The sequence below is a fragment of the Cupressus sempervirens genome, chromosome 8, assembly GCF_028749045.1.
Source record: "Cupressus sempervirens isolate cs-2001-9-10 chromosome 8, ASM2874904v1, whole genome shotgun sequence".
Taxonomy (NCBI): Eukaryota; Viridiplantae; Streptophyta; class Pinopsida; order Cupressales; family Cupressaceae; genus Cupressus; species Cupressus sempervirens.
Window position 1 is genome coordinate 341,247,984 of NC_143125.1, and position 72,089 is coordinate 341,320,072.

The 72,089-nt window shown below is 34.3% G+C and overlaps 1 protein-coding gene across 10 annotated transcripts; it reads right to left on the minus strand.

Annotated features, from left to right (window-relative positions):
* Nucleotides 1-32,500: 32,500 nt before the first annotated feature.
* On the minus strand, nucleotides 32,501-55,712 carry LOC149542734 (uncharacterized). 10 transcript variants are annotated; one of them, XM_089797622.1, is made up of 7 exons: nucleotides 52,391-55,512; nucleotides 50,823-50,952; nucleotides 50,388-50,454; nucleotides 49,363-49,876; nucleotides 33,709-33,818; nucleotides 33,441-33,607; nucleotides 32,501-33,169 (listed from the first exon to the last, which is right to left on the minus strand). In XM_089797622.1, exon 1 carries the CDS (start codon nucleotides 55,223-55,225, stop codon nucleotides 52,442-52,444), a length of 2,784 nt encoding a protein of 927 aa, XP_089653748.1. In that variant the 5' UTR covers nucleotides 55,226-55,512; the 3' UTR covers nucleotides 32,501-33,169; nucleotides 33,441-33,607; nucleotides 33,709-33,818; nucleotides 49,363-49,876; nucleotides 50,388-50,454; nucleotides 50,823-50,952; nucleotides 52,391-52,441. The 10 variants fall into 10 exon arrangements, 7 of the variants coding, with proteins under 7 accessions (XP_089653748.1, XP_089653745.1, XP_089653747.1 ...); XM_089797619.1 differs by having other exon boundaries at nucleotides 49,363-50,454; XM_089797621.1 differs by having other exon boundaries at nucleotides 50,388-50,952.
* Between the last annotated feature and the right edge of the window lie 16,377 nt (nucleotides 55,713-72,089).

The following is a 72,089-nucleotide window of genomic DNA, read 5'->3' on the forward strand; positions in this document are numbered from 1 at the left end:
CATCCTTATAAAAGGAGAAAGGTAAAATCTAAAAGGTAAAAATCCTAAAGGGAAATATCCTATGTTATATGATAATAATTTATAAAATAATTAATTATTATATGCCTAAAATTTAGCTTAAATAAACTAGAGATAATAAGTGACTTATTAATTAAATCAACATGGGGCAAGGGCCTACAACACAATGGTAAATTATGAGCCTCTTATCTAAGAGGTCTTGGGTTTGACTTTACTCAAACTTAGTAAATAATAGTAAAAATTAATCACAACATATAATAATTAATCTTGGCTTCAACCTCTTACCAATAAAAAAACAAATTAAGCCAATATCTTATTACTTTAACAATTTCTATGCTAGACATGATATGCACATTAATCTAGAATGATAACAGTAAGCAAAAAATTTCATTTTTTATGCACAATATTACTAGATAATATTCACTATGATACAATTAATCTTCAATTGCACATGAGTAATAAGGAGGAGAGCTCTAGTTTTATAGAAAAATCAGGTAGAATCAACAATCAAGTTTAATTGATATGAATGGTTGAGATTAATTTAAAGAAAAAAAATTGAGATGAAAGCACACACTTTAAGTTAATCAGATGTTTTAAGAGGTGAAAGTTAAGTCATTTCTTTTGAAGTGGTTTTAGGAGATAAGAGTGATAACAGATTGATCTAATCTATATAGTTGAGTTAACAACTTAATATCTTTTTATAAATCATCCATCATTTAGTAACTTTCTTTTCAGATTTATGCATAGTTGAGTTAACTAATTTTTTATTTTTTTTTGTTTTATGATTTATGCAACTCAACTTTGGAACTCAAGCTCCAATTTAATCTTTTTTATATCAATTTTGAGAATAATTGAGAAGATAATTCATTAGTTGTCTCAAAATTCCTTTGCTCAATTTTTGGATTTTTAATTCAATAAATCAAATTAATTCCTTTTTATGCGTAAATGGAAAATGAGTTCAATTTAATTATTGTGCTAGGACATTTAATTATTTTAATTGATTTAATTGTCAATTTGATTTTTGTGTTTAGGAATTAATTGATGTTCATTGATTATTACGGATTTGATGATCAAATTAATTTAATGATAGAAATTGAATACCTTTTGGTTACATATTTTATGATTATGATCAATAATTCAAATTAGGGATCCATGGTTTAGGAGAACAATTCTAGGTGATGATAATATATATTTGTTTTTTGACTATTGGACAAACGTGGACATATACCAAACATTGAGTTCGTCTAAATTAGTAAGTTAGATCTCTCTCTCTCTCTCCACACACACACACATTATATATATATACATACATATATATATATATGTATATGTATATGTATATGTATATGTATATGTATATATGTATAATATCTCTATATGTATATGTATATATAGATATATAATACATATATGTATACATATATATATACATATATATCTATATATCTATATACATATACATACATATATATATATATATATATATATATATACATATATACATATATATACATACATATATATATACATACATACATATATATACATACATATATATATATATATACACACACGCACACACATATACATATATATATATATACATGAGACCAATTCTAGGTGATGATAATATGTATTTTTTTTTTACTATTGGACAAATGTGGACATATACCAAGCATTGAGTTTGTCTAAATTAGTAGGTTAGATCTCTCTGTCTCTGTCTCTCTCTCTCCACACACACACACATTATATATACATACATACATATATACATATATATACATATATGTATATATGTATATATATATATCTCTATATGTATATGTATATGTCTATATATGTGTATATATATATAGACATATACATATACATATAGAGATATATATATATACATACATACATATATATATATATGTATATATCTATATATACATATATATACATATATATGTATATATGTACATATATATATGTATATATCTATATATATACATATGTATGTATGTATGTATATATATATATGTATATATATCTATATATGCATATATATATACATATATATACATATATATACATATATATACATATATATACATATATATACATATATATATATATATATATATATATATATATATATATATATATATATATATATATATATATATATATATATATATATATATATGGAGATAGTCATGTGGCCTTGTATTTGGCTAGAATTATAATTTTAACTTTTAGAAAATAGTTTTCCCAATATGCTACACACCTATCAAATGAAATATGGCTATATTGATATAGAAGATTAGAATGCATATAATGTAATTTTCATGTGTTGTATTGTAGTCATCTTTGTTGTGTGTGTATTTGCATTGTCTAGTGTAGTTGGTTAGTGGTTTGGAAGCAATAGTCGTAGTAGGCTAGTTTTTAAAGAGATTTAATTATATTGAGGTTTTACTATTTTTTATTAATGACTTTCACAATTAATTATTTGTTGATGAAATACTATGCATGTTAAGGTTTTTATTTTTTATTTTGAGCGTAAACCATTTTTTGGGATTTTAATAAAAAGTGAATTTTCATCTTATTTTCTCAACTTGATCTTAAAAGTTAGCAACTCTTAGAAAATTGAAACTAAGTTAGAGGGTAATTTTTTTTAAATTGTATTTTTTGTTAGAATTAATTTTTTAGCTTCTTTGGAGAAATTCATTCCTACCCTCCAAATTGCATCCTCTTTGGTGGAGTGCATTTTGAGGGTTTTCTTTGGTTATTGAAAAGTATGTGATATTTCTTCTCTCAAATCTTGTTTTAATCTATTTTTGTTTTCTAGAATAGATCTTAATTCTTGGAACTATAAATTTTATGGAATTATTTTCTCATTTGTAGAAAGAAATCCATAGTTCCTTTTCTTTATTGAGTATTATATTGCATATGGGGGCTTTGGTGTTAGAAATTAAAGTCCACCAAGATAACTGAGAGGGCAAGGGGGTGTGAATCAGTTATGCAATTAAAATAACTCTCAATATCTTTATTAACTTTGAAACATGTAAAAAGTATATGTAACAACCATAGAAAGATAAACATTCACAATAACACCAAATTTGTCAGTTAGGGAAACCCTTGATTAGAGAAAAAGCCACGGTAGTGATGGTACCCACAAAATCATGTTCTAATATAAAAGGTCCTTATTAGAGATAGACCCTATTAGGAGTCAATGAAACACAATCAGTACATATAAGTCCTTGTTAGGATACTTTTAGTCCTTATTAGGAGATTCCAACCCTATTAAAAGTTGTGCCAACCATGTTAATTTTTAAAAGGAAGACCATTGAACCCACTGTCCAAGTAGCCTCTATTTTATTCCTTTTGAATAATACAATGTAAAGAAAAAAGTATCAAACCAACAACTTGTCTCACCAAATTAATTTCCTTGTAATCTCACTGTGCCTCAACTAAACCAATATTTTCTCTGATCTTCACAACTTCACATACCAAGCTCACACAATAGATATTACAAAGATATGATTGCTTGTCTTTCACACTCTACCACAAGAAAATAATATTTCCTTTATACCACATCCTATAAAAACTTATAGAGTTAGACTTGAGGATTTCCCAATTTATAATAATAATATAGGACCATTTTAATATATTACAATACATGTTACATTAAAATTTTACACTTTAACCAACACAAACTGTCATCTCATAGTCTTCATAACTTTTCACTTGATGATCTCCAAATTATGCTATCTGATCCAAAGCATTTCTAGCATGTCTTCAACCTATGTCTCAGTCCACTCAATCTAGTTCCATCTCTATGAGAAGATATAATCAAAACAACAATATCGACTTTCCAAAAATGTTGTCTAAAAGCTGCCTTCGCCAAAATCTTCATAACTCTAACTAGTCTTCATATTTCTATATGCACTCTTAATTGTAGCATCTAGACATTATATAACATAATCCAAAGTGCACATAACATAATTTTCAATCCTCAAACTACACAAAATGCTTCTTCCTCTCTAACTCTGCCAGTCTTCATAAAATAACCAGTATGTTAACATCAATGAAAAAAGTTTTCATGAATGCAACACATAAGATATGAATCATGTCTCCAAAAATGATAATATACTCCCCCATAGTAATATCATTAGTAGTCATGCTAACAATCTCCCCCTTTGGCATTGATGGCAACATAGATGAAAAATAACTAGGTTCCAAGAATACCAAATTTAATTCTTCCTCATCTACCTTTGCTCCCATGTTGCTCATGAATCTCATCAAGTAACCAATATGCATAAGGAAGGTGTTAATCTTCCTCATACATCAACATTTCTAATAAATCCTCTTCATCAATCAAATACATATCTCTCCCTAGACATACATAGAAAAGGATTTTTTTCATGTGTATGTGTATATATATATCATCTCTCCCCCAAAGGATATTTTTCATGATACTTCTCTCTCCCCCATTGACATCAATGAAAAAGGTATTATTATGTCAATTCTCTAAGTTTAATCATTTCCAAAAAAGTATGTTCAAGGTTCAGTGTCAAAAGACACTATAGAATACCAATACCAAGAGTCATCAATGACTCAGCTCAAGCACAGATACTCCCCCATAGGACAAGTATCAAGCATCTAGTCTCAATAAAGAAATAGTGATCTACTACCAGCTGGACTAATGCAATCTCTACATCAACTACTTTGGAGTAGGTTGGGGCATAACCCTAAGCATACCTCTCAAATAATCAAATGTATCCTTCACTAAAGGTTTTGTGAATATATATGTTATTTTCTCCTTTGTGCTAACATATTCCAATCTGATCTCTTTTTCTACAAATTTCTCTCTCAAAAAGTGATACTAGATTCTTTGACATACTTTTAGTACTTTTGTTAGTAAAATGTATGATAATAGGTTTAGTGAACTCTATCCCACTATGTTTCAATATTTGTTTCATCTAAATAATCGAATTACAATTGTGTACTACTACTACATAATTTGCTTCTTTTGTACTCTATGAAATAAAATCCTATTTCTTTCTTAGCAAAGAAACCAATATTCCTCCCAAGAAGAATGCTCTACTACTGGCACTCTTTTTGTCATCGACACTCCTTGCCCAATTAGTATCAGTGTATGCACATAAAGTGAAATCAAGTGATCTTTTATACCATAATCCATAATCAAGTGTGCCTTCAAATATCTAAAAATTATTTTTACTATTGCATAATGTGTCTCTTTAGGTTCTACCTAAAATCTTGTCACAATTCCAATTGCATTAGCTATATCAGGTCTATGTGTGTCAAATATAACAATTTTCCAATCATAAATTTGTACCTTTTTCTCTTCAACAATAGGGAATTCATCTTTGCTAGATAACTTACATCCAATTACCATAGGTGTTCTAATAGGTTTTCAACTTTCCAATCCAAATATTTTGAGAAAATATTTAAGACACTTTTTTTATGATATAAAAATATCATCATTGTTCTGTAGAATCTACAATCCCAAGAATTATTTCATCTCTCCAATCATACTCATATCAAATTATTTCTTCATTTCTTCTAAAAATGCCTCACTTGCTTCATCGTTACCTCCAAAAATAATGTCATCAACAAATACTACAAAAATTAGTAATCCTTTATCATTATTTCTCATATACAAGTTAGTATCAACATTACATTTTACAAATCCCAAATTTGTCAACTATTTATCCAATCTTGCATACCGGGCTCTAGGTGCATGTTTCAGTCCATATAATGCATTTTTTAATCTATAAACTATACCATCTTTATCTGTCAAATAAAAACCATTAGGTTGTTCAATGTATATCTGTTCTTTTAATGCTTCATTTAGAAAATTTGATTTGACATTCATCTAATAAATGTTAAAGTTCTTGTTAGCTGCATATACCAAAAAAACTCTTACTACCTCTAACCTAGCAATAGGTGCAAAAGTTTCTTCAAAATCGGTTCCTTCTTGTTGTGAATAACCTTTACAAACCAATCTTGTTTTGTTTCTTAAAAATTCACCTTGTTCGTTCATCTTGTTTTTGAATACCCATTTAGTTCCAATAACATTCTTATATTTAGTTCTAGGAACCAATTCCCAAGTTTTGTTCTTTTCAATCTAATCTAATTCTTGTTTCTTAGTGTTTATCCAATAATCATCTTTACAAGCTTCATCAACATTCTTAGATTCAACTTGAGAAAATAAACACAATTCTTCATGTACCTTGTTCCTTGTCATAACTCCTTTGTCTTTGCTTCCAATGATTTATTCAACCATGATTCTTTGCCACATTCCTATTAGGTGTCACTTATTCAATTCTAACTACTCCCCTAGGTTCTAATCTAGATTCTTCTCTATGTTCTTCTCTTAATTTATTCTGCAAAGTAGTGTTAGTTTCATAAAATAATTCATGCTCAACATTCTACCTATTAGTTCTAGGATTAGTTTCTTCATCAGAATTATAATTAAGTATCCTTTCTTGAATTCTAAACTTTTCATCAACTCTCACTTTAGCACTCTCAACAATAGTCTTTGATTTCTGATTAAAATACCTATATGCTTTTCTTTTCAGTGAATATCTAAGAAACATTCCTTCATCACTTCTAAAATCAAACTTTCCAATGTCATCGTATCTCTTAATATAGGATCTACTTCCAAATATTCTAAAGTACTTCACAGTAGGTGCATGTCCAAAAAAAGTTCATAGGGGGTCTTACTGATACCTTGTTTGATCTACACTCTACTCATAGCATATATTATTGTATTCACTGCTTCTCTCCAAAAGATATGTGATACACTTGTTTGCAATGTCATTTCTCTTATTTATTTAGTCACTGGTTTGTTTCTCCTTTTTTCTATCCCATTCTACTCAAGTGTCTTATTGGTTGAAAGTTGTCTCTTTATACCATTGTCTTCACAAAAGTTGTTAAACTCATTTGAAATAAATTCCACTCTAGGGTATAATTTAGTGGCTAATATTCGTAAATTGGCTAATTTTAGAATTTTTTTGGTTAGTAATTTGGCTAATAATTTAAGATTTGATACAACCTAAATCACCATAATTTTATAAAATTCTTCTCTAGAATATTTAAAATCACTCAATAATTTATTTTATTGAAAATTTTAAACTCAAATATTTGCCACAATATCTGTTACATGAATAGATTTGAGTTACCTAAATATAATATATTATTGGAGAAGTTGAATTGAACTGACCAATAATTATCATAATTATTAGTTAATTTAGGGATATATCACCAATATTTATTATTCACTATTGATTTAAAGTATATGTAACGATTCTCATAACATTCCACAAGGTAAAAAAATGTTCAATTTTGATTTGTAATATTCCATGGTGATTAATGAACTTCCTATTATTATTGAGATTCGTCAATATTTTATAAAAAAAAAAATTATGATTCAAAAATAATCACCAAAATTAATCATATTTAGAATAAAAAATTGAGAGTTTCACCAATATAAATAATTTTGGTTTTTCAAAATAATGAAAGATTCGCCAATATTTTATATCTTTTTTTGGAGGTGGCTTTCTTAAAGTTTACCCTATTCTCCTCCTCTATCAGATCTCAAGCATTTAATCTTCAAACTAGATTCATTCTCAACTCTATTCTTAAATATCTTGAATTTCTCAAAAGCTTCATATTTTTCTCTAAGAAATGAAACCCACATCATTCTAGTGAAATCATCGATAAGAATCATAAAATACCTTTCACCATAGAATGTTTTAGTCTTTGTAGGACAACTCAAATTTGTATGCACAATCTCCAATTTTACTAAAGTAGTATACTTTTTGATTAAGAAAGAACTTTTTTTTTTTTCCATCACACATTCTTTACACATCATGTTAGTAGGTTATACAATTTTAGGCAAATATCTAACTGCAAATGTAGTTCTAACCTTCACCATGTTATCAAAGTTGATATGACAAAATCTCTTATGCCAAACACAACTATGATCCACCTCAGCAACTAAACATGTCATTTTAGTAGAATTCAACTTAAATACATTACCTCTTGTCCTTGTACAAGTACTAATCAATGTGTCATTCTTATCCTTTGTAATACAAGTCTTCTTTGTAAACTACAACTGATATCCCTTATCAACAAGTTATCCAATACTCAAAAGATTATATTTTAAACCATCGACAAAGTAAACATTATCAGTGTTAGCCTTTTTCATCAAGTGTAACAGATCCTTATCCTTTTATGTGACATGTTGCATTATTTCCAAGTCTAACTATTCCACCTTCATAACTATTGAATTCAACAAATTTTTTCATTTCTCCTTTCATATGATGATAACAACCACTATTAATGATCCAATCAAACTTTTTCTTTTCAACTTGTGATACTAACACTTTTTCCTCTCTTACTTTTTTTTTAGGGATCTCTTCTTCTTTAATATCAATAAATCCTATTTCATCATCCTTGTCATCACTTTTAGTCAAGAATTTTACCATTTTGAAATCAAGTTCACTATCCTCATTAGAAAAAAAGGAATCCTTAGGTACTCTAGACTTGTAGTGATTTTTCTTAAACTTATTTTCTCTCTTAGGATATTTAGAAGAATAATGACCCAGTTCTTTACATGTCCAACACATAAGAATTTTGTTACCTTTAGCTTCTCTCTTCATAGGCATGGCAATTCCTTCTTCAATATTTGTGTCTTCTTCATCTCTTGTTCACCTGCTACTAGCATAGTCACCATTTGTACTGGAACTTCTTGTCAACATAGGTTTATCTCTCTGTACACTAAAAGAAATCTCTACTTTAGGAAATTATTCACTTTGTTTCATCCACATCTAAGATGTATGCAATCTTTCAAGAAGAGTCTCTATTGGAAAGATAAGTGTGTAAGAAATAACATGTTCAATCTGTGTTGTCTATTTATAAATAGGTGTCATGGTCTTCAATATTTTCCATACAACTTCACCTTTTGATTTTTCTCCTCCATAATTCTTTATCCCCATGACAATATTTGATATTCTAGAAAAGTATCCTCTTATAGTTTCATATTCCAACTCTATAGTCTAGCCTTTTTAGCATGTTTATCACCTTCAAATGTAATTTTTAAAGCATTCCAAATACCATGAGCAACTCTTAAATATTTTACCTCTCCATATTTAGTTTTAGGAAGAGCTGATAATTGTGCTTCTCTAGCAATCATATTCTACATGAATAGGCTTTTCTCCACTTTCTCAAAACCCTCAATATTTTTTTCTTCAATCATAGTCTTAGACTTCATAGCAACCAACCAAAATTCTAGGCCCATGCATAGCAACTGTATCTTCATCTTTTCTTTTTAGTTGTCATAGTTGATCCCATCAAACTACAAACTATCTTTCCTGAAATACGCCATAAATCTCCTTAAGTGGTTAAGATTTTCTTTCAAGGACCTGATGATATGATACTAATTGTTAGAAAGTAAAGTCCGCCAAGAAAAAATTGAGAGGGGGGGAGAGGGGGGCTGAATCAGTTATGTGATTAAAACAACTCTCAATATCTTTATTAACTCTAAAACACGTAAATAATATATGCAATAACCATAGAAAGATAAACATGCACAATAACACTAGATTTGTTAACTAGGGAAACCCTAGATCAAAGGGAAAACCCTGATGGGGGTGGTACCCACAAAATGATGTACTAATATAAAAATTCCTTGTTAGAGGATAAACCCTATTAGGAGTCAATGAAATACAATTAGTACATATGAGTCCCTGTTAGGAGACTTTGAATCTTTGTTAGGAGATTCCAAGCATGTTAGGAGTTGAAAGTAAGAGTACTTAACCCACTATCCAAATAGCCTTTGTATTATTCCTTTTGAATAATAAAATGTGAAACAACAATTGTCCAACCAACAACTTGTCTTGCCAAATAGCTCCTTGTGTACACTCAAATTATGCACTTCTCTAAACCCTTCTATCCAAGATATCCCATGAATTGGAACACTCAAATGTCGGCTTAGAGCTTCCTATCCATGGAGTGTAAAGGTATATTTTTGAGCATATGAAGAGATCTCAACTGAGCCTTAGAGATGCACCCTTGCTAGTAAACCATGAAATGGGAGATTCCTTAGACAAGAGCAAGAAAGTAAATGTCCAACCGAGTTCTCAAGCATGCAATGCAAGAATGAACTATGCTAATATGGAGTGAAAGCATGCAACTAAACTAAGCAATATGAGCATATTACAACCATTTTACTTAAACTAGGTTAGCTAAGATATTGCAAAAGAAACTAGACTATTTACAAATGAATCTAAACTAGTATGAGGATGATGATGAGAGAATTAGACAAGAAGCAAGAAGTTCTCTACAAAGCTCTAAGGAAACTTGTCAAGAAACCTACAACATAACATTAGCTTAAAACAGGATCCTTAGAGAGGGAGAAAGCTCTCTCTTTTAAAGGTAGACAAACAGTTGAGATCAAGATCAAGAAATGGATGGTCAAGGGTGGGGGTTGACTTTTGGCATGATCCATGTGCAAGATCAAGTCAACCAATGGAAAGGAGTTGACTTTTCATGTGAGACAAAATCCTTTTCTTTTAATTTGTAAATAGGAAAAGGAATTTATGTGTGCACATTGAGTGGGTTAGAAGAATGGGGTCTTTTATTTAATTAAAAGGGGACATGTTCTTTTAATCAAATATGGAGTTAGGATATTATATTCAAACTATATGTTAAAATAAAATAAAATGATATTAGCAATTTGGCCTAGGCAAATGATTGAATAATTTAGCCAAAATGCTGAGAAGGGGGCTAATAGTCTAGATGACCATTTTTAAGTGATTACACCTTGTAAGCTCATTGTGCCTCAACTACACCAATCTCTACTCTAATCTTCACAACTTCACATACCAAGCTCACACAATAGATATTACAAAGATATGATCGCTTGTCTTTCACACTCTACTATAAGGAAATCATTTTTCCTTTATACCAAGTCATAAAAAAATTATTGAGTCGGCCTTAAGGATTTCTCAATTTATAATAATAATATAGGACCATCTTAATATATTACAATACACATTACATTATAATTATACACTTTAACTAAGATTCCACACAAACTATCAGCTCACAGTCTTCATAACTTTTCATTTGATGATCTCCAAATTATGCTATCTGAAGAAAATCATCTCTAATATGTCTTCAACTTTTGTCTTAGTTTTCTCAATCCAATTCCATCTTTGTGAGAATATAGAATCAAAACAATAGTACTTGCTTTGTAGAAATGTTATCTGAAAGATGTCTTCGCCAAAATCTTCATAACTTTGTCCAGGCTTCATATTTTTGTATGGACTCTTAATTATAGCATCTAGACATATTGTAGAACATAATCCCAAATGTGCATAAGATGATCTTCAATCCTCAAACCGCGAAAAATACTTCTTCATCTATAACTCTGCTATTCTTCATAGAATAACAAATGTGTTGACATCAATGACAAACATTGTGATGAATGCAACACATAAGCTCTGAATCATGTCTCCAACAATGCTAATATAGTCTCACATAAGAATATCATCAGCATTCATGCTAACATTTAGGATTTTTTATAGCTGGAGAATTTTTTCTTGAGTTTCTTGATGAATTGAATGCATTTTTTGTTTTCTTATGTCATAAGGTCAAATCGCTTTTCATATTTTCTTGTTGTTCAAAAGTTGAAATTTTTATGGATTTTGAGCTTGGTATGCATAAATTCAAGTTTTACACCTGTGTAGGTGATTGGATGATTCTTCCAGTATGAAATTACATCATTGTGTTTATGTGAGGGCAATTATAAGCCCATAGTTTCATTGTAGTTTCAAATTGACCCTTGTGAGGTATCATTTGTGTAATGGCTATGCTTGAATGAAGAAAATTGACTCTTGTGTATAAGTGAATGCCCTTGAGTCATCCCACATGGATGAGATAGTTTTATAAATGTTGAGGGATATGCAAACAACTCTCAATAATTGATTGGTTGTGTTGAGATATCTTATGTGTCATTTATGTGTTTTGGGTGGATGTATAACCGACCATTGTAGTGGCTCCTAATGGGGTGATTGGGGGCTCAAAGGGGCCAACAAGGAAACCCATTGTAGAGTCCTTAAAAAAATGATTAAATAAATAGAACTAATGGGGTAAAACACTTAATAAAGGTAAATATGGATGTGTGGACCTAGATTGACTAGCCATAATAGACTTGGATTTTCCAACCACTAAGATTCCTCCTACACACCTCATGGCCTCTCAATAGCCGAGGATGTAGTGGAAAAGTGTCTAGGTGTTCCAAAAGCATCTCATCTCCATGAGAGGATTTCTTGGTGCCTCGTGAGCTATATAGACATGTTATGATATTCTCATTCTTGGGTTGTGCACCCACTTAGTTGACCAGAGTTAGTGGATATGCATGGTTGAGTCTTTGTTACTTGTATTGTGATTGTGCCCAGACATTTGAATATGAAACCTTGTATGCAATGTGATCATGTCTCTTGTGGATTGTGTGGTGTGGTGGTTTCACATGGTTTACTTTGTATTTGTACCTTACTTGTGAGTATGGGCCACATGGTTATCCTTGTGAGCATGGAGGAAAAGAGCCTAAGAAATCCATATGGTCAAGTGGTACGAGAAACCACCATTGGAGATCAATGTATAGGTTTTGAGTAGTCCTAGATAGTATTTTCTCATATTTCACACTCATGACCACTTGATGTTGTATCATCCCATTAGTCCTTGCATTGTACCATTAGGTTGTACTCTAGCATATGTATTCTTGCTCATTTATATAATGATTTGATATTTAATTTGATAGTATAGATTATGCATCTCTAATGGATTATCTATCTTACTCTAATGTTTTTAGATGCCTATACTTAGTTCTTAGTACGTAATTATCTCAATGGAATGCACTATACAATTATTGTATCTTGTTTTGGTTTTGTAAGGCATAGCATAGACACATGCTTGGACTTGATGTAATCTTGCAAATTTGACCTCATTTAATTTCTTCTTGACTCTATTGTATGTTCCCATTATCTCCTGGAGTGAGAAATGACCTCTAGTTGACTTGATGAAGGATTGAGATCATTGATAACTTAAGTTACCAACCTTGGTTGCAATCCTACGCCTATGAACTTAATTGTTGCATATTCATCCTTATTTTTCCTGCATTTGTGTGTAGAGTTGTGCATCCATTTGTTGCCCCTATGCATACAAGCTAATCTTATTGCACATATTTATTTTCCTTCGTGTGTGTGTTCTTCTATTTTGTGTATGCATCTCTGCAAATTTGTGTATCTATGATATTTTATAGCTCTTCTTATTTTTTTTTTCAATGATAGGGTTGTGTTTCAGATACTCATTATTCATGTGATTTTCGTGGCATGATCTCATTCAAGTTTTGACCTTGTTAGTTCCTACCAAGAACTATAGTGAAGGCTTCATTATTCAAATAGTGATTAAAATTTTACTTCAACATCAAATAACATTTCACATTTCTTTTAGTTCTGATTTTAATGTCATGTTTGATTAGGAAGAGATGCAAGTTTTTTAAGTCTTAAATATATAAGAATTATTTATCCATGATTTGATTGGGTTACAATTGATGGCATCATATTTTCAAGAATACAATACAGATTTCAAAGAAACATAATGCATGATTTGCAAGGTCCCTTGTAGTGTATTGTAGGAGTTATATTTTCAATGCAAGAGAGCTCACAAGTACATGGGATAGGGCCCAATGAAGGCATTACAGATTACATAGATTTTGGATATTATTGTCTATGCAAATGTTGCACATAAAAAACAAGATTTGGTGATTAGGGTTTTAGTTTGGGACATGCAGGTAAGAGGTAAGTACAAAATGTAATGGTTCAAATAATTTGATGGACCAAATTCAAAGATGATCAAAGAGGAATTACTTCATCCGTACGAATAACAAAAACATAGTCTCAACTCTAAATATCTTACATGATAGTTTGTTCCACATGATGACATTCATTGCAATGTTGACATCCTTTAGTGTGCTTCCACATTTTGCATTCTCATCTATACTTGGAAAATGGTGAGGAAACAGGCAGCTATGGGAATGTTCCAAGATAAATTCTAAATGTTTTCCCCACAATTTTACTTTAAAAATCTTGTTAATTATTGTCTACAAATGCATTGTAAATTCATTTCTTCATCTCCATTGATTTTAGAGAGCTGGTGAAATTGACACACAAGTAGATGAGTAGAATTTTTCTTGATAAACTCACAAGGATGCAACAACAGGAAAACTTGTGTATAAAACTCTTCCAGACTAGTTTTGCGTGTTGCAAAATTGGCTCTGATTGTGTCAAAGACATAATTTTTTGTTTGGATTTATAAGTTTGTGATTATAAGTTCTTTTAATTTTTGGTTGGAGAATTTTTATTCAGGCTTTCAAGGGAATTGAGGTGTTTCTTTCTTACAATTCTAAGCTTCAATCACACCATAATGACTTTAGCATTTGTAGCCTTATTGAGTCGTTATTTATTTTTAGTTAAAATTCTAAACATGGGTTATGCTCGAATATGCACTTTCATCACACCACAAACTCACTGTATATTCATTTCTTTAGTCAGATATTTCAACTAAATAGAGTGGGGGTATTTGATCACAACTCACAATCTCATTAGTTTTGATCTCTCTTGATCTAGTTTTTTTATGGATAATAAATATTTAGTTATCAAAGTTGTTTCATTTTCTTCTCCACATATTTTTTTCTTTGTACATTTTTTCTAATGGTTCTTAGTCTCTTGCATTAGAGGATGGACACTTGATGAATGCACAATAACTTTTTAAACTTGTATCATTCTAGAACTAAATATGACATTTGGCTTATAGTGTTTCTAGTTTTGAGTCCTAAAATCTAAGAAATTTAGATCTTTATAAATTATATTTGATAGTTGTCATCCTAGTGCACTTTTGGGTAAAATTGATTTAAAAAATTTGGTGAAAGAAAATATTTTTTTTGGTCAATATCTATTGCTTGTATAAAATATTATTTTCCCTAGCAAATCAAAAGTCAATTTTAAGTTTTAAATATTTCTATTTTGGAAACAATATCTTCAATCGTTATATTATAGGTGACTAATATCAAGTATCCCAAGAAGAAGAGGAAAATGAGTTCTAAAGATTTAGACAATTTTTTGATTTATTGTGAAAGAAGGGCAAACAATAAGTTCTAGTTGGAGATGACAGTCGGAATATAATGTTTCAAGGTGTTGGTGATTATAAACATTGTGTACATTGCATTATGTGTGGCCTCAAAGAAACAATTAAGAAAACTTGCAACTATAATTTCCAAGTTTTCCTATTTTGAATGGTAATAGATTTGAGAAACATTACCCAAACAAGATAAAATATGTGTTCATATAACTTTTGGGGGGTTAGGTTCATTTACTTAGTTTTATTTATGTGAGGGCAATAAGGGTTGGTTTTATTGTGGCTTGCTTTGAGAAAATGTGCAACTCATATATATGAAACTTTTTGTATTTATAGTTTGTTAGGGAAAAAATTACTTTAGCATCAATTATGTAGAATCACAACCATCTTCTATAAAATTATAAGCTTTAATTTTAGTGCCAATGGTCAATGCACACGTGTAGTTTAATAGTTGTACCAATTACTGAGGTTTTTAAAACAACATTGTGGAAAAAAATATTCACATTACATGGAAAGATATGTTTGAAATAATTATGAAGGTTGTTTTACTGAAATCATTTAGTTTAATGTCATACACAAAAACCATGTTTATACAAATGACTCGGTTTAAAGATAGAAAAGGTTAATGTGGCTTTTAAAATTTCTCTTCTCTGAAATTAACTAGAAAGTCCTAAAACAATGCAATGGTCCAATTATAATAATTAATTTGTTGTCTTTTAAAATTTCCCTTCTCTGAACTGAACTAAAGAGTCCTAAAATGATGCAATGGTGCAATTATAATAATTAATTTGAATTTCATATGGCTGTGTTGTAAGATTGGTGTCAGGTACAAACACTAATTGATTTCATTACTACCATAGTATCTTAATGAGTCCTACTAGAACTAGTGTTTAATGAAGACAATCGTGATAACATGTCACATTTAGCAGAGAAAATAAGTACGATGCATTTGATGATGGTGCACCTGAAGAATCAAAAGTCCTTAGGTTTCTAAGAAGAGTGATGCCCAATTTTGCTTACGTATTCATGCCAATCTATTGAATCATTTAATATTGGTACTAATACTCGCCTTAGGCATCCAATTGTAACATTTTGGGATCATTTACTCAAAAGCCACCTTTTTACCCATGATATAGTTTATATAGAAGATCACTAACACAGTAAGATAGTTGTTTAAGAAATTTGTGGTAATTGACATAAAATTTTGAATGGAGAGACTGTTAATTTTTGTAATTCAATGCCCATTGACAAGGGCCATATATCTTAGAACTTCTCTCTCTCCAATGAACGAGTCAAAAGTGTTGATGTTTAGAGTCAGGAGAAGCAAAACATGAATCTTCTATGATGCCATTATTCGCAAATACATCTAAGAGATATAAGCATTTGTATTATGTCACTGATATTTGTTATACATTATAGAGATATAACTATGCCACCACTATTTGATATGCATCACAGAGACATATGTATATATGCATGTATTCATACTGATTTATGCATATATCTCTGTTATCCATATGGAGTATTGACAGTAAATGTGCATGAGGATTGACCAACTTAATTGGTTGGGTTTCATATTACTTGTGGCAGATACTATTATTTTTGTTGGGTTCCATATTACCTATGATAGATACTATTGTCTTTTTCGGGTTCCATACTACCTGCATCAGGTGTCATTGCTTATGTCGGGTTTCTAACCCGTGCCTTGACTTTATTATGAATATTGTTATTCTGCCCTTGTGTTGTTATTGAGCAACAATGTATAAACAAAAGTTGAACAGTTTTCATGTTAACTAAACATGCCTATGAAGAGGTATGTCCCTATGTGGCTTTTGGGCCATGTAGAGACATGACTCTTCAGAGTAATGTCTGCCTCCATTTATATATATGTGTGCTCATTCGACTGCAGTGAAAGCATCGATAACAAGAATTCGAGTACTTGCAGTATAAGATCAACATTATTGAATATTATTATTGTTTACATCATTTGTCTTACAGTGATCATTGCTAAAGAAGGAAGACCATTAAAGACCTTGTTGCAATCACAATGAAAGATAAGTACTTTCATTCTGCATATTTTGAATCAAAATTTATCTACAATCATTTTGTAATTGTTTGTCTATTAAAGATCCTTTATACTCAACATGGTATCAGAGCTGCACTGATAAGAAAACCATTACAAATTATTAATTCTGAGTCTAAATTAAAAGGAAAGAAAAAAAAATTGTTAAGCATTAAAATGGTGAACCACGTAAGAATTGAAGATAGACTAGATGGAGCATCTAACTTTTTATCTTGGAAAACCAGGCTATTAATAATTCTAAGAGAGATAGAATTGGAAAATGACATTGAAACAAATTTACCTATGCCTAAAAATGAATCCGAGAAAGCAACATGGAAAAGGCATAATAATAAGGCAATGAAAATAATCATAGATTCAGTAAAAGATCATATACTTCCTTCCATAGCCAATCTTACAACTGCATTTGATATGTTCTCCACTATTCAAAATATATTTGAAATTAATAATACAAGTAGATTGCTAACTCTGAAACAAGATCTACTTTACATAAAAATAAAAAATGGAGAATTCATTACCTCTTACTTCCTTAGAATTACTAAATTAAAGGATCAACTTGCTACTATGCAAAGTCAAATGGATGATAAGGAATTAAGCATGATTGCCCTTAGAGGTCTTCCTCTATCATGGGAAACCTTCATAAGAGGTTTAAGCTCTCGTCCTAAACTTCTAAAATTTGATCAACTAAAGAATGAATGCACTCAAGAGGAGTCCAGATTAGCCTCCAGAGGTCTAATTTCAAATCAAGATGGTGACATCCAAGCATTGTATTCCAAATCAAATAAGAAAAGAAAGTTCAAGCATAACAAGAAGGACAACAAAAAAAATCACAAATCTCACAAACATCGTGACTGGTCCAAAGTAAGATGCTTTAAATTTTATAAGTTTGGTCATTCCTACTATGTGTGCCCTGAAAAACAGAAAATTCAAGCAGCTTTAGCAAAAGTTAAGAAAATAATAAGAAAATAGATAAAGAAAATTATGCATTTATAGTAGCTCTCTCAAGTGAGTTAAGCACTAATCACAACACTTGAATCATAGATAGTGGAGCTTCTCATCATATCATTAGATTTAAGGATAAGTTTGAAACCCTCTCAAATCATGAATCAGAAGAACTAACTATTGGAGACAATTCCTCTCACCCTATTAAAGGAATTAATACTTTTTCTATTCAACTGAATTCTGATATCACTCTTCAACTCAAGAATGTCCTATATGTGCCAGGAATTAAAAGAAATCTTGTCTCCATCTCTGGACTTGTTGATCAAGGGTACATAATTGCATTTCAAGGAGATGGAGTTCTATCTTGGACTAAGAACTCATCTATTAAGAAAGCATACCCATTGGGGTTAGGGATGGAAGTCTTTATAAGCTTTGTAATTATCAAAATCCAAAGTTAAACTTAACTCTTAGTAATGATAAGTCAAATTCCATTGAAATCTGGCATAGAAGACTAGGTCACCTTAACTTTTGAGCTTTATCATCTATAAGTAAAATTGCAAAAGGGTTTCCAAATCTAAAATCAGATCATTCAAGTATCTGTAAAGGGTGTGCTTTAGGTAAAAATACTAAACAATCCTTTCCCAATAGCGTTCATAAATCTAAAAACATACTTGAATTGATTCATACAAATCTTTGTGGTCCTATGTCAGTTCCATCCCTTAATGGATGTCAATTCTATGTAATTTTCATTGATGACTACTCTAGGAGAACATGGATTTATTTTCTAAAACAAAAGGAGTCATTTGAGGTCTTATCTAAGTTTAAAGAATTTAAAGCCCTAGTTGAAAATCAATTAGGACAAAAGATCAAAATCCTTAGGTCTGACAATGGGGGTGAGTTCACATCTGATATCTTTAAAAACTTATGTATTTCTGTTGGGATTAAGAGGGAGTGTTATATACCTTATAATCCTCAACATAATGGAATAGCTGAAAGAAAAAATAGATCTATTGTTGAGTCAACCAAGGCCATGTTACATGATCAAAATCTTCATTACTCCTTTTAGGTTGAAGCATCCAATACTGTTGTCTACATTTAAAATTGTTGCCCTCACTCTATATTGGAAAATGCCACTTCAGAAGAAGCATTAACCGGTGTTAAACCAGATTTAAGTCACCTAAGAATATTTGGATGTCCAGTCTATATTCACATACCAAAAGAAAAGAGAACCAAATTAGAGTCTTTCGGGAAAAAGGGAATATTCATTGGTTATAATGAAACTTCAAAAGGGTACATGATCTACATTCCTAGACAAAGAAAAATTGAGATTAGCAGAGATGTCATATTTGAAGAAGACACTGCCTTCAAAATTTCTAGTAATAGTGATGAATCCATTTCAGAAGAAGATCAAGCTACAGAAATTGAGAGGGAAGATAATTCTGACATCTCTTCCATGTCAAATCATACAGAATCAAAAAACGTCAACCATACCAATAAGAAGAGACCCCTTTGGGCCAGAATAATGTTAGCTGAAAATCAAGTTGAACTAGATGGTGTAATTCAGGAAAGCAAAAGAACTAGGAATCAATCTTGTTATGTTGCTCTACTATCTGAACTCATAAAATCGAAACCTACCAATGTTAAAGAAGCACTTTCACATCAATCTTAGAAGGAAGCTATGATTGAGGAATATAACTCTATATTGAAAAATGATGTATGAGACATTGTACCAAGACCCAAAAACAAATTAGTTGTCTCTTCCAAAAGGTTGTTCAAGATTAAACATGTTGCAGATGGCAGTATTGAAAATACAAGGCAAGATTTGTAGCCTGAAGTTTCTCTCAAAAGGAAGGCATTGATTATGATGAGACTTTTCCCCCTGTTGCCTGGTATACTTCAGTTAGAACAATCCTAGCTATTGTTGCATCTAAAGGATGGAAAGTATATCAAATGGATGTCAAAACAACATTTCTCAATCGAAATATTGAAGAAGAAGTTTATGTTAAACAACTAGAAGGGTTTAGTACTTTTCATTGCAAGACTCATGTTTGTAAATTGAAGAAAGCACTTTATGGTCTTAAACAGGCTCCCAGAGCCTAGTATGAAAGAATAGATAATCATCTATAGAAATTGGGATGTGCCAAAAATGAAGTTGATCCAAATCTATACTTCAAAACTGAAGGTGATGATATGGTTATCTTTGTCTTATATGTTGATGATTTGCTAATTACAGGTGATGAACATCTTATAGAGAAATGTAAACAAGATCTCTCTGTTGAATTTGAAATGAAGGATCTAGGGTTACTCCACTATTTCTTAGGGATAGAAATCTAGCAGTTGGACAACTGTATTATACTAAATCAAGGAAAATATACAGTTGATATATTAACCAAGTTTGGAATGATGGAATGTAAATTGGCTACTACACCTATGGAGATAAACCTACACAAACTAAAAGATGATATGAATGAATCTGAAGATGTGGATCCTACTTATTATAGACAAATTATTGGATCCCTGATGTATCTAGTTAATACCCGTCCTGACATATGTTATGCAATTCATACCTTGAGTTAGTTTATGTGTGCACCTAAGAAGATACATTTGTAGGTAGCTAAATACATAATGAGGTATCTAAAGGGTACTATTGGAGTGGGAATCAAATATGACAAATTCAATCTTGAGCTAACTGGATACTCAGATTCTGATTGGGCTGGAAGTTCAATTGAGCACAAGAGCACTTCAAGGTACTGTTTCAGTCTTGGATCCTGTATGATTTCTTGGACTAGTCGAAAACAAACTTTTGTGGCCTTAAGTTCTACCGAAGCCAAGTACATTGCATCTTCCTTGGGTGCTAGAGAAGTAGTATGGCTTTGAAAGTGTAATATCCCTGTTTTGGTTGACATCATTTTGCTTGCCAAATCAGTCTATCACGGAGTCTTGTAGACTAGTGGTTGTGATGAGAGGGTCATTCTAGCCTTTATTTGAGGATTGGATGGCTTATTATGCTCTTGGAAATATTATTTTATCATTACTTTTTTTATACGTGGCCTACATGTTATAATTTTAAGTTGAGTTGCACTTTTTATTTTATAAATTTATTTAATTATAAAAGTGCATTATAATGAGTTTTTATAATGGATGCTTCTAGAAGTTCTTAGTAACTTCTTAGAAAAGTGAATAAATAGAGGGCTTGGCCTCTCATTTGCATGGACGAGATTTGATAATTCAACTACATTCTCTTTGAGCATTTGTGGCACCATCCAGGTCTGCAAATATTCAGCATAATCCTTGAGAACAATACCTCTCAAGTGATTGCATAACTGACGAAGTGAAAGACCTTCTGAAGGGTTGCACTTTGGAAGTGGTATTCAGCCATTTCAAGTTGAGCTTAATTTGTATACTCAAACTACCTAAGGGTTTGATTTCTTCGAAAAAAGAAGAACTAAAAAAAAAAGCAGGCCGAAAAAGCAAAGCAAAAAAAGCAAATTCGAAAAAAAAAAAAAAAAAGCAATTAGAAAAGCGCAGAATCAAAAAAGCAGGTCCGAAAAAGCAGCTCGAAAAATCAGATCCGAAAAAGCAATTCGAAAAAGCATTTCAAGTTGAGCTTCATTGAGTTTTTAGACTAGGGTTGAAAGTGAACATCTCTGGAGTCATTTTGGTGAACAGATTGCATCATATTTGTTAGAAGGGTTTTGTAAAGTCTGGGACAATATTTATGCACAAATCTGATGCAGAACTAGTCATTTTCAAAGATCAGATTGGGAGCATATTTGGAGTCATAAATTCATCATACCTAGTTTGAAATTCAAGTTGCCAATTTCTTTTCATTCCTAAGACTTGGGCGATTGAGACTATGCTTGATTTAGCACCATTTGGAGAAGGAAACAATTTATACTAAAATCAAACAGGGCCGTACAGGTATGGTTGTACTTGCAGACCATACAGTTGCTAGATTTGGGACAGATTAAGGTTGCAACCTGATCACTATATCTTCAGCATATAGACAACAGTGTTACATCATTTCCAGGTTCTTCTTTTAATTACAATTATCTGAATATATGTTGTATATGAGAGTTTAATGGATAGAGTCACTGTTGTATATGTGAGATGCATTTCTAAATGTCAATTGTTCTTCATGTGACAAGAAAGACTATGAATTTTGTCTCTGTTTGTACCCAGCTGCATAGGACATTGGTATATCTTGGATAGTGACACAAAAAGCATGTTTAATCCTTTGTAATCAGTCATGACAGTGCATTGTTAATTTAGTAGAAGACCATAAATTATTGGTAATCTGAAGTTGTAATTGATTGTAAGAGCAACAACATCTTAATTGAAAGTGTATATACATATATTGGCATTGTTTGGGTATCATGGAGTAGGGTGGAATTATAATTTAACAAATATTTCTTTCAGCATTTTATATCTCAGTAGTGTAGTTGATTGCTTGCCAAGTGTTTGACGTAATTGCATAGTTCAGTTTTAGTAGTTTTTAGTGACTTTAGTAGTTTTTAGTGACTTTAGTAGTTTTTAGTGACTTTTGAGTAAGGGTCATTACAGTGGTATCAGAGCTATAAGTCCTGCCATCCTATAGGGAATTTGGAATAGCCAGATAGAGGGGAAAGTGTTTGATGAAATGTCAAACCACTAAAATCAGAGCATTTATGTTTGAGCATGTGACAGGGGACTTATAATTTCTGCAATACCAGAGCAAGAAAAAATAGGATTTCAAACCTGCAGAGCGAACAATCTAGTTCATCCGTGCAGGTGGACATAGAATCTAGTCATATAGACACAGAGGAGGTATTATTTGATCAAGACATCAATATGGGTGACCGAGATGATAGGAATACAAGATTAGACAGAGGCGAGAATGCCGGTCCAGATCAAGGAGAGGAAAGATTCTTATAGTTATTAGACACCTTAGCACAAGGATAGTGATTAGCAGAGCAGAGAGCACAGGAATGGAGTCAGAGATTGGAGCTTATGATGCAGATGATGGCTCGTCAAATGGGGTTGAACGCTAACATGGGTGGAGGAAATAATCAGAATGGTAACAATCAGAATGGGAATAATCAGGATGGGACACATAATGGAGGCGAACAAGTTGGGAACAATTTCGATCATGCACCCTAGAAAACTAGGACAATGATTTTGTGGCCCATGATTCCCACATTTCCTCCTAGAGCTCTAGAGCAGCCCATACCAGAGCCCCAGATCACTAATATACAGGACTAGCTGAGGAGAGATTGGGAAGCCAAAGGTCCAGATTTTATTGCTGCAATTACCTTTAGGGAGTATATAGATGTGCAGATGAAGCATATGTCACGTGGACATGATAGCAACCACAGCTATGATCTACGGAAGAAAGTAGGGAAACTTCAGTTACCATATTATGATGGCTCAGGGAAGTCTATAGCAAGAGCTTGGGTTCAAAAGCTTGACACATACTTTCAAATGAACCCTATGCCTGAGGAAGAAGCTATTAAGTATGCAACAATTCACCTGGATGGGTTAGCACATGAGTGGTGGCATCATGGTATGGTCACTATGGGTCATGCACACATTACCTCATATGTAGAGTTTACGGAGAGACTGATCGAACGTTTTGATAGGCCTAAGGATCGTACCTTCCCTATGATAGGCAAAAACTTGTATGAGGAGTTTAACAAACATGCTGATTCGATACAGGGAGACATTAGCAAATCTTTAGGTAATGGTTTATCTGCATCATCTTCACAGGAAGAAGGGGTTACATATGTTGTGCAGGTTGAGCCAGTAGCATCAAAAGGTGATATCACAAGCACACCGGATTGTGTGATTGACACAGATAGTGATTCCAGTATAGTTGGGCTAGATGAAGTTACAGCAGTTGAGGATACTGTCATGTTTGAGGATAGTATAGTTGATCAGAAAGTGAGCATTCAGGACTTTGCAAAAAATGAGTATCAAGCACAATTGGATGCTTCTTCACATGAGATAGAGGCTAGTAGCTCTTTACTTGGTTTGGCAAGCTAGCTGAAGACAAGGGACAAGAATATTGTCACGGCTTTATCTCATCATGATAGGATACATGGATTGATTAAGAATCACATTTGGATGATTCAACTGCAAGAGAGACAAAAAGGAGTCACAACAGGTTCTTCTTGTGACAACTTACAATAGATCAAGGAAGGCATGGAGGCAATGAAGGTAAGTTACATACACCTACTTTCAGATCGCGATCATCTCCTTAATCTTGCAAGGATCTATTTAGATGCATTGAAGAAGGAGGAGGAGGTTGACTGGCTTTCTCATGAGCTGGAGGATACTCGAAATTCCTTGGTGTGTATTTAGTTGGCTCTAGGATTCTGAGAGACATGTGGGCAAGCTTTTTCTTGAGGTGAGCTCAGTTCAAGAGTTAGCGCGTATAGCAGGGACTCAGTTTTCTTTTACAATCAGGTCACATGATGATGATTTCTCAGAGATGACAAAGTTTACAGGAGAGTCCCAGGATCTAAGTATTATAGATGATAGCTATTCTGATGTTACTCCTTTAGACTGTGTACTAGGGATAGAGTATAGGAGTTCAACCAGTCGGCACAATCATGTGTCTAGTCAGCTGAGAGTTGGCGAGCGAGACATTTCTATCGCTTGCGAGCATGTTGATGTTGTTTGTCAGTTGTTATCAATTTATGGATGGGGTTCTCCTACTAGTAATGACCAGGGAGGCAGTTATCTTTCCTTGACAGAGATCTACTCTTTATGGGAGTCTATCCGGATTTTGAGACAAGATTATATGCAGTTGTTAGTTGACATAGATTATCTTATGGAGTGGGGCAGTACAACATATGATGCATTATTGGTCAAGGAAGATAAGGTGAGTGAGCTTACTCAGTAGCTCGAGGTGACTTTTGAGTTTCTTGAGAGTACACAGTTGGCTTTCAAGGAGTCACAGTTTCATTTAGCTAAGGTGACCATGGAGTTAGAACGACTTCAGTCTTTATCAGATTCTGTACAATCACAGACCGTGGTCTCTGGTGATCCGAGGATGTCCATGGTCGAGGTTGATAGAGGCAGTGGAGATGAGGATATATCTGTTCATGACACTAGTATTGACATATTTGGTCCGTTTCCACTGGAGGTAGGTTCAGCTGAGTTAGGCGTTGCAGCTAAGCATTGTGGTATGTTTGACTTGAAGGGCACAGAGACTAGTGATGTTGTTGATTCTGCACCCTTGGCTATATCATCATCTGACTTAGCTGATGATCAATCACAGTTGGTCGTATCACATCTGCAGGATGAGTCTTTGACTGGGATTGGTTCTTTTTACCAGCATTATACTACAAGATATGTTCATCGGTTTTCTTTTGATCCATGTGTTGAGGAGTTGATGGCAGACAGGTTTGGACTAGGCTCTTATTTTTGCTATCTACCGTGTAATGACTATTCACCATCAGCAATGCATGGGTGTTATGGTTATGAGACAGTGGTTGGTAATCTGCAGAGTTGTGTTAACGACAGTAGATGTACAGTGTGTGGATTCTCTATATTTGGTGCAGTTTCATGTGGGAGTGGTCACCATTGTAGCAGAGTTGGAGTGTACATTCCGCATAACACGGTGGTTGTGTGGATGGCGTTTATTATGTTGACAGTTTGAGTGATCTACTCTACTTAGGGTTTGATATTTTGAGAGTTTGTGCCTCGTGGGTTCCTGACTGTGGTAGTAGTGGATTTGGAGTTCAGTTGCATCGTGATTCACAATTAATTCATGGATTCCTCTTGGTTATATTTCAAAGGTTGTTGCAGGAGCCTATGTTGACTGACAGCAATACAATTTATGACTACATTTGGGATCCAGGTGGAGCAACTAGTTTGTTGTTCAGCCATTTCTTAGGGACAAGCAATTTCAGGAAGGGCGGACTGTAATGTCCTCGTTTTGGTTGACATCATTTGCGTGTTGAATCAGTCTATTATGGACTCTCGTAGACTGGTGGTTGTGATGAGAGGGTCATTCTGACGTTTATTTGAGGATTGGATGGCTTATTATGCTCTTGGAGATATTATTTTATCATTACTTTTTTTATATGCGGCCTACTTGTTATAATTTTAAGTTGAGTTGCACTTTTTATTTTATAAATTTATTTAATTATAAAAGTGCATTATAATGAGTTTTTATAATGGATGCTTCTAGAAGTTCTTAGTAACTTCTTAGAAAAGTGAATAAATAGAGGGCTTGGCCTCTCATTTGCATGGACGGGATTTGATAATTCAACTACATTCTCATTGAGCATTTGTGGCACCATCCAGGTCTGCAAATATTCAACATAATCCTTGAGAATGATACCTTTCAAGAGATTGCATAACTGAGGAAGTGAAAGACCTTCTGAAGGGTTGCACTTTGGAAGTGGTATTCAGCCATTTCAAGTTGAGCTTAATTTGTATACTCAGACTACCTGAGGGTTTGATTTCTTTGAAAAAAGTAGGCCAAAAAAGCAAAGCGAAAAAGAAAATTCGAAAAAAAAAAGAAAATAGAAAAGCGCAGAATCGAAAAAGCAGTCTAAAAAAGTAGGTCTGAAAAAGCAACTCGAAAAAGAAAATACGAAAAAGCAATTCGAAAAAGCATTTCAAGTTGAGCTTCATTGAGTTTTTAGACTAGGGTTGAAAGTGAACATCTCTAGAGTCATTTTGGTGAAAAGATTGCATCATATTTGTTAGAAGGGCTTTGTAAAGTCTGGGACAATATTTATGCACAAATCTGATGTAGAACTGGTCATTTTCAAAGATCAGATTGGGAGCATATTTGGAGTCATAAATTCATCATACCTAGTTTGAAATTCAAGTTGCCAATTTCTTTGCATTCCTAAGACCTTGGCGATTTAGACTATGCTTGATTTAGCACCATTTGGAGAAGAAAACAATTTATACTAAAATCAAACAAGGCCATACATGTACGATTGTACTTGCAAACCATACAGTTGTTGGATTTGGGATAGATTAAGGTTGCAGCCTAATCATTGTATCTTTAGCATATAGACAACATTGTTGCATCATTCCCAGGTTCTTTTAATTACAATTATCTGAATATATGTTGTATACGAGAGTTTAATGGATAAAGTCACTGCTGTATATGCGAGATGCATTTCTAAATGTCAATTGTTGTTCATGTGACAAGAAAGACTATGAATTTTGTCTCTGTTTGTACCCAGTTGTATAGGACATTGGTATATCTTGGATAGTGACACAAAAAGCATGTTTAATCCTTTGTAATCAGTCATGACAGTGCATTGTTAATTTAGTAGAAGACCATAAATTACTGGTAATCTGAAGTTGTAATTGATTGTAAGAGCAACAACATCTTAATTGAATGTGTATGTACATCTATTGGCACTGTTTGGGTATCATGGAGTAGGGTGGAATTATAATTTAACAAATATTTCTTTTAGCATTTTATATCTTAGCAGTGTAGTTGATTGCTTGCCAAGTGTTTGACGTAATTGCATAGTTCAATATTAGTAGTTTTTAGTGACCTTTGAGTAAGGGTCATTACAGAAAGTTGCTCTCAGATCTTTTCAAAAGACCTTTGAAGCCCACCATGATTTATTGTGATAATCAAAGTTGTATCAAGCTTTCTTCTAACCATGTGTTTCACAATCACTCTAAACACATTGAAATTCCATTTCATTACATCAAAGATATGGTTAATCGAGGAGTCATTTAACTAGAATATATATGTACAAATGATCAAATGGCTGATATCCTTACCAAACCTCTTGCTAAAGCAAAACTGAAATACTTCAAGGAAAGACTTGATATTTTTTTTGTAATGGAAATTTTTTGAAATAAAAGAGTTGTTCATTTGTTTCCACTGGTTGGTTAATATTATTTTATATGTAATGGAAGGTGACGAGCTTTCATGGACATATTCAGTTATAGAAAATTATTTACAAGGTGACGATCTTGTAAATAGTTGATTATTTTTGGACTTCTCTAGACATTGCTTAAGTGCAAGTAGAGATCATTTACTATTCATGCAGTATTGCTTATAAGATGAATCTAACTAATGTTTTTACTTCTCCCTAGCTAAAGAGGGAGCGTTGATGTTTAGCGTCAAGAGAAGCAAAACATGAATCTTCTATGATGCCATTATTTGCAAATACATCTCAGAGATATAAGCATTTGTATTATGTCATTGATATCTGCTATACATTACAGAGATATGACTATGCCACCACTGTCTGATATGCATCACAAAGACATATGTATTCATATTGATTTATGCATACATATACGTATGCATATATCTCTGTTATGCATATGGAATATTGATAGTAAATGTGCATGAGGATTGAAAAACTTAATTGGTCGAGTTTCATATTACTTGTGGTAAATACTATTGTTTTTGTCGAGTTCCATATTACCCGTGACAGATACTATTGTCTTTGTCGAGTTCCATATTACCCGTGTCAGGTGTCATTGCATGTGTCGGGTTTCTAACCCATGCCTTGACTTTATTATGAATATTTTTATTCTACCCTTATGTTGTAATCGAGCAACAATATATAAAAAACCGTTGAACATTTTTCATGTTAACTAAACATGCCTCCGAAGAGGCATGTCCCTATGTGGCTTTTGGGCCACGTGGAGACATGACTCTGACTCTGCCTCCATTTATGTGTGTGTGTGTGTGCGCGCGCGCGCGCATGCGCTCATTCGACTACAGTGAAAGCATCGATAATAGGCATTCAAGTACCTGTAGTATACGATCAGCATTATTGAATATTATTATTATTTACATCATTTGTCTTACAATGATCGTTACTAAAGAAGGAATACCATTAAAGATCTTGTTGCAATCACAGTGAAAGATAAGTACTTTCATTCTACATATTTTGAATCAGAATTTATCTACTAACATTTTGTAATTGTTTGTCTCTCAGAGATCCTTTATACTCAACAAAAAGTTCATGTTATGGTGGGTTGGAATCCTATAAGAGAGAAACCTGATACAAATTATAAATTAGTAGTTGACTTTGTAGTTGGGCTGAAATTTGTATCTTGCAGTTTTGTGGGTGATATAAATTACATGTATATTAGGTTTAATCTCACAAACCTTATCTTTAAGATATGTAGCTTTGCATTTCTTTAGGCAAAATTAGTCTGTATAGAATATGTATTATTTTCTTAATCAAACAAATGAACTTATTTGATTTGATGGGCTATAAATACCATTGTATCTTCTTGGATAGTTGTCTAGAGTTACACACATTGCAAAATCCCACTTCTTAGAAAGTGTTTGGTTCAAAACATATATTTTCTCTCTACATCATCAACACACATTATAGATTGTGTTTCTCATTTTCCAAATGCATTGTTAACAAGAATTTATCTTATATTGGATTTACACACCCTATATGTTATTTGTTCAATCACTATACTACTTGGTCTATGGTCTTTATGTGATTAGGTGTGATGCCTTCCTTTTATAGATATTCATGGCTCACATACACATTTCCTATGTAACTGTTGAATTGTTGGTGAGAAGTCATTGACACGTTAAAACCCAACAACTACTTTTTTTTATGTCAATTCACCAATGACTAGTTCCATAGTACTTGTTAGAAAGGACGTTGGTAAAAAATTCCTATCCAATTTTAAAAGAATTAAACCTCCTTTTGTTGCATTTCCAAAAGAATTATGTCTTGTTCTACTACAATTCAAATAAATTCAAAATTGTACTTTTGTCTGCTTTTGCACTAAAAGTAAATGCCTTTGTACATATCCCTAAATCCTTATTGCCTAATTATTTTCTCCACACTGATATGGTTCTAGAATGGTAAGATAATCTTATGGATTTTATTAGCAACTCGAATAAGTTTTGACGTCTTCCTTAAACAACAGTTAAATTTTTTATATTTTAGCCAATTGGAACACATCTTTCCTTCGTATTTAATTTCCTTTTTCTAAGTTTGATAACTGAAGTTGCATATATTTCAAGCAAAAAATTAATTCAAAATATTTTTGGGGCACTTTTATTCGTCAATAAGTGGGTTGCAGGATGTCAAAAAAACTTTATACATTGCCCATGCAAGAGAATGCATATTTCTCAATGCACTACTTTGGGGTTTGTAGGCTTTGCAACATTGCAGACACTTCAAAACTTCCCAATTTTTTGGGTTGCACAACACATGCCTCATGTAGTATGTTTGAAATCCTAGAGACACACAGCATATTTTATAGAGTGTGATCTTGTCTAAGGTTCCAAAATACCTTTAGGTCATAATTCACAAACGCTTATCAGATATCATGTGCATTGGGTAGTAGGTAAAAATAGTGAATTGCATGACTTGTAGAAATCTGATTTCTATGTGAAAGATTTCTTAGCCTTATATTAAGTATAAGTTCATGTGGGTGCTAGAGAGATAAACAAACTAGTCAAAATGTAGAACCTCCATATTGATCATAGTTCATAGGGCAATACAAAGCATTGTGAAAATAGACTGACAACTACAAGAGATGAGATTAATTTCAATTCATTTGATAAGTTGACACTTAAACAAATTATAATACTTAATGGAGCATGATCAACCACCTGCACTTGGCAAGAACTATGCCCTGCAACTCTTATTTACCTAGGTTGTCACTCAAATTCCTCAAAAATGAGCATTGCCTAAGAGTAAACCTAGAGAGCATTTGACTATATGAGTTGTCAAACTATGCAGATCATGAAGATCAAACGCTGAAATTTTCAGAAAAATCCATGATGTTTTCGATTTTTTGAAAATTGGTCAACTGTATAGTTTGGATGGAGGATAGTCGTGTCCAATTGAGTTTAGGGTTGCATGGCAAGTTGAGAGGTTTGTTTGAGCCTTCTACTGTGTTCCTTGCATAGTCATTGTGTGTGAACATGGAACCTCTGGAGTGCATTGACCCATTGCCCTAAAGAAATAAGTGAAGTTCATGTTGATAGTGGAATTGATTGTTTAACAAATGTTATTGATTTAGAATTACATTGTATGTCATGATAGTGCATGCATGTTAATGATGTCGTCAATGGTGTTTTGTTATTCAACAAAAAATTATTGTGCCCATCACGTACCTTGTTTCACGAGGATTCTTTGACGGGGTGTGACAATACCTGAGGAAATATGATGGAAATTCAAGTTAATTTTGAATAATGTGTCCAAAGTTGGGAGGATAAGGTTCAAAAAATATGGAAGCCAATTTTAGTTTGAAGGCTTCCAAACACTAAATGGTCTTTTCGGACTAAGTTTTAGACATTTGATTGAAGACTATGTTCACAATTGATGATCTCTTTTTCTTGTTGCTTGTTCATCAATTGCTTGGGGATGAATTTATGCTTGCAAAGTTCAAATACAAGACAAATATAGATGTTGTATCCCCATTTTGTATGTGGGGTCTTCAATTGGATAGTAAGGAAGAGGTGAAAAGGGTGGTGGAAAGATGTGTGAGGCTAGAATGTAGATTGGATTATAACAATATTTTGTCCTTTCTCGAATCGGCTTATGGATTTGTAGGTGCAACTGGGGACTAGGCTGCAATGCTAGGGTACCCACCACATGTAACCCCTCTATTATTTGGTGTACCATGAAGGACAGTTAGATGAGGATAGGGGAAGCAAGGAAGGCATGGGTTTCATAAAGGATTATGTGCACAATCGGGAAGAGGCTTAGAAGGCTAGCATGCCAAGGGAATAGTTGGAGAAATGAAAACTCAACTTCCAATTGAGGGACTATTGGTGAAGCGAGGGCCAAGGAGCTTTGTTAGGGGCTGAGCTGATCAAGGTTGTGGCAATGATGCCTACAAATTTGTTTAAGTTTGGCATGGGTGTGGAAGTGGAGCTCATGTATGGGGTTGTGCAAATCATGGCTGAAGTAGAGAAGATTGCCAATGCACTAGGGCGTGATCTTTGCTTTCCAGATCTGACTGTTTTTGGGTCTCTTGTCTTTCCATAGATGTAATGAATTTTTTTGAGGATTTTAGGTGTAGAAGCTTTTGACAATTGGTTAATTTCCTTCTACCAACAACAATGTTTTTTTCTTGTGGGGGTCGAAGTTGAATTTGTAAGGGTGGTGATTATAGTTACTGCAATATTGGATGGATATACCTCTGCTATGTACATTCACAATAAATAATACTTTATCAACCAAAAAAGTTCAAAAAATTCTGAAAGCTTATTGGTCATATGAAAAGAATAACTGTATCTAATGGATGCAATAGTAACCAGCCTATGCCAAGAACTAATAATGGCTAAAAAAATATTTTTGTTTGATAAATAAATGCTCATGCACAACCTTTACAATGTGACAACTCTTCTAGAGCATATCAAACTTCAAGACGTTTAACTCGATAAAAATTTCATGTCGAATTACTGCATAGCAACCCAATGTTCGTCGATAAATTTCAAGAGGCTTCTACTTGTATATAATCCTTGACAGTGGAACAGCTTTAGTATTCAATTCTTCCTGCTGTTCAAATTCTTTCTGCAATAGCTTGGAGACTGAATTAGGTGAAGAATAACCATTTAAGAATGGCTCCAAGTTATTATAAGGAGAAATTGCAGAGTTGCGAGACTTTGGATAATGCTGGGGTTTGTGGGATGCAGTCATGCTTACCAGAGAGAAGAAGAATCCCTGTTTTTTCATAAGCTCATTGCAAGTCCCTTTTTCTGTAAGTACCTCCTGCTCCATCACAGCAATTCAATTGGCATTCCTGGCTGTACATAAGTGCTGAGCAATCACAATAGTAGCCGGGCCAACAGAAAGGTGATCCAGTACTTCTTGGACAATTGTTTCAGACTGTGAATCCAGATTACTTATAGCATCATTAAGAAGGAGAATTTTAGAGTTTCTCAGAATAGTACAGGCAATGTCAATTCCTGCTTTGGCCACCAGACAGCTGCAGCTAGTCCCCAACCTATTTATATAAAGTCAGGGCGTTAGAAAAAGAATAAGAAATTGAGAAAAATTTAAATTAATCTCCACAAATGAACAGCATAGATGAGGGGAATTGATAAAATACAATGAACTTAGGAAACACGAGGGACACAGAATTTTTTTTAAATGTAAAATGTAAAAAATATGTTATTTCAATCTCAGGTTATTGCTAAGTTTTACCATGCAGATAAAATGCTCAACATCAACCCATTAGAAAACCCACAAACTGAAAACTGTGTACATGGGTTTACCTAGCTAATCTATGTATACTACCATCTATCTAAACTGAATAGAGAAGAAGGCAGCAGGCAGCAGCAGTTAAGCAACCCCGAGCAAGGCAACTCAGGACTTGGCATTACAATGCAATCAACATCAAAACTTTATTGCATTTAATCTGTTGAAAGCACTAATCACCACCCTGCATTTAGCACTACAAGAGCATTAGTACTATCGTCTGCAAGAAGGGAGTAGTATATGCACGATTATTGAGGAATTGATTTCTTGATTTATGGGACTAACCAGTCATACACAGTTGGGCTTCTGGGTTTTGCTTTCTCTCATTTCTAAGATCCTAACTTTGTTGGGGTTCTGGGGGTTCTCCATTGATTTTTTTCACTCTCGCGGTTTCCCTGAAACAAATTGTAGATTGCATTAATCAGAAAACAAGAAGATCCTATACAACTTGACACACAAGGTATACAGACAAATCGCTTTCATATTCTTAAGATTAAATTTTTTTCTTTAAAGGCTATGCACCATTTGCAATTTCCTACCAGCACCATAAGAAGTGTGTCTTTTTGAAGATTTTTAAAAGTTCATTAAAATCTTGAAGAGCATCTACATTTGCACCGTAATAAGCACAAATACTGTTAATAAACACACAGTAATATTATTATTAGAGTTCATATATGATTTTTGAATGCATTGAATAAAAAGTGAACTTCAAAATCACTAAAATGCCTTTATTATTACAATGAGTAAACCTTAATATTTCAAGAAAATTGACAGAAGAGACAGCATGCCTAATAAGCCTTCTACATAAAGGTGCAATCAATTAGTGAGAAAAAACCACAGACTATTTCATGGAAAGGAGAACCAAAGAATTTTGGGTGCATATCAATGGAATCATAATAATTGCCTTTAATATATGTGTCTGCGAAGTTGTCTCATGAATGCGGAATGCATCGATTCTTTCCCTTAATTTTTTTTTTTTACCTGCACTTATCTACATCTGGATTTATGCTAGGGACAAGATATTCTGATGCCCAATGAAATAAATTCTAATTGCTGGATGGTTCTGAGTCAGTTTCTTGGCCTTCTAAATGGCTCACTTCAAAGATATAAAACTCCCATACTTTGTAATTTAAATTCTAAAATAGTTTCCACCAAAAACACCTTTCTAAAACAATTTTGATTAGACATTTAGAAAAATAACTAGACTCACAGCCTAACAATAACACAATCACCACAAGTTTACCTGTCCATTTATGCAGCTTTGATTCAGATTTGCAGCAACAGAAATCTGCATGATTGATTAGATGCAACGCATTATTGTTGACCTTGAAGTCTAATAATTTATTAATTTTGTCCCTTGACCCTCGTAAATAACTTGTATCAGTAATTTGCCTCCAGAAACCCGAAGTTTTTATAGCCATTAATCTTTTAGGAGGCAATTGCACAATCTTCTTTGGCAACCCTTTGTTTCACACCACAATTTAAACTCAGAAATACAATGATAAGGAGATATGGTTAAAAATGTGAAATTTGAAGATTGTTCAATAGTTGTAATTAAGGATTTGCTTCTTTGATATGCTCCAGTTCACTAATGATTTAGGGATCAATGTGGGTATAGTTAAATTTTGAGAAATTACAAAATATACAGTTGTAACTTCCTTCTTGTTTCCCCAAACAGGTACATTTATAATCTCGCTAAGCCTTACCAACATGAGAAGGCTGAAACAGGAGGGCTGGTGCTTGATGGTGAAGAGGGTGGTACTTCAGAGGTGTCCACAGATAGAGGACATGTCTATGGAGGCATCACTGTTGTGATGCTCTAGTTACCTGTGCTGCCTCTTCATTTGATCTCAATATTTCTGCACTTGCTGTGAACTGCCTCATCCATTTTAAAGTCTCTTCATTCTCTACTAAAGCAACAAACCACAGGCTTCGAATCTAATAGTTCATTTAAAGTGCAATGGTGAACAGAAAGTTGTTTCAGTTTTCCCCACTCAGAATTCATGGCATCCTACATCACAAATGCACACTCAACAATACAAAACATCCCCCAGACGAGCAAAAATAAATCTTGTATGCACATCTATTTTCCAAAACCATTGGATAAACATGCACCCACTTCTGAAATAATTGGAAAAAATCAATGCAACATAGAAAAAACTCGCAAGAATCTCTAAAACATTCAAAAACTAAACACCCAGACACATTATTATGAGACAAAATATCTGTAAATCTTTTCAAGAACAATGTCTGCTCTCTTTTACTCAGTTTCAAACAATAACAAACAATTCTCATTACAATGGCCAAAAGGGAGATCCTAAGAAGTACCATCCCAGAATCAAAAGAATCCACACTCTTAATTCATAATCTGTATAGCCAACATTATCGATCACACGTAAAACTGAAACTAAATTCATAAATCTCAAGGAAAATGTTGAGTTAAAATGAAATCATATTTGGCAATCAACCATAAAATCTACCACAAAATAAAATCAGTACTAGCTCTAATTTAGTGGCGACATCTCCAAATCAGCAGCCTTGGCATTGGTGTTAACTATGTCGCATATTATAAGACATAAAAGCTCTCTGCTACACAAAATTGCCAAAAAATATACCTATAAGGGCTGACTCTCCTTTCTACACAAGACCTCAGACATGCTTTGTAAACAATTGCTTTTCAAAAAATCCAATCTATGAACCTTGAATTCAGTATATTGCAAGACCTACTCTTCCACTACCCTGTGCAATTCTTCCAATCCCTCAATCAGTTACATTCTCACACATCATTGCCACCTCAAATCTTTAGATGGGCATCAAATTTAGTCGAAGCCTCTTAGCTTAATTACAGATAGCACAGATGATGCAGGCAAAGGTTGAATAACTAGGGCCAAAGGCTCACCCAGCTATCCAAACCACCCTGCAAGAGTTAACACAACAGAAGCAAACACAAAGAACAACAACCAAAGGAGGAAAAAGAGTGAAATATTTTTATTGATTCATCAAAATATCTTCATACATGCCCAGTTGTAAGCCCTTCTGGGTTACGGCCAATTACAAATACATTCACATTCAAAGATCCAACTGCAAATTCACACTTTCAGTTCTGCTCTACAATCTGCTCCCCAAAAACTTGCCTAACTCTAAGCCTAAACACTCTATATATACTTGCCAAAATGGCTTACAGATTATTCTAGAACATTACATAAGAGGAGGGCCGACCCAACAACGGTCTGAACACATTCCAAGAAAAGATCTTAACATAAATGTCGCGATCGAAAATAAATCCTGCAAGTTAGCTTGCATAAATCACGTCCAAATGCTGACACTCAGCATACATTGGGTAACTTGGCACATGAAGGAATTGCTACAGTAACTCGGCACATAAAGGACTGCTAGGCACATGAAAGAACTACTAGGCACATGAAGGTGCTACGCACATGAAGGAACTGCTAGGCACATGAAAGAATTGCTAGGCACCAACTTGCAGAATGAACAAAAATGAGCAAGATAACAAGGCAACCCAAGATGCTCCTACATCAGACAACCAGGGTTGAAAGAAATGATTCTCCTGAATCACTGAGATGTCACAACCTGAGCTGAATCCAACTCAAATTGAGAAATCCATGAAGCATCTTCAATAGGTCTGTTCTTCCACTTCACCAAATATTCATAGTAATCTTTTCCTCTTGTGCTCTTGCCAACTCTCTGATCCAGTATTCGTTCAACTTCTTCAATCTGCTTCTTAGGATAATCATCTGATACAACAACTTCATCCTCTGACTCATGATGCTTATACAAATCAGCAATATTGAATATAGGAGATATATTCATGTCATCAGGTAACTCAACTTCATAAGCATTACTACTGTCAAACTTCTTCAAGATCTTACAAGTTCCAAATTTCTTCATCTTCAGTTTACTATATGTTCCAACTGGGAATCTTCCTTTCTTCAGATGAACCATTACCTCATCACCAACTTGAAAATCATGGTGTCTTCTACACTGATCAGCATTCTCCTTATACTTCTGATTACTTTGTTCCAACCTCAACTTCACTTCCTTATGCAAAGACTACATAAAATTAGCAAATTCTTCTTCTACAACGCTTCTCTTTTCTTCACCAGCAACATCTCTCAAATCTGATATACCTCTAAAATGCATTCCAATAATAATCTCAAAAGGTGTCTTCCCTGTACTCCTCTTCACAGAATTGTTAACTGCAAATTCAGCTTATGCCAATACCATCTCCCAATTACTTGGCTTATTCCCAACTAAACATCTCAGCAAATTACCCAAGCTTCTATTCACAACCTATGTCTATCCATCTGTCTGTGGATGGAATGTAGAACTAAACTTCAGCTCAGTACCCATCTTCTTCCACAAAGTCTTCCAAAAATAACCAACAAACTTACTATCTCTGTCAGAAATAATACTTCTTGGTAATCCATGCAATCTCACAATCTCTTTAAAGAAAAGTTCAGCAATATGCTCAGTGTCTGATGTCTTCTTACATGGTATGAAATGAGCTATATTAAAAAATCTGTCCACTACAACAAATATGGAATCATACCCTTTCATTGTCTTAGGCAATCCAAGAACAAAATCCATACTAATGTCAATCCAAGGTTTCTCAAGAACAGTAATAGGTGTATATAAACTAGTATTTTGACTCAATCCCTTTGCAACTTGACAAACTCCACAACTCTTTATAAATTTCTAAACATCCTTATACATTTGTGGCCAATAATACTTCTCTTTCAGCAAACTTAATGTCTTATCAATTCCAAAATGTCTAGCCAATCCACCACTATGCTTTTCCTTAATCAGATTCATCCTCATAGAACTTCTAAGAATACACAATTGAATGCCTTTGAACAACATGCCTTCTTGAATGAAATATTCATCATACTTACTTATGTGATCTGTCAGATTTGGTGCTCTGCACTCTCTCCACGCCTCAGAAAAATCAAGATCAGCATCATACAACTTTTTCATTTCATCAAAACCAATAATTTCAACCTTCATTTCTGTCAGCAAAGAACATCTCCTACTCAATGCATCACCAACTCTGTTATTAACCTCACTCTTATGCTTAATGACAAATGTAAAACTCTGCAAATACTCAACCCACTTCATATGTCTCTGATTCAATTTATGTTGACTTCCCAAGTACTGTAAAGCTTTATGATCAGTATACAACACAAACTCTTTAGGAATCAAATAATGTCTCCACTTCTTCAATGCTTGAACAATGGCATAAAATTCTTGATCATACACAGAATACTTCCTTTTAACATCATTCAACTTTTCACTAAAGAAAGCAACAGGCTTACCTTCTTGACTTAATACAGCTCCTATTGTATTACCACTTGCATCACATTCAACTTGAAATACTTTGTTAAAATTAGGTAAAGCTAATACACGTAATTCAACAACCTTTTGTTTCAAAGTCTCAAAACTCTTATCAGCTTCGTGTGTCCACTTGAATTCCTTTTTATCTCCCCTCATTGTCTCAGTCATAGCATTACAAACAGCACTGAAATTCTTTATAAACTTTCTGTAAAAACTAGCCAAACCATGAAATGATCTTACCTCACCCACATTCTCAGGTGTAGGCCATTCCAAAATTGCTTTAACCTTCTCAGGATCCATCTTTAATCCATCAGCTGAAATCACAAATCCCAAATACACAATCTCCTCTTGCATAAAAGAACACTTTTTCAGATTAATTAGCAACTTTTCCTCTTTCAACCTCTACAATACTTGTCTAATATGCTCAAGATGTTCTTCCTTAGCCTTCCTGAATATCAAAATATCATCCAAATAAACAATCACAAACTTACCCAAAAATCTTTTCAAAACTTCATTCATCAACCTCATGAAAGTACTAGATGCATTAGACAAACCAAAAAGCATAACCAACCATTCATACAAACCATCTTTTGTCTTGAAAGCAGTCTTCCATTCATCACCTTTTCTGATTCTGATCTAATGATAGCCACTTTTTAAATCAATCTTGGTAAAATACTTTGCTCCACTCAAACAATCCATTATGTCATTCATCCTCGGCATAGGAAACCTATATTTCACTGTTATCTTGTTAATGGCTCTGGAATCAATACACATTTTCCATTCTCCATTCTTTTTAGGTGCTAATACAGCAGGTACAGCACATGGACTCAAGCTTTCTCTGATCAAACCTTTCTGCAACAACTCATGCACTTGTCTGTTAAGTTCTTCATTCTCTGCAGGTGTCAATCTATATGGTGCTTTGTTTGGCAAACTAGCTCCAGGAATCAGATCCATACAATGACTTATGCTTCTTACTGGAGGTAAACCATTAAGAATATCATCAGCAATAATGTCTTTATACTCATTCAGCGATTCTGTAATTTCTACTGGTACTCGGCTGTCACTATCTACTGTCACTTGGTCATTACTAGCTTCTGCTGCTCGGCCATTATTATCAACACTCGGTCCTCTAAGAACTATGGCAAAACAGACTTGATTCCTTTTCATTTCGTTTTCAAATTGTTTCCCATTAACCATGCAAATTTTTACAGCAGTACAATTAACCTCATCTGGACTTTCAATCAAAGGCAGCAATGTTTGTTTCTTCCCATCTACCCAAAGAGTATATTGATTTAATCTTCCATCATGTACAACATTTCTATCATATTGCCAAGGTCTACCCAACAAAATATGACAACAATCCATGGGCATAATATCACACAAAACTTCATCAAAATAATGTCCAATTTTGAACTTCACATGGCATTGCTCACTTACCAATATCTTATGATCATCTTTGATCCATGAAACATGATAAGGTTTGGGATGTTCCAGCCTCTGCAACTGCAACTTAGTAACTAGCTCTTCTGATGCCAGATTTGTAGAACTTCCATTGTCAATGATCACTTTGCAGCATTTTCCAACCATCTTACATCTTGTCTTGAAAAGACTTCTCCTTAAAACAGGTTCCTCATCACTTCCCTTATTACATAAGGTTCTTCTCACCATCAGATTTTCTTCAGCCTTAGGTCCACTTGGTGAACCCTCATCATCTTCTTGAATCATAGCATTTTTGTTACCTTGCCTACTTTCAGAGGATCTACATTCAAAAGATCTATGTCCCTTTTTACCACATTTGAAACAAATACCATGAAATCCACCTCTAGAATAAGAATTACCTCTTCCTCGGTAAGAATTAGTGCCTCCTCGATAAGAATTACCACTTTTCCATTCAGTCTTGCCATTGTCATCATTCTTTCATTCAAATTTGCCTTTATCCTGCATAGAACTGTCAAATCTGTCACTTTCTCCATAAGATCTACCTCTGCCTCTTTCGAATCTACCACCTCTACCTCTTTGTCTTTGTTCATGCTTCTTTGTCAAGATCTCCTCAACTTTCAAGGCATATTGATATGCTTCTTCTACACTTTCCGACTTCACAAAACTTATTTCATCTTGAATCCCAGATCTCAATCCATTAATGTACCTTGCAATTTTCTCAACATCATCATCCACATGTCCAAATCTAATGTCCAATCTATAGAATTCCTCAGTATATTCTTTCACAGTCATGTCTTTTTGTTTCAAATTTTGCATCTTTCTCAACAAGCTAACTTGGTAATCAGCAGGGAGGAATTTGTTCTTTCCCTTGTTCACCATCTTTGGCCAAGTTCTGATCTTCTCCTTTCCTCTCCTTTGTCTATCAGTTTGCAAGTGCTCCCACCATAGTGATGCATGACCTTTCAACCTAGTGACTGCAATCTTCACCTTTCTATTATCAGGAGTGTTTTCATACTCAAAGAACTTCTCCATATCAGAGATCCAATCCAACACAGCATTGGTATCCAATTTTCCATCATAAGGAACAACTTCTACAGCAAACTTTGAATTTGCCCTAGACAACACTCGCAACAATCTTTCCTCATCTTGATCTTCTTCAAGTTCTAGATTATGTTTGGTGCTTGTAAACAATGAAATCAGCAATAATTGCCAGATATGCAAACAACCCCAAGATGCGGAAATATATGTGGAAATATATGAAATTTGAAAAGTCAAAAGTCGATTTTATTCACATATAACTATATAATTTAATGTCCATTTCTAGATGGAAAAATCCATACATATCGACAAATAGTCGAGGATAACTAGAAACACAATCATTATTACATATCATCATTCTTTCTAAATACACTTGATAATACAAAAGCCGACCACATATCAATACCATATACAAAGCAAAGTATAAATGCTGGAAATGACTCATATGAACATAACATCTTTTGCCAAAACTATGTCAACCTTAGTGTCCATCTGCATGTAATCTCATCTCCGAGCCATCGGAACAATGTCCATCCGCTATCATGAGACGAAAGAGTGGTCTAGGCGCTTTTATCGCCCAACCATGGAGTGGTTAGCTCCCCGAGGTTCTCCGGTTAAGGAGAACTACCCGACCTTGGCACGAGAAGGCTAGCAACTCAGCACAATTGGATCGGAAAGATCTAGTGCAGCCTATGTGCCTAATTTACTTACACATATGTCTAGTAGAAACATATACAAGGATGTTGAAGAGGGAAAACAATGTAATAATAACCAACTGCATTTCAAACATATGCATAAAAGTTTTACCGAGCTTGGCCAAGCTTCATGAACCAGTAAAATGTAAAAGACTGGCAGGTAAATTTCTAAGGAAAACAATACACTTCCCATAAATTACCCTCCTCTTTGATCCCACATTCAGCACCCTTCCTAATTTGAAACAAAACAAAATCTTATTGAGTTATAACTCTTAGCCTGTTGTATAGCTTATCTCCGTATTGATTAGTAAATCAATATAATTAATTATATTAAACTATTCAATCAGCGGTTTTTTGATAGATCCTAATAAGTTTCATTCTAGGGAGCTCGAACTGGTGCACGATGGTGAGCCGCGGATGGCGTTGCATGTATTCCTACTGAGAGCTTGGGCTGTCATGTGTTGGGGCCTACGTTTTGGCACACCCTAGCATCATTCTCCTACTCTTCCTCGCGGCTTTGGCCTGCGTCCACTGCATGCACGGGGTCCCTTTGGCGCTGCGTGGTGTTGATGAACAGGCGGGTCCATTTTATGGTGGGGTTTGTAAGCTTTTTGCATCTTGGTTTGTTTGCATCATCATTGGTCGGGACTTTGTTATGGGGTCGGAGACCGTGGGGTTCCTGCCCCAATTTTTACTGGTGGGATTGTTGAGCGTGCCCCATGGTGAATCGGGGTTTAGTGTTATCTCAAATTGCCTCTGAGGATTTGGAGATGGCTGACCCGTTGTCTTCAGCACATGCTAATAGTGGAAATCAGATGAGTAAACCTATAATGGGAGATGGGGTCTCACCCTCAAATGGGATGCTTCGAATTAAAAAAGTAAATGGATGTTTGGAAAGATCTGAAGACTGGCCGGTTCTAGTTATTCAACCTGAGCAGATTTCAGAGGATGTTGAATACTGGCAGAATCATGCCCTTATATGCAAATTTTTGGGCCTTCGTCTCTCCTTACCTATGTTGGATTCCTGGGCGCGTCGGGTTTGGAACCCCAAAGGTGATATGGAGATCATTCTGGCAGTGAATAATTACTTCTTGGTTATCTTCTCTTGCATGGCAGATAGGAATAGGGCATTTGAAGGAGGCCCTTCTTTAACCAAGTGGGGCTTTTCATCAAGCCTTGGCACATGGGCTTCAATTCAGCCGAAGAGATTCCATCAAGGGTCCCTGTGTGGGTTCGTTTGCCGAGGCTTCCGTTGGAGTTTTGGAGGGATGATATTCTTCATTCAATCTCATTACTTCTTGGAAAACCTGTGGGAGCGGCTACACAAACTTAGGATCGTAAGGTAATTTCTTATGCTCGTATTTGTGTTGAGGTAGATTTAACTAATCCATTACCAGATTCTATGGAAATACACTTGGGATCTTCTGCCTGGATCCAACAACTGGATTATGAGACTCTCCCTTTCAGATGCTGAATTTGCCATGAATATGGTCACTTGCTCCATAAATATCCTAGATTTAAGCCTGCTACCTTGGATGTCTCCGGATCTCTTAAGGGGGACAAGGGGAAGGCTCTTGCATCTATTGGACCTACGGATAATGAAGGCTTTACTCAGGTTAAAACTCAGAATAAAGGCAAGGGTAAGAAGAGAACCTGGCAGGAGAGACACAATGATGGTAATTTTAACAAATTTGAAGTTCTTGAAGACCTAGTACAGGAGGAAGGTATTCCAGTTGAACTTTCTTCTGGGGATAAGGGTCTGCATGAAGTTCAGGAAGAAGAGGCAAAGAGGGAGGATTAGTTACTATCGCCAGAAGATCCTCAAAGTGTACAGATTGATATGGATCTACCTCCTCGGGTTCAGGATACCAGGGAGCCCTAGGGATCACAGGTTATGATGAGTTCAATTGAGGTGGTACCAAAGCCCCCTGCTCCTAAGGGGACCTCAGATTTGGCCAAGGGCAGCAAAGCCCATCCTACTTTAGGGTTACAACAGAAATCTTTTAAAAAGGGGTCTCTAGAGAAACTGTCAAGGAGTGGCAGAAAGACTGATCAAGAGAGGGTCAAGATTATGGGGGATACTTTGGTTGAGTCTGGTCTGTGAAACCCATTGATTCCCATTTCACCCACCCCCATAAATGATTATTTTATCATGGAATGTACGGGGGTTGAACAACATCCCTAGACAAAAGGCTGTTCATAGATTAATTGATTCTCAGTTACTTGATGTGGTTTTTATTCAGGAAACTAAGCTTACAGTGGATGGTTTGGTGATTTCTAGTCGATCCTCTCTCTTTGGTTGCATCTTGTTTGGCAACTGGGGAAAGGTGCCTTCTATCTAATATTTATGCTCCTACTAATATTTCAGAAAAGTCGAATCTTTGGGCTCGTATTAGCTACATTCGAGACATGTACCCATTTCTCCCATGGATCTTGGCTGGTGATTTTAACTCCATTACTAGCTTAGATGAAAAACGTGGAGTAGCAGCTAGGTTGGACACCTCTACAAATCTCTTCAGGGATATGATTGACTCCTTGAATCTTATTGATGTGAAGCCAACTAATGGTGTCTTTACATGGAATAATAGGAGGTTTGGTGTTGAGGCTATCGCAGAAAGGCTAGATAGATTTTTGGTTTCCAGTTATTGGATGAACAACAAGTTGATCATTAATTCAGAAATTTTGGATTGGAGAGGCTCTGATCATTGGCCTATCAAGCTCTCGATTACTGCTTATGGAGTCACCAAGAACCCTTCTTTTAAATTTTAGTTAATGTGGTTAAGAGATCAGTCTTTGCAGGACCTTATGATGGATTGGTGGTACGAGGGGATGCCTACCCATGGGACGACAATGTTTACTTTCTGCAAGAGGCTTCAGCATGTTAAGTACAGGCTTAAGAAGTGGAATAAACAATGTTTTGGGAACCTATAGGCTCAAAGGATAGATGCTCAGGCTAAGTTAGACAACATCACTCGGTTGATTCGGGACCAAGGGAGAACCTTTGATCTAAGTGAAGCGGAGTCCTTGGCTCTTAAAGGATTAGAAGAGTGGGAGCTTCAAGAGGAGATCTTCTGAAAGCAAAAATCTCGTATTGACTGGCTTCAGGAGGGGGACAGGAACACTGCATTCTTTCATAACTCGGTCAAGGCTCGGAGACAGGGGAATTCTCTTTCCTCCTTGGTCTCGCCTAAAGGAATTCAACTTTCTTCCAATGTTGATATTTCCAGGGCAGCAGTCAACTATTTTTCAAATCTCTTTTCTAAGGAGGGTCTTGATGCTAGGGTTGAGGAGAGGGCAATCTTTGATTGCATTCCTCACCTAGTCTCTGTGGAGATGAATGAGGCCCTTTTACGTCCTATTTTGCTATCTAAAGTGGAGAAAGTGGTGTTTAACATGAAAAAAGGTAAGGCTCCAAGCCCTGATGGATTTCCGATTGAGTTCTTTCAAGAATTCTGGGAAATTATTAAGTTTGATCTCCTTGAGGTGATACAAGAGTCTCATAGGAATAAGCAGATGCTCAAGTCCATGAATTCTACTTTTCTAGTTCTCATACCTAAGCAGAAGGGGGCCAATTAGTTGGCTCATTTTAGACCTATTGCACTTTGTAATGTTGTCTATAAGATCATCACCAAGCTGATCGCGGAGAGGCTTAAGCCACTCCTCAGCACTTTGATCTCCCCAGAGTAGGGGGTTTTTGTTGAGGGAAGACAAATTTTGGATGGTGTTGTGGTTGCAAAGGAAGCTTTCATTCTGTGGCTAATTCGAAGGAGAGGGCTATGTTCATGAAGCTTGACATGGCTAAGGCTTATGATAGGGTGAGTTGGGAATTCTTACATAATGTTCTCCTGGTATTTGGCTTTGCTGAGGAATGGGTTAATTGGATTCTAAGTTGTGTGACCTCTTCTTTTTTTGTCATTATAAATGGAGAACCATCAGATCTGTTTAGTGCTTCTCGAGGACTTCGGCAAGGGGATCCGTTATCTCCTTATTTATTTATTATCATGGCTGAGAGTCTTGGAAGATTTATTATATCTCAAGTGGGGGGGGCTTATTCAAGGTTGGAGTTGGAATGACTCTCTTCCTTCCTATTCTCACCTTCAGTTTGTGGATGATACTGCATTGATGGGCATGGCCAGAGTTAGTGAAGCTATTAATTTCAGGAGAGCCTTAGACATTTATTTGAAGGCTTCAGGTCAGTGTATTAATGATGACAAATCTTCCATTTTCTTCTTCAATACCCCTCAGCCTATTCAAAACAGGATTGCTAGGATCCTCAGATTTTAGATTGGACCTCTTCCCCTGTTATACCTTGGAGTCCCCTTGGTTTTGGGATCTCAACATAAAGTGTATTGGTAGGAGATTTTGGATAAATTCCGGAGTAAAGTCAGTCATTGGACTTATAGGTGGCTTTCATTTGCTGGCAGAGTGATTCTTTTTAAGACTGTGGTGCAGTCTCTCACTATTTACAGGTGTTGTGTGCAAGTTCCCCCTTCTACCTTTGTAAGAGATTTTGATGCTCTTTCTCGGCAGTTTCTTTGGTCTGGTACCCTTCTCTCATCGAAGTGGAGTTTAGTTAAGTGGGAGTGTGTCTGTAGGCCAAAGTATGCTGGGGGCCTGGGTCTTAGGTCAATGGCACTTGTTGTCACAGCTCTTGCTGCTAAGCTGTATTGGAGGTGGTGCAACAATCAGCACTCAGATTGGGCCAAGATTCTTACTCACAAGTATTTTCCTGGTGCGGATAGTTCAGATGTGTCGCGCCTTGCTTTGGTGGGTAAAGGTTCTTGTGTTTGGAATACCCTTAAGAAAGGTGCTCAGATAATTAAGGAAGGCTTCTTTTGGATTTGTAATGGAGGCTCGGATGCTCTGTTTTGGCAGGATTCTTGGGATGGCCATCCACCCATGACCTCTAGCTTTCCCCAGCTTCAGCCTCTCTGCAACATTTTCACTGATGCTGGTTGGTTTAAGGTGGAGCATTTTAAGACTGTCAAGCATTTGGGACAGGTGGACGTGACTTGGCGAAAGGATTCTCAGGAGTGGCCTATCAGTGGCTCTGATGAGGATCGCACTCTTCTTGCTCAAGTGTTGGAGAACAGGTTTTGTAGTTCTCTTAAGGGGAGGGATATTCTGGCTTGGGATCCTTGCCCAAAAGGCAAATTCTCTGTGGCTCAAGGCTATGCTGTGCTGGACAGGAACCTCAATGGTACAGCGAAAGTGCACTAGTGGAAGAAGGTTTGGAATAACTTTTCTTGGCCGAAATGTAATTTCTTCTTATGGTTGCTGGCCTAGAAGAAATGTCTTACATGGGAGAATCTTCGCAAAAGAGGCTTTCAGGGACCTTCTGTTTGTTTTTTATGTTCACATAATGAGGAGTGTATCTCTCACTTATTTTTTCTCTGCCCCTTTTCGAAGGAAATTTGGCATAGATGGTGAGAGGCTTGGAGTCATAGCTGTATTCATGCAACTTCTCTCATTGACTTTTGGGAAAGTCTGGGCCGACCTCCAGCAAAAACGTCTTTCTTGCAAAGTGCCTGGACGGTTGGGCCAATTTTTGTTCTCTGGAACCTTTGGTTGGAGAGGAATCGCAGGATCTTTTGTGACTCTAAGTTAGATAGCCTACAATTGTGGAGGAAGATTCTTAGTAAGCTGCAGAGACTATTTTTGCTAAGTGTGACATGTCCGAAAGTATAGATCCTGGGGAACAAAGTATTATGAGGAATTTGAGCTTGGATGGCAGTAATTGGGGAGGCACTCTTGGAAAACGGCCGTGCCATGGCAAGCAACATGTTTGTAGGGATGGGCGATGGTCCCCTCCCCCAGCTAGGTTCTTGAAGATTAATACTAATGGGTCTTCTCGGGGAAATCTTGGTCATGCTGGTATTGGAGCTATAGGTAGAGGTAATGATGGTGGTGCAGTTTTTATGTTGTCCATTTATAAGGGTCAACATTCTAATAATCTGATGGAGGCCCTTGCTGTTAAGATTGCTGTGGAGAGAGGATGTTCTTTAGGCTGGAAAAAGATCATATATGAGTGTGACTCGCAGATTGTTGTTGAGATGTTGAATAACCAGAGCTTGGAAAGGGTTAATTGGTGATTAGCCTCTTTGGCCAAACAAATACTAAGCTTATGTAGTTCCTTGGACTCTGTTTCCTTTCTTCATATCCCTCGCAAATGGAAGAGAGTTGCGGATTGTTTGGCAAAGTGGGCTTCAGAGAACGTGGATAGTTGGGATATTAATGGAAGGGATGAGTTACCTCGAGAATACTGGGAGATTGTTGATCAGCTGATCTTGGACGATAAGAATATATAGTGCTGTTGTGGGCCTCTGGCCTTTGTTTTGTAATCTGGTTTTGAATGAATAAATTTTTACCCCTTTTTCAAAAAAAAAAAAAAACTATTCAATCAGCAAATTAAAATTAAAATTTATAGAGACTAGACTATAAGGGAGTCTTCACTAAAATCCTCTGCTGTACTTCAAAGTTAACTGTAAGAATGAGCTTGTTTTTCCCCTAAACATAGGTAAAATACATTTTCCCGTTTTAAGACAATATACTTCTCAATCTTTCAACATTATATATATATATATATATATATATATATATATATATATATATATATGATAGATTATGTTTTCACTAAATCTTTAACTGTGATTGTCAAATAACTCAGCTAAATCAAGCTATACATTAACATACAATGGTCTTCTAGGTTCAGAAGTAATTTAGTTTTAAGATAAAAAGCATACTGCACTAACTAAAAAAAAATATAAACAAGCAATTGATACTTATGTTTATTTCAAATTAACAACCAGCTGTAAGATAAGTCCATTTCTCATAACATTTACACAAAGACCCGTTACAGAGACTAAGAAATTAACAATGGTAATGGAGAGTTACAACCACACGGTGGAAAATCTTATCCACAACCAAAACGTGATACCTAGCAGCTCAAATTTTAACTTAGAATTTAAAACACAAACCACAAACTACAGCAAGGTAATTATTTCTTATATAGTGGAAGGTGCTAAAAACGTTGAAGGGATTCTATTGCACCACTTCAATGTTTACTAACATTTGGTTTTAAAAAAAAACATAATAAGGAAATCATAGAGTTACATATGGAAAATAGGAAGACAAACAGCCAGACCATTTTTTTTTAGTATTTGACTTCTTTTCAGCATTATATGTTTTATTCCGTTCATAGTAGATTCAACAAAACAAAATTACCATACTGAAACAGCAAATTAATGTAAACAGCATTATTATTATACTCATATCAGTAATTCAATGTAAACAGCAAAATTATTATACTCATAACAGCAAGTCGATGTAAACAGCAATTCCTTCTCAAAATTGTAATCAAAACCGATCATGACTTAAGTCCTTGATAATTAACAGAAGGAAAAAAAAAAGGAACCTGAATGTTGTGGGAACGCCTATGCCTCTGGCTCTCTCTCTCTTCTATCAACGGTGGCTGTTCTTTCCTGTTGATTAAAAGAAATCATCTCCAACTGATTGCTGTTGCCAAATATTCTAGCCGCCTGCACTGCTTCTTATCTTCTCCCAAATACGGCTGCTCCTCCTTCCAAAAATGTTTTTCCTTCCTTGATTTAACAAAAAAACTTCTCTCCCCTTTTGCTGAAAAACGTCACCTTCCGAAATCGACTTCCTTTTTTAATAATTTTTTTTCCCTTACATGCTCTCTAGATCAGCGTCTATCTCTTTTTCTCCCCCTAAAAAAAATGTTGCTCTTTTCTTTTGCAAATCGTGTTCTCTCTGTCCTCTCTAAAAAAACCCGCCTACACTCCTTAAAAATCGTTTTTCTTCCTGATGATACTCGATGATACTCAGTTATAATCTTTCTTTTTTTTTTTGAGAAGTTCTTCTTTAAGTCCTCCTCTAAACAGATCGTTCTCCCCTCGTTATTTCAGCTGGCAACAAATAGGATGATTCATAATTTAAAAGAAAATAACAATTGGCTTTAGAAATAAATAACTCACACTTCTATTAAACATAATTTTAAACCAACTCAAGATTATAAATTTTAAAATTGTTAGCAATCAATTAATTTTCCTTATTTGGATCTATGGCTACCACTTGGCTCGAGAACTTTAAATAAACTTTAAGTTCTATTAAAGCTTTCACATCTAATTTAAATCCACCATTTTCAAAATAGAAGAACTATTAATTACGATTTAATTTATTTTTTCCAACTAACTACTACCATTTCAAATTTATGCTTGTAATTACTAAGGAAAAATAATTTGAAAGTATAATACTTGTTTTATAATCTAAATTATAATATTTAATCATTCATTTTTTTTATTTATGCCACATTATCACAAACAAAACATTTAATCCATCTAGATTAATTTAAATTCAAAGCAAATGATTTAAATTCAAATAAAAACAACTAAGTATGTGTGTGCGGCTACACCATACAAATTCCGGACCAACCCTGCCAAGGAGCTAAACTCCTCTACCTCAACCACCATTCCGCTTTCAGTACCTGCACACTCACAAACTCGACATCACCCAATGCGTCAATAATGTCATCATCATAATTAATAAATAATATCTTAAATACAAATTTTTTTAAACATTCAACATTCATCATCAGGTATAAACATATAAATGAAATCACAATTTTAACTGTCATGTCGATATCTCATAAGCTCAACATATAACGACTTATCAAAATGACAAAATAATTAGCATTACCATCTAATAACATATATGATGAAATTCTTATCAAAGTCTATAAAGTATTCGACTCAAGTCGAGTCTTAGTCAAACAGTTAATCACACAATTAAATCCGTATAAAAAGCATGTCGAAATTTGAGTCGTGACAATGCTACTACTTCATCATCACTTACATCATCAAGATGTGCTCCTCTCCTTTGGGTTGTCTCCACAGCATCTAATCTGGCTGCAATTTGTCTCAATTGATCCAATATAGCATCATCAGCATTTCTTCTACCACGAACCATCTTTACAAATCAGTTCCTGCAAGATCGTAACCCTCTGTAAGTTATAGGTCAAATCCGCAGATCTGCCACCCTACAACCAAATCCAAATCAGGGTTCTACACGATCCAATCTCCACAAGGACGAACCTCAAGCTCTGATACCAACTGACGCAGGCAAAAGTTGAATAACTAGGGCCAAAGGCTAACCCAGCTATCCAAACCACCCTACAAGAGTTAACACAACGGAAGCAAACACAAAGAACAGCAACCAAAAGAGAAAAAAGAGTGATATACTTTTATTGATTCATTAAAATATCTTCATACATGCCCAGCTGTAAGGCCTTCTGGGTTACGGCCAATTACAAATACATTCACATTCAAAGATCCAACTGCAAATTTGCACTTTTAGTTCTGCTCTACAATCTGCTCCCCAAAAACTTGCCTAACTCTAAGCCTAAACACTCTATATATACTTGCCAAAACGGCTTACAGATTATTCTAAAACATTACATAAGAGGAGGGCCGACCCAACAACAGTCTGGACACATCCCAAGAAAAGATCTTAACATAAAAGTCGCGATCGAAAATAAATCCCACAAGTCGGCTCGCAAAAATCACGTCCAAATGCTGACACTCGGCATACACTAGGTAACTCGGCACATGAAGAAACACTCGGCATACACTGGGTAACTTGGCACATTAAGAGTCATTCGGCATACACTGGGTAACTCACACATGAAGGAATTGCTACAACAACTCCGCACATGAAGGAACTACTAGGCACATGAAGAACTACTAGGCACATAAAAGAATTGCTAGGCACCAACTTGCAGAATGAACAAAAATGAGCAGGATAACAAGGCAACCCAAGATGCTCCTGCATCAATAGACTAGCATTTATATTGTCTCTTGCTTGGACCTTTAACCTTCCAAACCTAGATTATCTTTGTGTTGGTGTTTTCAGCTAGCCCTTTGCTATGTAGTGATGCAACTAATCACAACTGCTATTAACCTGTGAAACCCTTGATTATTTATTTGTTTCTTCTCTACCCCATCATGTTATCCATTTGCAGTCATCTAGTTTCTTAAACTATGAAAGTGCAGCTTACCATGTTTGCAATGCTTAAAAAACCACCTTCTCGGCAATAGATTTTTAAGAAATATTTACAAGTGTTCATCTAATCAATTAAGAAAATTGTAAGTTCCAAGTTTCCTTTTATAATTCTAAACAGTACATAATCTCCAGAATTTGTGTTTAGAGATAAATTTCCTTTCAGTTCTTGTTATCTGCCCAAGATATTTCTGTCTAATCATCAATGAATATATAACATAGTTATATCTGTATATTGAAGATATATGTCATGTACCAACTGAATCAGTATGTCTTCCTATAATCCTAAAGTTCAATGTTCATTTTTAGGGCTACATAAAAGGCAATTTGGTAAGTCACTAAGTAAACCTGACAATCAATATTACCTTCTTACAATGTCAAAAGCAACAGCATTTTTATCCTGCAGTTGGCTTCTTTCACATAGGCTTCTCTGACTTATTCTGTAAGGAATTCAATGATTCCAATGCTTGCTTTAAAACATCATACAGATCCTCTTTATCATTCAACGTATCGTAAACAAAATCATTTGGGATCAAGCCCCTTTCCTGCATTTCCATCAAGAGCTTTTTCCCTTCAATTAGGTTTCCTTCCTTACAAATCCCATTAATAAGTGACCTGTAAGTACTAGAGTTGCACCAAAGACCTCTCTGTTTCATCTCATCCTTCATCTTCAAGGCCCCTTGTAAATTTCCTTCCTTGCACAGTCCAGCTATAAATACATTATATGTAGTTACTCTAGGTTTCAAGCCACAGTTGACCATGAGATCAGCCAACCTAAATGCTACCTCCAAATTACCAACTTTACAATATCTATCAATCAGTGTATTGAAAGTAGCAACAGTGGGACATAATCCCATATGAAGCATGTCATGTAACAACCAGATTGCTTCCTCCAGTTTTCCTATCTTACAGATTCCCCTCACAATAGCACTATGAGCAATGTAAGCAGGGACAACACCTAATGACTCATTTTCATTTGTCAACCTAAAAGCTCCCTTAAGATCGCCTTCTCTACAGTATCCATTAATCAGCTTAATGTAAGTATTATACTGAGGAACATGTCCCTGCCTCACCATTATATGCATGAGTTCACAAGCTTTTTGTATATTACCTTTTGTGTGAAAGCCATCAATAAGCACAGAGTAAGTAGCGGCATTGAGTGAAAGCCCTAAAACTATCATTTTACGTATGAGGTTCAAAGCATTCTGCATATCACCAAGTTGACAATGCTCGTCGATCATGATATTAAATATCAGGTGATTAGGAACTATATCTCTCTGAATCATTTCTTCCAAAAATTTCATTGCTTTCTTTAGTTTACCCGTCTTACAAAATCCAAAGATAAGTGCATTGTATGTTCGTATATCAGGCACAAAACCATTATTCAACATTGTATGGTACAAATTGAAACTCCGGTGGATCAATCCTCTCTTGGAGTGCCAGCGTATGAGGATATTGTAGGTAATGATGCTAGGAACAGAATTCCCACTTAACATTTGTCTGAAAAGCTTATATGCTTGTTGTATCCTTCCAACTCTACAGTATCCATCGATTAAAGAATTGTGTGTTCTAATGTCAGCATGAATTCCTTTACGTAACATATCTTCATGCAAGTACAATGCTGCATTCACCATACGTTCTTTACACAATTCATTTATCAAAATATTGTAGGTAACATGGTTTGGAGATGAGCCCCTTACTTGCATTTCCTGGAAAAGTTCAAATGCTTGAATTATTTTTCCTGCTTTACAATAACCACTGATAAGAATATTATACGTACAAACATCTGGAAACAAGCCTTGTTGTATCATTTCGCCCATAAATCTTAAAGCTTCCGGAAATCTTCCTACTTTACAATTGGCATGAATAAGCATATTATAAACGATGGTGTCAGGGACCATTGATATCTTCTGCATTTTCTGCAACAGCTTATGTCCCTCTTCCAATAGTCCTTCCTTTCCAAGACCTTTGATAAAAGAAGTTACAGCAAAAATGCTTGGTCCGTAGCCTGCTTTCACCATCTCCTCTTGCGCATTCAAGGCCTCCAAAAACTCACCTGTTCTGCAATAACCATCAATTAGTATATTATAAGTAATAAAGTCAGGCTCCAATCCTTTCATTGACATGATTTTCAAAATTTCCTTTGCCTCTGACAACTTGTTTTCTTTACAAAATACATTGATAAGCATGTTGTATGTAATCAAACTGATAGCAAGGTCCCTTCGCTCCATTTCAAGATATAATTTGAAAGCCTGTTCTATGTTGCCCTGTTTACAATATCCACGGATTAGAACTACATATGTGAGAATGTGAGGGACCACATTCCTTTCCTCCATTCTTTGCAGAAAGCGTTTAGCCAGATGCATCTTATCTGCCTTGCAAAATCCATTTATTACAGTGTTGTAGGAGACAGCATCCGCTCTGATTCCCTTTATGTGCATTTCATCTAAAAGGTCAGAAGCCTCTTGAAATTTGCCTACTTTGCAGAGGCCATCAATCAAGATTGTGTATGCAACACGTTGTGGGGTTAAACCACTTTTCTTCATTTTCTCAAAGATATCCATGGCAACCTGTATCATGCTTTCCTTACATAGTCTTCTGAGGAAATTAGTGTAACTAACTGCATCAGGCACAAGGCCCAATGATTCCATCTCCCGAAAAATCCTGAAAGCGTCCCATATACTTCCCCTCTCACAATGTTCACAAAGCTTCGTGCTGTAACTAACTTGGTTTGAAGCTATGTGTTCCTCCACTGTTTCATTTAATGGCTGTTTTGAGCGATGAATTTTCCCTTCTTCACACAGCCCTCTGATCAAAGAATCAGAACACATCTCAGCAAGCACTAAACCTTTGTTACACATTCCATCGAACATGTGGCAAGCATCTTCACTTTCGTATTCTTTACAACTATTATCAATGAAGGCACTACAAGTGAAAAGGCCGGGAAATGTGCCTCTAGACGCTCTCGCAGCCAAATGCTTAAAAAAATCATCCAGGTACACTTTGTTGCAGCTGGTGTCAGTCAATAAATTGTATGTAAAAATTGTGGTGTCATGACCAATTTCCCGCAACTTCTCAAGGAAATAACTTGTCTTTTCAAGCTTTCCCCCTGTGCAGAGAGCAGTAATGAAAATTTTGAAAGCACCGACAAATATTCTCTGAGGCAACATGTCGTTTAACAATAGCCTTAGAAAACCCATGCTTCCATTCCCCGAAAACAACAAACATGTAATTGTAACAGCCCGCAAAAGGCTTGGAACCGTGGTTCTTCATCCGCCCCACTGTTCCCAAACAATTTCATATCATCCCAGCCAGATAATTATATTAATTGCATTCATTGCAGCTGGGTTTCTGTTTCTAGGGAAAGGTGGGGTAGAAAGGGTTTAATGGCATTATACTGTAGACTAATAAATTTTCCACCCAGATTCTACTTTTTGTTTAACAAATTAGCTTGCCAGAGCAAAAGATGGAAAACTGATGGTTTCAGAAGTACCTATTTGATCATTTTGGTTTCAGAAGTACCTCTTTGATCATTTTCAGACAACTTAGATAGGCATTTCGTCTTCATCCCTGCTATAACTTCTTCCGGATGACACTCCCCATCTGGAGCTACTGTAATAAATCCATGAAATACCACATTTTAATAGTGGACTTCCTTCCCAGAATTTAGTCTCTTGAACTCATTTAAACATTCCTATTTGGTTTCCTCATAAAATAATCACATAAATAAGACTTGTCCTCACGACAAAATACATTGTTACAACCTCTATAAATACATTAATAATATATATTAAAATTTTAAATATTAAGTATAAATTACTTTTCAATTCTAATTCATTGTTGCAATGTTTAAAAAATACATTACTAATATATTAGATATTAAGTATAAAATATTTTTCTAATTTTAATTTTAATTCATTGTTGCAATGTTAGTAAATATATCAATCTTTGGAAATAATTTATTTTAATTTTATGTAAAGTTGACATATGTATAATTTACATTTGTTTTAAAGAAACTTCAAAATTTAAAACAAAGTCTATTGTCCTTTAGAAGATAAATTTGTCCATCTTCTATATTATTATTGTGTTTGGTGCTCTCAATTATCCAAACAAGTGTGTTGTTTTCACATTATTATTAGTACTATAGTGTTTCAAGTACTTGATACATTTTTGACAATAGTTTTGTACTTGCTGCTATTTCTCAAAGCAATTGTGTGTGTATGTTTTCATCAATGTTGATGCTAAAAGGAAAAGAAAAAATGCTTCAAGAAGCAATAGAAATTAATGTTATAGATTGTAGAAAACCATTATGTTTAATAGTTTTGATGATTTTGTCCAAAATATTTTATTTGGAACTTTATAAACCCTAATACCTCTATACAAATCTCTTTTTCAATAATGTAGAGAACATTGATTAGACAAATGCATGTTGGGGAGGTTAATTAAGAACAATGCCAATTTCTTGCAAGAAGCACATACATTGGGCATATCAAATGTGTTTTTTAATCCCTTTTACATATAATTCCATACATGGTATAAATCAACATGTATTGTCTAATTATTTGATATATTTTGCTTCTTAATCATACATGAAATATGAAGAGGATGTGTGTCAACATTAGTCATGAATCAATTGTTTCTATCACAAAGTTTTAAATAGTATGACTATAAGAACTTTGTCAACTTAAGCATGATCATGGTCATGAAATTTAGGTCCCCAAATCTTATAACCATACAAAATTGTTGGTGAGATTAAATTTTGGAAGATACAAGTTTATTTGACATCCTCAAATTGGATTTGAGGTGAGTCTCTCAAGTGTGGGCCCTTTGCATAATCTTGATGGCAACAATTTTGATATCCTTGTACTTTTGTATTTTTAATCAAAGTTATAATTAAAAGACCAAGTAATTCTTGTGGAATCAATATATGATGGGATCCTTGATTTCAAATGACTAAAACACCAAGTGTAGTATATCCTAGTCCATTATATATATATATATAAAGAGAGAGAGAGAGAGAGAGAGAGAGAGATTGTCATGAAGATTTATAAGATTTGAACTCAAAGAAGACTTGAGGACAAGTAAAGGAAAAGGAAAGAGGTTGAGGCAAATATTCTCAAACACATTGACACAAGATCATACATACATAGAGGTCATGCTTCAAGCATACATTTGTCATTATTGAAAAATCTTGATTCAAGTTAAAAAGTTATTGTCTTGCCAAAAATCAAGTTTCTAACATTAGAAAGTATATGTGTAAAAAAAAATCCTAGACATTTTATCTCGTTTCAAAGAGAAGCTCAGAAACAACATTTTGTATTTTTAGAGAGTTTTTCTTTTCTTTTTTTTCTACTTGTTGATTTTATGTCAGTGGATAACAAGAATAAAGGTTGATAAGGTATTTTGAGGCTTTATTATAAAGAATTAGAATTTGAAAAACAGTAAAGATGATAACAAGAAGAAAGTTTAGTAAGTTAATGTTCAATAAATATTGTAAACTAAAATAAGTTTAAATTTTTGAAATAAATAATTTGAAATTTTAATTAAATTGATGGAAATGGAATTTCTCTACTATAAGCTATTTTGTGGAGACTACTTCATGGCTTTCAATGTTTAAAGCTTCCACCTTTTGAAATTCAAATCTAAAATTTCCATCTCTTAGAAGAAATAAATAAATAAAAACTTCAATTTGAGTTAAGTTCTAAAACTTTCAATTGGTATTAATAAACAAGAATCCCATTAAAAATAAACATGGATGTTTATGCTCCACCAAATACTAAAATAGCATATTTAGCTTATAGGATTTGTGTGGGAGCTTTTGCTCCCATAAAATCTAGTTCTCATTAACTTTTCATCCAACTTGGTTATGTGCTCTTTTGCCATTCATGAAACTTGTTAATTCTTTGTTTGTGTATGCACCTAGCAAACACTGCTCTATCCACCATTAGGGAGGGGTTAATACTTTTTTTAAAATTTATCTGCATGATCTTTGCATCAAAACCATGAGCCCTTATTTCAACTTCTAAAGTAAGGCGCTTATAGACCTAGAAATATTCTTTTTACAAGACAAAGTCCAATAATTTGAAGCCTTTATATGAGTCCATCCATTTTCTCATTCTCTAGGTGTATAGTCAGAAAAGGAAAATTACTTCACCTTTTCAAAATTGCACATTCGAAAGGAAGATGTCTCAATAGGCTAAGATGATTGTAAGCACTAAATGGGTAAATGATCCTTCACTAAATATGTAAAATAGAAATAGAAAATGATAATAGCATAATAAATGCATATTAAGGAAGGTTTATATGCATCTAGAATTGATATAGAAATTATGTTACTTTATATCTAAATATCAAACAAAATATAATCTCAAAAGTACTTGTGACTATTGTTATTAGATCCCAAAGTTGTAACATATCTTCTTGTCAAATTTAAGTTATATCTAGAGGGCATAGGATAGTTGAAATGTGGAATAGGAATCAAGTATGACCTCACATATTAATAAATATAAGAATGTCACTCCTAGATCATCAATACAACTATAATTGATAATCACTTGCAATGAAAGAAAGATGAATTTGGATAGAAGGAAGGGTCTTCTTTCTTGATTGAGAATTCCTATACTTATACATCATAGATGAAAAAAATTCTTCATTAGAGAAGATTTCATTGGAATTGACTTTCAAAGGAATTGGACAAACTACATCTTGGATGGTTTCCTTCAAATTTCGAATCCAATGGCACAAATGCTCAATTGCTCTTGATTAGTTGAATACCTTCTTAAAAATTGGATTGAATAATAGTAGATGTTGAAATGAGGGGAGTTAGGATGCTTATATACTTCATCCATCATTTTGGGATTTAAAGGTAAGTCAAGTTGACCACGAGATTTATTTTCCCATTAATATCCAAACATATGGCTCAAGGAAAATTTTGTTCAAATGTTCTAGACCTTAGAAAATCAACCTAGATTTAAAATGGGTATTAGGATGGTGAAAAAATGCAAGAAAAGAGGAATTGGGTTTCCTAAGTCAAGCATAATGGAAATGAAATTTCAAAACCATTGAAATGGTTCCTAATAGAGCATCTCATTATGGATGGCACATTTAGCCCCCAATTTAGTAGGAGTATGTGACAAAATCTTTCTCTTGGTTAAGTAGATAATTGCATAAGAATGATCTTCTCAAGTTTAAGAATACAAAAACATCAATCCCTAGCTAAGTTAATTCCTCATTAAATGAGTGTGTGTGTGTGTGTGTGTGTGTGTGTGTGTGTGTGTGTGTGTGTGAGAGAGAGAGAGAGAGAGAGAGAGCACTAGCCTCACAAGGTATTGCATTTCTTTGGATCGTGCAAAGAGAAAGTGTTGCTGAAAAAGATGGCATTGATAGTCTATCAATTTATGTTATGCTAGTCACCCCACCTAAACAATGGGACTACTTCTTAAGGAAAGAATTGTCTCCCTCAAGGGGCATTAAAAAGGTGACCATTTCAAAGAAAATATTTGTCTCTAAAGGACCTATAAAAGAAGGATTATTCCTTAAGGAAATCATTGTCTCTATTAACAAGTCCACAAAATAATGCACAAAAGTATGATATTGAAAATATGAATGTAAGGAAAGCATTATCTCCTTAGCCATTTGCATAAAGGAGGTTACATTAAATCATTGTGTGTGTGTAAAATGTGAAACAAAAAGTAGAGTGTATGCCCACACATTAAAGCAATTATAAATTCCTTGACGGGATTAATAGATATAATAAAGAATACATGCACCTGCAAGAGAAATTTCCACTACAAGATGCCCTCAATAAGGACAAACTAGGGGAAATAAATACAAGACAAAAGAGAGCACAAAAGGGATCTACTAACTCAGGGGTTAGTATGCGTATGAAATGAAATGTGAGTTACGAACACAAATTTAACTAGGCATTCAATAAAAAAAAACTATTAATAACATTTATGATAAGACCTACAAATGAAAGCAATAACCAAAAGAGAATGCAAACCTTCACAAACCCAAGTAGCTCCATGTGTAGTTTGGATTTGTCCAAGATGAAAATAATCTCAAGAGGGATGATTTTGGAATTATAAGGTTGTTATGTTGTGAATTTGGAGCCTATTTGGAATTATATCAATGCATGAATGGTGGATGAAAATGAAGGAGATGAAGGCTCACTTTATAGAAAATGAAGAGGCAAATGAGTAGTCAAGATGGAAACTTTAGGAAAGGATGAGATGCAATGGAGGAAGGGCACATGGATTGTGCTTCTTTATACTCATAGTCTTGTAACAATTGTCACAAGGAGAGAGCTTGTGAGGATAGGTTAAATCCCTTGAGTAATATGTTGTTCCCAATCAATACTGAGAAGAAGGGTCAATCGATACTATTTGTTAAACTAGTTAAACTATTCACCACTTTTGATATACTAATTAACAACCACTTGATAGCTAACACAATTATGAATGTAGTGAAATAAAAGCATATGAACTCATACACAAAAGCATTCATCAATGAACACACAAATTTTTGTATGTGGAAACCTTCGATGAGAGGATGAAAACCACAATGGGGATAATATACCCACTAGCCTTTTACTACAAATAAAAGGTTGCTTAGTTAAGAGCTACAACCTATTCCTTTTCAAAATGCATCATGTTAGGAATGTTTGTAAAATGTTAGGATTACAATCAACCCATTAAGATTACCTTGTTAAAGGATTTAGCACTCTTTTTGAGAGGCACTTGGTTAAAGGATTTAACATATGCTTACATATGAAGCATGCTTTGTTAGGGGCTTACAACTTGATTACAATGGTTAAAGATTAATCAAATGTGATCTAAATATGTATCACTTTCCTCCTTAGTAGATCTCTAGTGAATACCTTTACAATGTCATGATCTCCCTTTGTCTAATAGGCATACTCAATGATCTCCTTCGTATCACTTTGCCTTTCTCTCCTTCACAGTATACTCTATTGCCTCTAGTCAGGTGTGGCTCTTCATTCTTTGACTCCTGATCTTACTTATATAGTAACCTTGCTTGATGCATTCTTGTTCACACACTCTTCTCTCTTTCTCCTCTTTTTTGACTACATGAAGTCACCCCTTATCTATGGATATCAAAACCCTTGGAGAGTATCCTACTCAAACTAATGAATCAAAAAATTGAATTTGAACTATTGAGTAGTTCATGAGAGACACATGACACATACAATATAGGGTCTAGGCTAGTAGTGTTGTCATTCTAACATGGATCTAGTCTTTATTCATCTGTCCTCCTGCATTTCGTCATTCTTGTCAAAATACAAACTTAATTTGAATTATAATCATACTTGTTCTGCTATGTCATTGTGATAACTCCTCATACTGACTCAATTAGACTTAGCCTAGTCTTATTCTTCCATGTAAACCCGTGACGATATATATCGGTACTCAAGAGGTGTACATTCCTGAACCAGTTGCCAATCAATTACAACATACTTATGTCAACTATACTTTGCAATGCCAATGCAACTGGGTGGGTCAAGAATCTCCCCCTTTGGCATTGATAGAAAAATATATATTTTGGTGGGTTGGATATCAATAGAATCTTTACTGGTGATCAAACTTAACCATTTTCCTACACATCTCTGCAATTTCCTGCATCTTCTTCTTGCTTTCTTCTCTTGACTGTCTTCAGGGTTAGATTCCCCTTTCATTGTATTTTCTGTTGATTCTTCATCTCCCCCTTTTTTGTTTGCATTGTTCATCTCCCCCTTTCTTTAGTCTTCCCCTTTTGTTATCTCCCCTTTTCATCTCCCCCTTTTGTCATCTCCCTCTTTTTTTCATCAATGAAAAAGGGTATACTACCTTTATAGTTTCCAACAGTGTCTTCCATGTGTCTGGGATTTTGTAGAGTGCATGGGTCAGGTTGATGATCTCTGGTAAGCGTTGTTCCATTTCTTCAATCATCTCTCTAGGACACGAGGATATCAATGTAATGCTCACCCCTACTTGAATTTTTTTTTGTATTGTTAGATTCTTTTAGGCCAATATTATGATTCTATTTTAATTATTAGTGGTACCTAGTTACCAGATTTGATTAGATGTTGTTTTATACTCAATTTATATATGTGATGAGTTACCTAGTTATTTCAGTTATTTCATGATTATTTTGATAATGATAGATGTATGTTTATTTAATGACTTTTAGTTATTTCATGGTCTTAGTTAGAGGAATGATTTATATGTAGTTTCTATGGTTACTTACCCCATACTTGCATGTGTATGGTGTATCTATCTATTTTACTTTATGTATGATGTTTTTGATGTGGTTGAGGAAGGGAGTCGTAGTCACCTACTAGTTGAGATCTACACAATGTATCACTTCCTATCATTGCCTATTTAGTTTAGAATATATGTGTTTGTACATGCGTAGATATTATGCAGATTGTAGGTACCGAGTATCGACTTCCCTGAATTGGTAGGATGAGTGTACCCTATCATAGTATTTCAATGGTGTAAGTGGGGAGATAACTCTTAAGTCCAAATCCTAACCTAAGCCAATTGTCCTAGAAAGTAGGACAAGTATCTGAGTTAGTTTCACCCGTCTAAATTTGTCAAGTGACATGAATTCGTGACTTTGACCCTTGAGTTTTGACATATAATTTAAATAATAAATAAGTATTATATATAGAGTAATATTATTAATAATATTTCATAGCTAATATTATATTATAATCATATAATAATATCATATTATATATATTACATTATAATAGCAATACTATATTAATCAAGTAATATAATATATATAGTTGATATATTATCAAAATAATATATGTTATAATATAATTATTAATATAATATATCTTATGATATTAATTAATATAATCAAGCTCATTAATATAAATATATAATTAATATAATTATAAATTATTATTATTAATATAATATAATTAATATTATGAAAAGACGTGACTCCTAGAATTGAAAACTATATATACATAGAGAATTCTTATATTGACGAATAGATGATAAGTAGGGAGAAATGAAAAGGGAAATAAATAGGAATCATTTGCAATCTAGGAGGAAAAGGAGAAAATATATACATAATAAGGTTATAAACCCTAATGTCCTAATCAAGAACATTACAAGTGGTATCAGAGCATGATTTTGCCAGCTTGTAGGATAAAATATTAGCAAATACCTGCAATCTAAGAGCCATGCCCATAAAACCTTGGTGGAAAAGATAAGTAATTGCGTGAGTAGAAACTAAAGGAGAATTGCTATGAATGAATTAGTGAGAGGATAAGTGAATGAAAATCATAGACATTCTTTCTTTGCTTGAAAAATTTTAGGGGTTTTCTGCATAGCAGAAATCATCAGGGCACAAAAATATTTGAGGTTTAAGAATTCATCTAACAGTGTATGATGAGTTTGAGAAATTCAAAAGAAGCTTCAAAACATCAAACTACTTCATCATGTGGAAAATGATTCAGATCAAAATAATTCTACAAAATATTGGTTTATTGGTGTGACTTCTTGAGTATTACGATCTTCAAAATCTTCATGAGGACTAGTCAGCCCTGCGATTGACAATGCCCTGAACATTTTTGCACCTTCCTCCAATGGGTCAGACTAAGGTAAGGGAAAACCATCCAAGATTGATGAGACACTTTCATCAAAGCCAAGGTAATCCTTAATATGAGTTTCTTAGGAATTGTGGGAAAACAATTGGTGTGCATGTGTGGGATGAAGTGGACCAAAGATTCCTTTCCCTTAATATGGAGGATCCAAACTCGGTTGAAGCCCTCCAAATCATCCTTGACTTTATCAAATGAAAAATAGTTTGTCCCTCAAAGTATGCCAGATTTGTGTTTTGTGAAGTATATATATTATTATTGGTTTTGTAGGTTTATATTTGTTGGAGCTCGAGCCACGGTTTGACCATCCATAATTCATTAGTTTTTAACTTTTGCAAATAATTTTAGCCATGCCAACATGCCTTGTGCCCCATGCCAAAAGGAATTTATTCAAAAGACCGAAGTATTGTGTTTGACAACATTTTATACTTTTTGCACTCGTAATTAGAGTGGATTTTTTAAATTTTAATGAATGATTTTAATAATGTAACCTCATGTGGCTCCCCCACCTTATGTTGCAAGACAGCCTTTAGATCAGCCTTATATATTTACAAGGTGGATGATTCACCAACGAGGACATGTACTATTTTTTTCATATTTATAGGGTGGAGACTAATAACTTTGTTTGGTAAAAGTTGATTTCCTTTACAATATTTGAAGAAGTCATCAAATAATAAAGTATAGAGACACATATCACCATAATACATCCAAAGAAGATAATCAAATAGTATTTGTTCTAGAAAAGATCATACTACCCTCTATGATAAGGGCAAGGAAGAAGTACGAACAAAGTTCATAATTACATAAATCTTGGTATAGGTATAATGCAAGAACTAAGTCATTGTGCTACAAGAAGGTAAAGGCATTTGACATTGATCCAATAAAGGTATGTGTATATTATTTCAAATGTTTCTTTTCATATTAATATTTAATATGTCAATAATGCTTATAAAGAATATAATATTTAACATTTTGATCTTGCTAATATTGGGAATTTGAGAGAGAATTATGGGTAGTTCTAAGCATGGAGATTACATTAGTATTGTTGAGCTAGTACTAGTGAAATTTCAACTAGTGAGAACATTATGTGCATTTATACTTTTATTACATTAAATCATCATCTTCCAAGATAAGATAAGGCTTGCAGTGGAATGGGTTGGGTGACACCACTCAGAGGTACTAGGTAAGGCCTGTAGTGAGATGGGCATTGGGTTGCATCATCCAAAGGTACTAGGTAAGGCCTACGGTGGAGAAAATACCCTGGGGTACATCATACAAAGGCATTATCTTGGAGATGATGATCAGAGAGAGATAACAATAATGAGGGAGAATGGTGAGGCCCATGATTGTGTAACAGGGCACCCTATTATAGTTTCTCCTCCTGTACATAGGAATTGATGAGTTAATATTATAATGAATAGATACTTTTGATTGATAAGTCACTAAACACCTTATCAGGAGATTGATTTATATATAATGTGTACTAATGATTTTTTGGTTGTAGGGTCACTATCAAGGAAATGCATAACGTGTGTATTGTGTGTTTGCATCGTGTATGCTTCATGTTTTCATCTTTCTGCATCATGTAACTTTGTGTCTTCATCTGTCTGCATTGTGCATACTTCATGTCTTCATTTATCTACATCATATATGCTTCGTACTTTTATGCATTCATGTGTCTGCTTTGTGTTTTTATTCATTAAGATGTATACCTCATGAATCTTTTAGGCCTTTGTATGCAAATATGTTTTGTGCCTATGAAGGAGCTTGCGTATGTATGATTTTGCTTGAGGACAAGCAAATTTGAGAGGGGAGGACTGTGATCTCCCCATTTTGACATATAATTTAAATAATAAATAAGTATTATATATAGAGTAATATTAATAATAATATTAAAATAATAACATTTCATAGGTAATATTATATTATAATCATATAATAATATCATATTGTATATATCACATTATAATAGCAATATTATATTAATAAAGTTATATAATATATATAGTTGATATATTATTAAAATAATATATGTTATAATATAATTAGTAATACAATATATCCTATGATATTAATTAATATAATCAAGCTTATTAATATAATTATATTATTATTATTATTATATAATTAATATTATGAAAAGACATGACTCCTAGAATTGAAAACTATAGATACATAGATAATTTTTACATTGAGGGATAAATGATAAGTAGAGAGAAATAAAAAGGGAAATAAATAGGAATCATTTGCAGTCTGGGAGGAAAAGGAGAAAATATATACATAGTAAGGTTATAAACCCTAATCTCCTAATCGGGGACATTACAACTTACCCCATACTTGCATGTGTATGGTGTATCTGTCTATTTTATTTTATGTATGACTTTTCTGATGTGGTTGAGGAAGGGAGTCGTAGTCACCTACTAGTCAAGATCTACACGATGTATCACTTCCTGTCATTACCTGTTTAGTTTAGAATATATGTGTTTGTACATGCGTGGATATTATGCAAATTATAGGTACCGAGTATCGACTTCCTTGAATTGCCAGGATGAGCGTACCCTATTGTAGTATTTCAATGGTATAAGTGCGGAGATAACTCTTAAGTCCAAATCCTAACCTAAGCCAATTGTCCTAGAAAGTAGGACAAGCATCTGAGTTAGTTTCACCCATATGAATTTGTCAAGTGACATGAATTTGTGACTTTGACCTTTGAGTTTGATTTTGTTCTTTGTCTTTAGTTGAGTTGTCGTATTTGGCTTTGTGGGTCTGTTGTGATTTTTCTATTTTAATTAAATTGTATTAAAAGATGATTTAATGAAAATTTTATAAAGAAAATTTGATATTTAATTAATTGAGAAATTAATTAAATAGAAGAATTAAATTTAAAATATTTTATTAAAGTTCTAATTTAGGCATATTTATATTTATTTTATTTAATAAATATTATTTAGGAGTTTTATTTTAATAATAAACTCTAAATAATATTATTAATTGAATTAATAAATATATTATTATATCTCCTAATTAACAAGAGAGAGTAAACATAAATTTAATAAAGTTCATTTTAATTAAATTGCATAAAGCTTATGATTGAAATTAAAATATAGTGTTGGAATGTTCAAATGGGAAGAGTACTTCTGAGCCGGGGGGGGGTGAATCAAAAGTACGCAATATTAATCCTTTCAAACCATTAATAACATATAACTAAAAAAAAACAATTTGCATGCATATAAACATATAAACAAACTGCATCAACACATAACACAAGGATTTGGTAACCCAGAAACCCTCCAGGAATAAGAAGGTAAAACTAGGGTGGGGATGACACCCACAAAAATCACTGCAGCAATGAGTTCAACCACTTCTGATGGTTTGTCCTGTTAAAGGCCTGCCCTATTAAAGGCTTTACACTATGTCAATAGTGACCTGGTTAAAGGATTTACAAACACTTACATGAAATGTCACCTTGTTAAAGGATTTGCAATAGGTTGTTAAACCCACCTAATACATAGGATTTTCTTGACCTTCTCCAAAGGCTCTCCTACCTAGCTGTTAAGCTAACCTATCACCATAGGATTTCAACCTCTAATACAATTGTGAGAGAGTATTATAACTTTTAACCTGATTGAATACAATCTCAAATTGTTGAGTTTAGGCACTTGATTTGCTCTTCCTCTTCTAGTCCTTGCTTGATCTGATCTCTGAATATGTCCCCTGTTCTGTTCTGATTAACTGGATGTATATATGTTGTTCTTTCCACTAAGTCTTTTCTTTTCACACTAAAATTTTGCTATAATCTCCCCTTTTACTATTTTCTTCCACTACACACAATGGTGCATTCATTCTCCTTATAAAGAGTGTGAAGACTTAGGGTTAGGTATGGATCTACGATCCATATTGAATCACAAATTCTCACTCATACTTTGCATTTTTCTTATTGGTTGCATGCCTTCACCATTTTTCAGATTAACTACATGCAGATTGCATAAGGAGTGTAAATTATTCGTTCTTATCCTTTTTCTCCTTCAAAATTCCTCTAAGTCAGCTCCAAAAATAGTTTTCATCTTATTTTGTGAGGGCACAAACTCATATATTGATCCTATGTTGCTTGGCACATGAAGTATTACTGATGCTCGACACATACTATTTTTAGATTGCTTGACATCAACTACATTTTCTAGTTTTCTTGGCACCTATTATATCCTGTATTGCTCAACATACATTATTCTGAGTTGCTCGACATCTGAATGATTCTGTTACTCGACACATGAACAATTCTGTATCACTTAGCACATGAGTATTTCTTTTATTGCTCGACACATACTACATTGTGATCTGCTTGACACTAATTATGACTCAGCACCTATTAAAATTCTGGCTCAGCATCTATTGTGTACTCAACATACATAGTGAAAATGGTTAAGTGTGTTGGCACTCATTTGTCAATACTATTTATTTGACCAACAATCTCCCCCTTTGACATGAGTGTCAAAAACACTTAACTATGCATTAGTGATCCTATCCTTATTGAGTACATTCTTCACTTACTCAACTTACATGCAAAATTTCAAAAATTGTGAGTAGAAATATACCTTATGACTTCCCTAAGTTGATTATGCCTTTGAAATTGAAATTTTGTACCAATGTGCTTGATCCTCCCTGTCCTTTGACCTATTTCTGCATTATGAGCTTGTATGATGTATCTGATTTGTGTGATGTCCATGTATTCCATGTGATTACCAAAATTTTACATCTGTGCTTCACTCTTTTATTCCTTGTCTCCCCCTTTTTGGTTAATTACAATCATTCCACTTTATTCTCAAAATGAATGAAAGAATGGAGTGAGAGAATGTAATCAAAATGATCAAAATTTGTCAAAATGTGGTAATTACCCATAGTATCTACATATCTCCTCCATTGCTTACTGCCTCTATAATATATCTCCCCCTTTTTGACACTGATGTCAAAGGGTCCTATGGAGTAATACCATGTTTAGCCAAAAATGAGTTGTTAACCTCCAGGAGTATCTTCAGAGCTGCATCCTAGTTGTTTAATGTAATATACAATGACTTGTGTTGGATTGCAAGCTCTATTGTGAGGTCTACAAGTCCTTCATGTGTTGAAAGATTGGGATCTTTCTTCAAGAATGTCGCTACATATATCTGCTCCTTGTGAAGTACTTCCAAGTGAGGGGTGATGGAGGATTGAATTTGCATTAGCTTGGCTTTTATGTTAGCCTCCTCTGTTGTTAATATAGCTAGTTCCCTTTGAGTGTGAAGCGTCTAAGCAAAATGATTCTCACTTTGAGCTAGATTGGTAGGAAGTTGCATGCTAGAAATCTTTAGATTTCTCTCCAAGCTCAATATCTTCTAGCTAATCTCTTCTGTGAAATTGGAAAAATCACACAATTTATTGTAAAGGGAGAATATATTCCCAAGTACAATTTTGACTCTATCTAATTTCTTAGCTAGGTTAACTTGTCCCAAAATGATAGTATTAATATCTTCTCATTAACCTTACCTTGGAATTTCTTCTCTGGCCATTCCATTAGTTTGGTGTTGGTGTCATGGTCCTCATTTATTACCTAGTCAACTATATCTGATAGTTGCTCTATAATTGGTCTTGATTCATCTGGAGACTATAGGCTGAAGGCATCCATGAATATGTCCTTGATTTCATTTAATGCTTGCCTATATTTATAATCCTTTCTAAGTGCCTCTTGTCTCCTTCTTCTATCCAATGCACTTTGTATCTCATTCATCTTTTCTTCTGTGAGAGTGCTAGATTCATAATAGGGTATCTTTATTTCTTCATCAAGCTTAGGAATTCCATAATGAATTATCTTGGCTACCCTAGTTGAGCTCAAGCCTGGTGTTCTAATTTGCAATTCTAACATTCCAATGCTTGGTTACTGAAGAGTTTTTGTAGGAGTACCTGTTTTGGGTAGTTCAACCAAAGTTTGTATTGTAGATTCCTCCTTATATTTTGTCTCTTCTTTCTCTTTAATTTTTTTCTCTTCTATTGTCATTCTGGTTGGGGGTGTACCTGTTGATTGTACTGATTTTTCTTTATCATCCCCTGCTACTACACTCGGCTCCTGAAGTGCTTGTGTGATTGGCTTTGGTGGAGATGGAGGTAGAAGGAGTAGAAGTCCAGTAGATTTTGTGGTCACAAGTGGTTCTTGTGTTTGCACCTTGATTTCCTTTAATTTCACTACTGCTTTTTGCAACTCATCAACACTGACCAATATTGGGCTTGAGCATAGTCTAGCTGCTTGTGTTGATAGGTCAAGGATCTTTGCTAGATCCTCTGCAGTTAATGGATTGATGTTTTGACTAGAAGTATCAACAACATCCTTTATCTTGATTGTTTCTGCAGGTGTGAGGGTAGAATGAGGAGGGCTAGGAGGTGGCAGTTGTGTGTCCTGCACACTCTATTCTTGTTGCTCATCTATCCCCTTTTCTTCTTCTTTACTCATTTCCTCCTCCTTCTCTTATTCATCCTTCTTTTCTTCTTCCACTTTCTTCTCTTCTACTTTCTTCTCCTCTACCTTCTTCCTTCTTGCTTCTTTTATTTCCTTTGTTTTGGCATTTTCTTCTGCCTTGTATTATTCATCAAATACATCATCAATTTTCTTGTAAATAATCTTCCATACTTTTGTGGTTTTGCTCACAACCTCTTCAATTTTATTTTGTAAAATGCTAAATGCCCTATATTTGGGAGTAAATCTACTATTGTGCCTTTTGACTGCATTTGTTATTTGACTTTTAGTCAAATTAGGCAACATCCTTGCTAAGGTAGACTCCCTTATTTCCTTCTCAGTTTGTAGACAAAAATGCCATTTATCCTCTACAATCTTATATAATTCCTTTGACAATGAGCTATCCAATTCAAGAGGTGTATGTTTATATTCTGCAATCATACTATAGACAGAATTCTCTATTTTATTCTACTCATCCTTTGTGAGCTTATTAAAATCTACATTCTTCAAGTCATTCATGTCACCATTCCTAATCTTAGCACATAATTTGTCAATAGAAGACTTAGGTGGATGACTTACCACTTTAAACTGACTATGGTCTTCTGATTCTGTCCTTTCTTCATCTAAATTAGGTTGAGCCACAAATTTTCTTCTTTTATTTGGCTCTTCTTCAGTCTTCTTAGTAGATTCCTTCCTCTTTGTTGCCTCTTCTTTTTCCTTTTGTGTTGTAGCCTTGGTGGTAGCTCTAGTAGTGGACTTCTTCGGTGCAGGTTTTGCCACTTTCTTTGGCTTGGTTTGAGGAGTAGGTGGAGTTTTAGCCTTCCTCTTAGTGACTTTAGTTCTGATAGGTGCTTCCTCGGCTTCTTCTTCCTCTGCACCTTCTAGCTTGTCCTCTCCTAGACCTTGTGTCAATTGTAGAGGCTCTTGTTGAGGCTCATATCCTTCATTTTCATTGTCATCCTCTTCTTCATCTACTTCTTCTTCTTCTATTGTGCCTACCTCTTCAACACCTCATTTCTTTTTTATCTTCTTTACAAGCTTGTCCTTCTTCTTGACTGTTGTTGTTGTTGTCTCGAGGTCTGTGACTACCCTTGATTTGAAAACATCATATGTCCCAAAGTGTTTTGCAGTCTTATCAATTTCTTCTGCAAGTAGATCTGTAATAGTTGCTGAAGCTTGGTCAACATCAAGTTCATAGCCCAATGGCCTAAGCCATCTTACTTTAAGGATGACTACTTGTATGTAAGTATAGTCAATATCCACTAGAACATAAATGTCCTTTTGATGCTTCTCAACCAGTGAGACTAGTATCCTCATTATTTGTTTCATGGACTTGTTGAAGTCCTCAAAGTAACTAGTCATTTGGGTATCAAAGTTTTCACCCATTTGATCAATGAATCTGTTTATTTGGTCAACAATAGTCTTGTTTGGATCTCATTTCACCTTCCTTACTGAGGGGAATTCTTTCATAATGTAGAAAAACATGCAAATCAAGATTGAGCCAAACTTGCATTGAGCCCCTTTTGATTTCCCTATGGCTCCCAAGTTTTCATTGATTTGTTGCATCATCAACTCTGCAAGATCATAAGTATGATCCTTTTTCACTAGCTTGTAAGAAACATCCACTACTATGCAGGGTACACTGTTTAACCTGTAGGATTGGTAAAATTTGTGAGATATAATCCTTATAGAAAAATATAGTAGGGGGTCTTTGATGGTGTCAATTATCATACCCCTGTTGTTCCACTTGGCACTAGTGTTTTTCTCAATTGCCTCCCTCTTATCACTCCTTAGGGTCTTGGGCCGATCTAGGGTTGGAATACCAGTAACCCTATGTATAGTATTCTTTGTGAACTTTACTAGCCCTATTTCTAGCCAAAAGGCTCCATCATGGATTATGCTTAACATAATGTGTATCCATTCTATTTTAAAGACAATAGGGAAAACTAGGGTTTTGGTTAAA

Coding starts and splice junctions, on each gene's coding strand:
- LOC149542734 (XM_089797622.1), bottom strand. CDS start 55,225: ATGGGTTTTCTAAGGCTATTGTTAAACGACATGTTGCCTCAGAGAATA.